General features: G+C 38.9%; 1 non-coding gene and 1 pseudogene across 1 annotated transcript; one reads left to right on the top strand and one right to left on the bottom strand.

Moving 5' to 3' along the window:
• Positions 1 to 25,414: 25,414 nt before the first annotated feature.
• LOC101618075 lies at positions 25,415 to 56,073 on the top strand (annotated as a pseudogene).
• Positions 56,074 to 56,992: 919 nt separating this feature from the next.
• Positions 56,993 to 57,094, bottom strand: LOC123459013. Its single transcript, XR_006635945.1, has one exon. It is a non-coding gene; the product is annotated as a U6 spliceosomal RNA (small nuclear RNA).
• Positions 57,095 to 72,089: the final 14,995 nt, after the last annotated feature.

Below are 72,089 nucleotides of genomic sequence, written 5' to 3'. Positions count from 1 at the left end.
CTTTGTATGTAAATCAAATTGTGCAATTGACAACTGACATTGAATGAATGGGATGTGCACCCCAAGAACCTCTGCTGCACCTTTCTGAATTGATATCATCCCCTAGGGCCATCTTGAGGGTCACATGTTGAAAATAATGTGACCACAGGATTGATACAACCTGGGTCCCAAGTCACCACTGAGAGCCATCTGGCCAGAAATAGCTTGCATTGGACTGAGATGTAACTTTCATTTCCTTATGTCTCTGAAATATTAAGGCAAGTGTGTCTATAATAGTTAACATTGGCCTTATAAATGCAGATTCATACTGTAAAAGACAAACCAGACTGAGTGGCCTGAGATAGCCCTCTCCCCACTCCCTAGAAACTATGTGAACAGTATCAACACCCTCTACTGCACTCTGTTATTTGAGCAGTGGGGTAGAAATCCTTCTACACTGAAGGAGATCAAAGGTCAAAATTTACAACAGGGCAGTTGTACAAATTGTCTCAAATTTGAAATGGGTTTGAGCCATTTTAAAATTCTTCAGTATGAATCAGGATGTCATGGTTATTGTTCAGTACATTACCAAGGGACGTACAGAAGACCTATGAACAAAATTTGAAAACCTGTGTTTAATGAAAATGAGCAATAAAGAACTCTAATTTAAAGCCATTCATCTTGGACTTTTTGAAAGCAAAAGGATGAATTGTGAAATAGGAAATTTTCTATGAACTTTTCTCTTACTGGCTTGTTCCTGGGCTGGTTTATTTTTCTACCCTTGATACCAACTCTGCACTTCACAGAATACAAACTTTGTGCAATATATTTGTATTGCATATTTCTCCCAAAATTTTATACACGAGAAGGCAAGAACAATGTTTCCAGATGCATTCTAAGTGGAACAAATAGACTTGCGGGAGGCCACTCTCCACCACCCACTCTGTGCATAGCTGGAAAAGTCATAAACATTGCTTGGACTTTGCAATGTGATCTTTCAATCTTCCATAGCTGACGACAATTTTCTGCCTTATTGGGAGCATAATGCCTTAAAGAAAATTTCAGAGCCAACCTTGGACAAACTCTGCTATTGGTGACATCTGCCTTATTACCAATAAAAATGATGTATTGTGAAACAGCAAATTACTTAGCAAACAATTTCCAGAGATCACCTTTGCTATGGAGTGTGAAACAGAACTACTCCCCTTCCTGAATGTCAGGGGGTTTACAGAGGAGAAATGACCTACTGACAGTTATTCAATGGGAAATGTCCCTCTTCACATAGATATATGACATCTGACTTCACATACTTGTTACTTGTGGCAAAATAAATAAATAAATAAATAAAACCATCAGGCTAGTTCTTGTAGATCATGACAGAATATAAATATATACATAAACAAAGAAATATATCCACTGAGGAGCACACTTTAGGAGGAAAAACTGCTCACCCTACAAATGCTATTCAGGAGGATACTATTTTTAGCAATGGTTAGTCTTGAAGAAAAAACATGATTGAACACTGGTTTAAATATTCTAATGTGTAAAATTTAAAGTAAGAAATTCCTAAACAAATAGGGGTGGGTATCTCCGTGCTCAAATACCATCAGACTGAAAACCAAGCAACACAAACCATTTAATTTCAATTGTTTCTATTTATTGTTGAGATTTGGATAAAACTGGAAATTATCATTAAATGGCATAACTTTGGGTAACTTTATTCATTTCAGTAAAATCTTCATTGACGCAACTAAGAATGAACTGTTTAAACATATGAAATAAGAGCCCTGAGTCTCATCATCAAATATGGGTTAGAATGCCTGCCTTCATTACACCCTGCCTCTTATTTCATACACACACACACATATGTGTGGGTGTGTGTGATATCATGCATCTTTCATACATGTTTGTATTTATGCATGTGCATATTTAATTATCCTTTTCTATTCATTTTTTCATCTTGAGGTTTGTTTTTTTTTTTTTTTTTACTTTAAAAAATGTAATTAGCAACATGTTCATTCCAAAACCTTGGAATGCACTGTTAGAAGTCTGATGAAAAAAGTCTTTACATAACCTGAAAGGACTCTGGCCCCTTCCCTTTTAACACACTTCCCCAATTAAGCCTTGTAGACTCCAGACTTTAACAGCTGTCTGCAGCTGTTGAAAAGTGATTTATCATTGTCAGAGTTCATGACCAAAACATTAAAAGATTTTCTTTTCTTTATGTTTGGCAGGCTAACTTTCATCTATAGTCATTCATCCTCTGTAATGTTTTGTATTCCTGGTTGCAATAAAAAAATGAAAGAAAAATATTTTACTGAATAATTTTGAATTTTATTTCCCTCACACAGAATGCTCTAATGATTTGTGAAAAAATTTTTTGTGTAAGAGAATATTACTCTAAAACATATTTGTTTGTTTTATAGATACAAATATGGAGGTTTGCTCAAAAGTCTTTTGATGAAAATCTGATTTTATTCATGCATAGGAAATTCTTTTAAATTCTAAAAATGTTCAAAGAAATCTAAAACCATTTCCCTGTTTTTAAAATAATGAAAGTTTTCCCTTTCTTTTTAAAAACTGATGTTAAAAAGTTTTCCACATCAAACATGTAATGTTTTCACAGTGTCATACTTTGTTTTGAAAGAAAGCTTTATTACTTCAAAAACTGTAAGTGGAAGGAACTTGGAAGGATGTATAACCATCTTCTACCTTGAGTCTCTGGTCTACTGACCTAGGAGAAACACGGTTAATGGAGGGCTTTCCCTTGTTCTTTCTTACTACTTCCTTTTCCTATAATTATTTGCCTAAAGTTATTTGAGATCCAATATTACTTGCTTGCGATTTATCTGCTTAATCAACATGCATTTCTTTTATGTGTATGTGAAGGAGGGGTAACTGGGGAATGAATCCCTGAGCCTTGTGCAGGCTAAGCAACCTTCCTCAGCCCATTGAAGTTTTGCATTGTTGTTTTAAGATAGTATCTCATGAAATTGTCAAGGATGGTCTCTAGGCAGGAATTGAACTTGTGATACTCTTGCTTCAGCCTCCTGAGCATCTGGAATTATAAGCTTCTGCTACTAAATCTGGATCGGTAAGCATTTCTTGAATGCCCACTGTGTGCTGTGTCTTATTAGTGGCCACAAGGCAGACATATAACCTCGAACACTCTCCAGGAATGCTGTCCCACATATCAGTCATCACACAATTCTTCATTCTCTGGGCGTACTAAGAGAGCCATGTTCAGCCCTTGTCACATGGCCAATATAGACATTTATTACTAAACCATCATTTTATTGTTTACTTTATTAAGGTTCTGTGAAATAAAATGTCTCAATTTTACCTTGGAAGAGATTTTAACACATTATGAAATCCATTTACATTCTCCTTAACCTTAGTATAAAGACTTTTACTATGTCATTTAGTCCATTCCCCACTATATCTTATTTTGTCATGGTCTGTAGGATATAAAGCTGAGGAATGTTTGGAAATAAATCAATAAAAGGGTTGTAGAGGGACTGGCTACATTTAATCGAGATGTATAACAACTTGCTTGTTTCTCAACCACCTTTGTCTATACCCTGAATATCAGGAAAAATAATTCTAAGAGGCAAACATGGACAGAAAGCCCTCATAAGGCTTCCTGCTGAACCATGGACAAGGTAGGGACAAGAAAGAAAACTGGGTATTTATATTCATTTGCTGTCTTGCCCCCAAACATGTGCTGACTATTAAACACATCCATGGCTTAACAACCTGCTTTCATTAGGTGTCTTTTAATTTTGGTTCAGCCAGCGTCTTCTCTGAGAAGAGAGAAAAGGGTTCAGCAACCTGTTTACCTCCTCTGTTTCTGATGAATATTTCTGTCTGCTTGTCTCACTGAAGAATAGTCAGTTGGCCTTTGCAATGCTTTGGCCATAGATCTGTCCTCTTAAGATAATAATTTGCTTGAGCAGCTTCCTGTTTTATTCCCTTGAGTGTTACCCTGAATTATGGAAGAGACAAAATGTCTTAAGAATGTTTAAAGCTGCCAACACATGTTAACCACTATCTGGAAACTTCTAGAAAAATGGAAGGAACACATTAAAAAAATGGTAAAACAGACTCCAGTTTAAGCTCTTGCTTTTCTTTTTTCCAATGTAGGGCTGTTACTACAGGCATTGACTTTGCAAATACTGGGTAGGGGAAGAAAAAAGTCCAGAAGAACCAATAAGGAACTAGACTCAGCAATATGATTAATAATTCCATCACAAAATATCTGCAGATTTTATAGGTTAACATGAAGTCAGCCACTCCCTGTTTCCCACGAAGAGATGGAGACACCTAGGTAATCTCTATTGTTTATTGCCATCCCCCTACACTTTGATGACAAGCTATAGATTGATATGAAGATCAATGGTTAGATGGGGAGGAAAAGGAACCTCATCATAAATTTTCTGGGTGAGTTCTCATTCTTTCAAGTTCAGGAAAAGTTCTAACCTACAAAAAAGTACTCATAATGGCAGAAAGCTTTATAAGCCCAGTCTGAATCCCTGGAGAAATTCTGTCTGGGAGGGGGGTGAGGGAAGACATTGGTGAAGTGGCTTTAAAAAGTCAAATAGGCTTTTTCTTCTTCTTCTTCTTTTCTTAAAAGGCCCCTATTAAAAATGCCACAGGAAATGTAGTAAATTTCATCTACAGCCTCCTCTAAGGACCACCTGAATATGTCAAGCTATTTCCTTTTTTTAAGAAAAAAAAGAGAAGGAATTAGAACATTAATAAAAAAGAATGGCTCTTAAGAAAAAAGCATCTTAAAGGGACTGTTTCTCAAACCATGCACACACAGGCCCTATGGTGGAAGTCAATCGAGTCATTCAGAATCACCTTGGAGGAAGAAAGTGTGTGCAGTTCGGTTCTTAAATTGGAGGTTTGTTTTACTCCTTTGTTTTCTCAAAGGTTTACTTTCTTTGAGTAGTTCTCTAAAGCTTCTATGATTGAAAAAACAATGTGAAGAAAAAGGAAAGGTTTTATGAGTCAAAAATTATTTTTAATGAAGGTGACTCAAAGCCTCCTAAGATAATAGGACCATAATATTCAAGAATATTTGGAAAACTAAACACTTAATATTCTTTAAAATTTTATAACAAAAAGTACCTTTTGGCATGTGTGGGAATGTGTGCATGTCTGTATGTGTGTAGGTGCACATGTGTATGTAGGTGTAAAGCTGAATGATTATTTTGGGTATCATCCTCAGGAATGCTGTCCTGTCCACTGCCTTTAGGAGAGGGTCTTTCATTCTCTCATTGGTCTCAAGCTACCAATTAGGCTGACAAGTAAACCCCAATGACCTTTGTGTCTCTACATCCCGAGGGCTAGAATTACAGTGCACACTACCATGTCTGAAATTTTATGTGGAGCTCAAACTCAGGTCCTAGTCCTTTACTGACTCCAAGCATACTTTCTTCAGAAAGTTCAGACCACTTTTCTGTAGACCAGGAAAGGGTCTCTGGGGACATGGTAATGCCTTCCACTCTTCCTCACCCTGCTGCCCTGCTGACAACTACCTTTTGAGACTGACTGTTTTGTACTTCCTCATCTCTCAGGTGCCCCATGGTCTCCAGGTGATTCTGTTCAAGTTTATCAACTGGAAGTGTGAGTAGGGGACGTCCACAGAGAGAGGTGCTTCAGGTCTGCAGTGATGGACATTCTCCAGTAAAGTTTATGACTCCTGTGGAGATCTTCCCTTCTGCAGCATCAGCTATAGCTTACTCTGGGTCTTAGTGAATCCCTTACTCTTCCCATAATGCCTTCACCTGGAACAAGTTACTTGTGAGTTTTCACTTCATTGTGCATGGTAGACTCCTGCATCTTCCAAATTGTTCTTTTATTACAACCCCTTTAATGGACCATGAAAATGTGGCACCATTTTCCTCCCAGGACTGAAATAGGGGCTCCCCCACTGCCCAAGCACATGGTCTAAGCCAAGGAAGCATTAAGGAGCTTTGTGTTCCTATATTCCTACCCTATAATTTCCACTTGGTCTCCTCTTACATGACAATTGATGTTATTGCAACCAAATGTAAAGAAATATATAAATGAAATGTCAATACTCTATACACTTCATTGGGATGGCCTTCCCTATATTCCAACCCCACACATAGACCAGCTCATTTTTATCCAAATCTGGATCTCTTCCCAGGCTTACAGTTAGCAATACTGGCACAGACTGCATAATCTGCCTTCCCTCTAATGTTAGCCCATTGAAATCAGGTTATGATTTCCATTTCATCCAACCTTGAAGGAAAAGGATATATATATATAGTGTGTGTGTATGTATGGTTATTAACTCAACAGCATATTATTAAATGGGATTTTTCTTTTTACTTCATAATTGGAAGGACCAAAATCTGAGGCCAAAGAGGTATGTACATGGCTACATACTAAAGGGAGACACAAGTAATAAAATGAAAATCTGGCATAAATGAGCTTCAACAGCATATGTAAGAGAAACATGAAACAGATCCATAGCAAATATCATAAACTAATTAATTTGTTTTATTTGCAGTGCAGTAAAGCAATAAATAGTAATTCAGTTCCACTTTCGTGTACTCTTTGCATTCTGAAGGATATCTTGAGATTACAAGGGCAGGTTTAATAGCTGTATGATTTTTGCCAGCTCACCTACATTTTATGTCTCATAATCCTTGTCTCAATGGCCAAGATATAAAATATATGGTTTTTGGCTTCACTGGAGTATAGTTTTCCAAAAATTCACCCTGGGAACAATTGCTTCCTCCCTATTTTTTTTTTTTTATTCTTTGTAGGATTTTGTTGATGAATGCAGCCTTTCTTCTAATTGAATTTCTTACTACAGCATTTTGATGATTATATCACTGTGATGTCATCCCATTATAAAATGGTACCTGGACTTAGAGATTTATCAGATTAGAAAAACAAAAGCATAAATTCCTCTAGAACATAGGAATGGGAAATAACAATATAAAATATTGATAAGTTGTATTATATAAAAATAATTTTTGCATAGCTTAAGTATCCATGAATAAAGTAAAGTAGAAAAGTGACAAACTCAAAAAATATTGCATCTTATATTTAAGAAGCAGGGTTAATTACCTATCTACTAGTAGCATCTAGTAAATCATGAAAAGTGAGGGAATAGATACCAAGCAATGAGTTTGCAGAAAAGAAATGTAATGGTGTTTTGGCCACATGAAAAGATGCTTGCTCAAACTTGATCATAATGAAAGACAGGGGAATTAAAATTATACTTGTATACTATTTCACATCTGACTGACAAACATTTAAAATTTCTGGCAATATGCTTTATTTGGAGGAAAATAGGTATTCTCTTGTGTTATTGATAGAAGACAAATCATTAGGAGGAAAACTCAGGAAAAATATCTAAGAAGAAAAATATAACCATTTATCCTTTGATCCAGTAATCTCACTCCAAAAGTCAACTATAAAGGTACACAGGCCAAAATACAAAAACATGTATGTGAATGACTGTCAATTATAGTATTCTTCGTAATATGGAGAGAAGAGCATAGAAACTATCTTAAAATCCATCAGTGAGGGCTTGGTTGAGCAATGTACAGTATATTGTACACACTGGAGTTCTATGAAACTGTTAAAAGGAATAAAAATCATCTTAATAAACATATCTGGTGGTAGGCAGTAAAAATAAAAATATGAAAGCAAGCTAAAGAATGTATGCCTATTGTACTATTGCTACTTGAGAAAAGGAATCTAACTTTCTTTGTAGATTTTACTTCAGAACCTTACAAATACTTCACATCATTACAAATTTCAAATTTTACATTTAAGAACTTCAAAAATATTTTAAAAATTAAAAGAATAGAAGATAAATGAACCAATTTAAAATCCAGTATGAGACAAGAACTATGTGCATTACTATCTCTTGTAAGGATTTTATTCACATCACTGGTATGATAGAAAAAGAAAATTAAATCTTAATCTTTTATTTCTCTCTTTCTTTTTTTCAAGGTAGGATTTCACTCTAGACAAAGTTGACCTTGAATTTCCTCTGTATTCTCAGGGTGGCCTCTAAATCACAGCAATCCTCCTACTTCTGCCTCTCCAAAGTGATGGGATTAAAAGCATGTACCACTATGCAGGGCTAACCTTAATCTTTATAGTAATTGTATTGTTGATGTCATTATTCTGAGACTACTTAGAGTATGTCACTCAATAAAAAATGAATAATTTTTATTGGCAGGATGAACCAAGATTTTATGTAAGGAATTAGAGATAGATGTGTGGTGGTTTGATTTAGGTGTCTCCCATAAATTTGGGTGTTCTGGATGCTAGGTTCCCAGCTGATGTAGATTTGGAAATTAATGCTGCCTGGAGGCAGTATATTGTTGGAGGCGGGCTTATGGGTGTTATAGCCAGTTTCCCCATGCCAGTGTTTGGCACACTCTCCTGTTGCTATTGTCCACTTTATGTTGGCCAGGGGGGTGATGTCCACCTTACGCTCATACAGTCATTTCCCCTGCCATCATGATGCTTCCACTCAAACCTATAAGCCAAAATAAACCTCTTTTTCCCATAAGCTGCTCTTGGTCATGGGATTTCTACCAGCAATGCGAAACTGACTGCAACAAGATGTATTATTGATGAGGTCAAGCAAATATATCCTTCAATTGGAAGTATTGCTCTGACTGAAGGATGTATTTTAGTGGGCACACACTTTGGTGGGCATTTTCTCATTGCTGGGATAAAGCATTCAACCTAAAGCAGCTAAAGGAAGGAAAGTTATATGTTGGCTTTCAGTCTCCAGAAGCATCATGATGGCAGAAAAAAATAGTAGAGGAGAGGCTGAACATCACCTTCTTTCCAACAGCATGTGGAAAACATCAGCAAGAGCATAAAATGACTGGGAGATAATAAACCTCAAGGTCTGCCCCAGTAGCACACTCCCTTCCTATGCCCTCCAAGATTCTACCTCCCAAATTTCTACCAAGTGGGGACCAAACATTCACAACACATGAGTTTTTGGGGACATATGATTAAAACCAAGAGAGAGAGAGAGAGAGAGAGAGAGAGAGAGAGAGAGTTAGTTCCTAGTCTATCCATGAAAAAAGCCAAGGAAGATTGGCTAACACAGGGACAATGTCCATCTATAATGCACAAAGATGATGCCCTCTGAAATGAACTAGTACTGCTTAGAGAACTAGCCATCCTGCAAGACTAGCTCAGGAAATGACCAAAATGAAGCTGATCTATATGCTGTCACAACTGTGAACAAAGGAAGCCATCTAGCTAGTGACCTAGGCACCTACACATGAAAACGCTCTTTGCAGCAAAGCAAAATACAACTGGAACACCAACAAGACAAAGCAGCAGCAATGTATTGAAACTGCCAATGAAAATTATTAATTTGCTATTCAGTGGTATACTCTATATAGTCTCAGAATAGTGACATCAACATCCAATTACTATAGAGTACAAATTATTTTTTTAAATGTTTTTGTTCATTTTTATTTGTTTGAGAGCCACAGACAGAAAGAAAAAGAGGCAGAGAGAGAGAGGCCTCCAGCCACTGCAAGTAAACTCCAGATTCAAGCGCCCGCTTGTGCATCTGGCTAACGTGGGTCCTGGGGAATCAAGCCTCGAACCGCAGTCCTTAGGCTTCACAGGCAAGCGCTTAACTGCTAAGCCATCTCTCTAGCCCTTGGTAGGGTCTCATTCTGGTCCAGGTTGTCTTGGAATTAACTATGTAGTCAGGTGGCCTCAAACTCCCAGCAATCCTCTTATGTCTGCCTCCCAAGTGCTGGCATTAAAGGTGTGTACCACCACGGCCCAGCCAGGTTTAAATTTTTATTCTGGACTTACTAGTGATATATGCTTATAAGAGAAAGTAATGCAAATAGCTCCTCTTTGTCTCAGACTAGTTGTGTAAGTTGGTTCATTTAAATCCTCATTTATTTCAATACTAAAAGAATATTGTAAATGCTCATTGACTCACTACTGAGGAAAACTAATAAATAAACAGTGTATAGAAAACCAAGAATTTTCCTTTTCTTCATTAAACCTGATGATTTTTGGCAATATTGCCAAGTATCAAGGTTCTTTCTAAAGATTTGTCTTCATGTCCAGCACTCTATGGGCTCAGTATTTTTAAACATGTCACCATTAATATCTATTGAAATGTCTACCAAGAGCTTTTTGTTCCATATTTTGTGATACTTAGTTCAGAAGGAGTCACTAGCAGAAACTTTCTTCAGAAAAGTCAGTATCTGAGAAACATTTACTGAATTCCCAGTCTCTGAGATCCCCTCATTCATCCCTGAAATTACAGCAGAGACCATCTCCTAACCATTAAATAAAGTGTTCTGAGAGGTCCCACTTTTCCATTCAAGAGCAATGAAAGGGAGATAGATTCCAAGTGTTCACTTGGAAAGAATAATCAGTGCCCTAATAATGCCCAGGACCAGATGTAAGAATGGAAAAGGGACAAGTCTTTTCTAAGATAAAAATATGAGAATCCTGGGTAAGGACAATTCACCTGGCTCATTGGTATAAATCAAAAACATGAGCGTAGAAGAGGGACTGCAAGGGAAGATGGAGGGGAACAGAAAGAGTGAGAGGAGAACAAGGGAGGAAAATGGGGAAAATTTATAAAAGTATGTCATATCCATGTATTAAAATACCTACTAGTACCTATTATTATGTAAATTAGCATATGGTAATTAAAAGACAGAAGCAAGAGGGCAGTATTGTCAATCGATTTTTTCCAAAGCTATTTCTTTATTATATAAGCCTTTAAGAAGGTATTGACATCACGTACTTCAAATGTTCATCTCCCCCTCTTTTTTGAGGGGGGGGTTCAAGGTAGGGTCTCACTCTAGTCCAGGCTGACCTGGAAATCACTCTATTCTCAGAGTGGCCTCGAACTCACAGTGATCCTCCTACCTCTGCCTCCCAAGTGCTGGGATTAAAGGCGTGCACCACCACACCTGGCTAGTCTCCCCTACTTTCATTCAGGTCAATTTTGAGTGTAACCAAACAGACTATTCATCTCATCATCCTACAACTTAAGTAAACATTACTGGGAATTCTGTCCCCCTCATAATAAAAAAGCTCTACTTAGCAACATATGACTTTAACATAATGACTCTTTTCCTCTGAGAATTGGTTTTGAAATTCATCCAAACTTACTCGGAGGAAACTCATTTTGACTGTAGTGGCTACAAGTGTAATGAGATTAGAATGACAGAATCCAGCCTATTTTTTTTTTTTTCCTAAACAGACTAAAATATATCTGATTCAAATGCCTTTTTTAATGAGAGTAAAATACATATAATGTGTGTGCCAGTGGTGGTTCACAAGTGTACAGAGCTTGCTGTTTGACTTTCTACACACAAAGACTGCTTTTACTACTAACAGAGTGGTCTAGCTTGGGAGTATCAATTCTAATATCTAAATCTCCAGGTAGAGGCATTTCCTTGCCCAGAAGTCTCATGAGCACTTCAGAAAACCACACTGAGCCGAATGCCATTGGGCTGGGACCATCAGCTTGTTCATTTCCTGCTGCTCATGTGTGTTTTGTTAACTCATCAATTCAGTGGTTTCTGCATATTTTATGTTTTACCATATATGCCAGCGTAATGGCACATGGGTGGCATTTGTAGACAGGAGGAGAAAGGCCTGTCACAAACAAATCCCTTAGCTTCTTTCTGAAAAGGGCTCTGAAAGAATTTGCCTTAAATAACAAACTGGGAGTGCTGTCATGCTGGGCAGAAGTATAAAACTGCCTGCTACTTTCTTAAAATCTTGTGTGGCTTTACCTACTGTGTATTTTACACACACACACACGCGCGCGCGCACACACACACGCACGTGCACACACACACACACACACTTAAATATGTGGTTCTAGGAACTCCTTTGTAACACGAAGTTTGACATATGAGGACCTGAAAGAATGGTTTGAAAAAACTTGTATTTCATTTGTAATAATGCTATACTTGCCTTCATTTTGATCTTAATCACATATTGCCTTGTATTGTATTTGTTTTGTTTTTATCAGTTTTTTTTGTCTGTAAGTTGTATCAGTCATCAAAGAGTGGAATATTTAAATCATTGAAGACTAATATTAGCTCTTATTTTCTTATCAATATCCTAAGTCCTCCCATTCCCGAACTAAGTACATTTAGAAGCTTCTTAACTTCTTAGAAACCTTGTGTACGATTTAGCTGCATATTAGATTTATAATATGATATATTGAAATCTCTAAAAATCAAGATCAACGGCATGCAACCCCCATCACCAGTGCAGGTGAACTCCTGATTAAGGACATCCTAATAAACAAAGATCTTGAACCTCGCAAAGGATAAGTTCACTTGCCCTGTTTCTATTTATCACCGTTGAGAAAGCTCCAGAACAGAATATGGATTACACCGAAATAAACAGATGTATCCATACAGATAATCATTGTATGGTTCCTGAAAGCATTAAAGCAATTTCCAAAATTGTCTGACCTGTGGCCAGAAAGTTGCTATGAGTAGTAAAAATCTGGCCTGAGACTTAGAACTTATTCCACAGTCATCCCAAAGGGCCTCATTGATCACCACTCCTTCCTCTTCTTTCTTATCTCACGGTTTGGTGATTTTTATAGCATGTTTTTTCTTATTTCCCATGAAACATTTATGAGATCCTGCCACTTCAAAATGTTATTCTAATTCCAGAAAGCAAGTGTAGAATTGTTAGAAGTGGAATGCCACTTTTATTTTAATAATGTTTCAGATAGATGAATGTCAAAAGAGTTGGAGTTCTGGCTTGGAAAAATGTTAGACATTAGGGGAAAATTATCCTAAGAATTGTAATATCTCCAGGTCATAAAATTTAATTGTAAAATCTTATGAAAGGTATCTTTCTAGTAACAATTTTCAGAGATTTGACGATGGATGGAAATGCCATAGAATAATTAGAATTGAAAGATATTTACAGGCTTCACTAGAAAATGCAGTATAAAAATTCCTATAATGTGTCGAAAAATTCAGACCTCACATGTAGTTTTGCTAATCCTAAGAGAAATACATCTTGTTGAAGGAAATGCTTCTGAATTCAGGACAGTTCTTTTAAACATGTATTATATTATAACAAAATTTATAATGGCAAGATATCCTTTATCCATGATTCGAAATATATCTCTCTAAATAAAGGACCAGCCATTACTAACATTCCAACTATGTGACATTGGTAAGTGATAAACTAACTTATCAATCCTTTCATAAAAATGATGTTTTTAATAATTTTTTGTTCAGAAGTTAACATATTATAGATGTCTTATAAACATTTCTTCAAATATTTGATTAAGTTGTTAATTTTTTTTAAAATTTTTATTTATTTATTTGAGAGCGACAGACACAGAGAGAAAGACAGATAGAGGGAGAGAGAGAGAATGGATGCGCCAGGGCTTCCAGCCTCTGCAAACGAACTCCAGACGCGTGAGCCCCCTTGTGCACCTGACTAACGTGGGACCTGGGGAACCGAGCCTCGAACCAGGGTCCTTAGGCTTCACAGGCAAGCGCTTAACCGCTAAGCCATCTCTCCAGCCCAGAGTTGTTAATTTTTAATACCTACAAGTATTATGGATTGTTCAAGAACAGAAATGGAAAGAAATATTAGACCTGGACCTCAAATTAAGGAACTTACAATAGAAGATAAGTCATGAGCGTATGAGATATAACACCTGAAATAAATGAACCAAATTCCATGGAAGAGGTATAAGTAATGTTTTATTCAAGATCAGAGGAAAAAGAAAAAACTTCTTCCCTAAAAATATAAAGCATTTTTTAAAAGTTAGGATTTAAATTTGGCATAGTACTTGATAGTATTTGAATTTATGGATCAAAAAGGCTACTGTAACAAAGACAATAGCATGAATAAATGTGCAAAGAATAAGAAAGTGTGTCACATACATGTCATTACTAATGGTAGGAATTAGATAGTAAAGATGATTGTGGAACTAGAGGGATAGTTAGGGGTCAGGGCACCAGTCTGTGCAGCCTAAGGACTCAGGTTCAATTCCCCAGTACCCATGCCAGCTAGATGCACAAGGTGGTGCATGTGTCTGGAGTTTGTTTGTAGTGGCTAGAGGCTGTGATATGCCATTCTTTGTACACATCTACCTTTTCCTCTCTCTCTCCAACCCTTTCTGTAAAAATTCATTGAATAAATAAATAAATTTTTAAAAAATGATTGTAGCCAGTCCAACCTTTCCTAGAAAAAGACACACATGCCTTATAAACCTTGAATGCCATCCTGAGGGGGGAACATTTTCTTTCTACATAGAAGCTGAGATTGTTTCAGGAAGAATACTGAGGGGTGAATACAGAGCAGATCAAAGCCACATATGAACCCTCCAAAAGTGTTTGGTATAGTGGAAGAGGGTGGAGCTAAACCAGAAGGATAAAAGAGGAAAACTACATAGCACTTTTGGAAGTTGTGATGATTTAAGGAACTAAGAATGGTTTATTAAGCATAAGTCCTAGGTATTTTAAAGCAGCATGGCGCAAAAGATGATAATGTCATACATAGGAGCATAGAACATGAAACATGAGCCAGATTTGGAAGAAAATATGACAATACCCAACTCATCATAGCACAATGACTATTCCTTGTAAGGAACAATGAATTATTGTTCCCCTCAAAATGCCTTCTCCTCTTCTTTCACAGTGTAATGGTTAATCTTCATTGTCAATGTGCCTACATTTGGAATCAACTGGGAGACATGCCTCTGAATGTGTCAGCAAGGATGCTTCTCTCCAACTGAGGTGGGGAGACCTACCATCTTTTGATCTTGCTCTTGGGATGAATAATAAGAGGGGAAGAATGCTAGCATGTCTTGCTTTGTGTTCCCACATCTTCTTAGATATGAAAATTTCTAGTTGTGTGTCCCTGACTCTGAACTATGCCATGCCTTCCCTGGTTTGAGAAATAATTTCTTATCAAACTGTAAGCCATAGTAAATCATTCTTCACTTAAGTTTCTCTTAATCAGCTATTTCACCACAACAATAGGGAAATAACTAATATAGAAGTACAGCAGCATATGGAATGATCAGCTATGACCTCTACATCTTAGCCTTCCATTCAGATGAGCTGTGGTGACAGGACTAGCAGGAAGATGACCTGAGCTGGAGTGATGTAGACCACTCTTGAACCTGGTACAAAACTTTGGGATGCCTTCTCTCTCTTTTCATATGATATTAGAAGAGTACATTGTAGAAAGTCAGAGGCACAAGTTTGATGGATCTTTGGATCCCCTGAGTTTGTATTTGTGGAAAATATTCACAGTATAACTTTGTTAAATATGAGGAAAAATGAACTTCTACCATTACCTTTAACCATTGCATAATAAATAACATTACATTTACCATAGCTGACATAGTGGCGCTTAATAAATGTAGATGGAATGGATGGCTGAATACAATACAATACAATACAATACAATACAATACAATACAATACAATACAAATTGAGGCATGATTTTAAGACCAAGTGAGAAAATAAAAGAGATCCAAAAATCAGGTGAAAATACATGCGCAGAATTAGAAAGCATTTTTATTAAAATAGAAGAGTTTTTGTTTCTAGTATGATATTTATACATATCTTAGTAGTTGAGACTGAATAAGATTACCATATAAGTAGGAAAGATTAGGAGGAGCAGGAAGAAGAAAGAACAGACCCTAGATTTGGAACTGATGGGCCAGCAACCTATCTCAGTAGAAAATGGAAGGTAGAAAAGATAGTGGAAGCATAGGAAGAGAACCCAGGACTAAGGGACAGTCACATAAGCTAGTGTGAGCTGGAAGGAAACATTCCAAGAAATTGAGAGGATCAGACCTGTGGTCTGAGTAGATGCTCATGAACTGTCGTCTGTGATTGCGGGCAATGATTTCTCCAGAAGTTTGGCAGTGGCCCGAAGGAGAAACATTGGAACATGAGATCATTTAAAAGAATGACAGGATCAAGACAAAGCTGGGTTTGGATGAAAAATACAATAGTTTGTTGGCAGGCTGACTGGAAGGGACTTGTGAGAAGAGAGATAATCACAAATGTTCATGGGGATGAGGTGCAGGCCAGTTAAGTGATTCAGCAGTGTTTAGGGATGGGAAGAGGCGATTAAGTGGAAGGATCACAATGGAATAAAAGAAAAGAGGTGGAAGTGGGGGAGAAGTTGGATGAAGATGCAGGGAAATTTTGAGAACAGGAAAGCCAGGAAGTAAGGAGGAAAGCTGAGGGAGTTTGGTCTCTGAAATTCCTTATTTCATCCACCCACAAGAACAAGGCTTACTATAATATTCCCCACAGTGTTCTATAATGTTCTTGGCAAGATGACATTGAGCTTATGTCTACTGAAACAAGGTAGTTGGATTGTGTATCATGGCAACAGAGTCATAATGTTGATTTGTGGATGCTGCTACCCTATGGAAAGGAAAAATCAAATACATTTCACTAAACCTGTTTCGTTCTCTTTCCTTCAACTTCAGGATACAACATTTTTACAGTTTCTCATTGTGTTTTCTTAATATTAATGAGAAGTCATGTTATTTTGGATACATTTTTTTTGACTGCTTGTACACTGTAATTTAGTTGACAGTTTATAACTTATCCTTTACTCTTATAAGTTTTTAGAAATTTATCTTTGCTGAAGATACTACTGTCCCTTCTTCCTTCTATTCCTTCTTTTCTAGATAAATCTTGTTTCTATTAATTTCATTATTAATAAAAAGCATTAATCAGGGCTGGAGAGATGGCTTAGCGGTTAAGCGCTTGCCTGTGAAGCCTAAGGACCCCGGTTCGAGGCTCGGTTCCCCAGGTCCCACGTTAGCCAGATGCACAAGGGGGCGCACGCATCTGGAGTTCATTTGCAGAGGCTGGAGGCCCTGGCACGCCCATTCTCTCTCTCTCCTTCTATCTGTCTTTCTCTCTGTGTCTGATGCTCTCAAATAAATAAATAAATAAAAATTTTTAAAAAAGCATTAATCATACCTAGAAGAATGTACACAAAGGTCCTTAGCCTGAAAATTAACTTTAAATAGGAAAAACATATTCAAACATGTAGCATACACTGAAAAAGAAAATACCCTTTTGTGTGCCATATTTTCAAAAATTTGAGCTCGGTAGAACAAGATTGCTTTCAGTGTGTTCAGTGTTTACAAGGACAGAATGTACCATATAGACCAAATAGATGTTACTTAATAGCTCATTAACTTGCCAATCAAGCCAATTGTTTTGGAAGTTATAAAGTTGACTGTTGTAAGAGAACTCAGGAAACTTAAAATGGTCAGAGACATGTACCCAGGCATCACAGTACACGTCTGTAATCCCAGGACTGGGGAGGAGAAAGCATGAAGATTTCAAATTCAAGGCCAGTTTAAGCTATCTAGATAAATTCTGACTCAGAAAACTAAGGGCTGTGTTATAACTCAGTAGTAGAGTACTTCTCCTGCATGAACAAGTTCCCAAGTTCAATCTCCAATCTGGTGTGACTAGATGTTCTCAGCAATAGGACTGGAAACCAAAATACCTTCCTGCATAAGTGTTGACTTTAGGCAAACAATTGAATTTCTCTGTTTTACTGTAAACATTTTGTCTAAAAGGAGCTTATTTATTTGTTTGTTGGTGGAAGCTATAACTTAATCATCATTTCCCTTCAACTGCAAAAATTAAATTTAGTTGTCCATCCATTGATAATGTTCAACCATTTTCATGCATGTGTGTATGTGTGTGTGTGTGTGTGTGTGTGTGTTAATGTGTGCAAGTATGCATGTGTGTACATGTAAGTGTGCATGTGGGCAGAGGTCAGAGGACAACCTTGGTTATTGTTCCTCAGCTGTCATCCACCTTTTGTGAAATGGACTCTCTCACTGGCCTAGAACTCACTAATAAGGTAGCATGGCCAGCCATTGAATCCCAGGGCTACTTCTGTCTCTGTCTCCCTAGCACTGAGATTACAAGTGTACACAAAGCCAGACTTTTTTAAAAATGTGAGTCTGGGGGATTAAATTTAGGACTTCATGCACTCAAGGTAAGCACTCTACCAAAGGAACCATCTAACTAACTCATCATCCAATATTTGCTTTCTGAAGGATTACTTTTAGGGTGATTCCTGGGGTAGGCTCTGGGTATTTTGAAGATTGACAGGAGTGAAACATGAAGGACCTTGATGGTCACTAAAAATGAAAGGTTTTATCCAAGTCAGAGAGGAACAAAGGAGGCTTCTGAAATGGCCAAACGAGACACATTGGTGATCTCAGTTAAGGTGGGGATAACTAAGATAGTAAATAGAGAGCATATCATAAGATAGGATCTGTCTCCCAAAGTCACATCTACCCAGAGCCTATGAAGATCACAGTCTAGAAATTGGGTCTCTGCAAATTTAAGAAAGTGAAAATGAGATCATACTGAAGATACTGCATAGGTTCAGCAGAAGATCCAGATGTAGTTGTGGAAAAGAAGGCAATTTGCAGATGGAGGCAAACAGGAAAAGGCATGTGACAATGGATGCTTAGATTGTGACGAGTGACACTACTGCACACTGAGGAGTGCCAGGGACTGCTTCCAACGACCAGAAGCCAGGAAGAAGCACAGAAATAACCAAGATAAGCTCCACCTTGAGGCTCTTCCAGAGAGTGCGGCCCTGCTTTTGACTTTGGATCTTGAGCTTCCAGAACTTCTAGGTATAGTAAATGAATAAATGGTTGTTCTTTTCAGCTACCAAGTATATTGTAAACTGTTACAATAGCCCTGGGAAACTAACATGAGATATAAAAAACAATACTTAACGGAGGAGTGAATAGATGTGGAAAAATCCATTAAATAAAAGCATAAATCAGGGGTTAACACAAACATCAGTCCTCTGTGCCACTTGCCCTCATGTTTTTGTTAACAAAGCTTTATTGGAACACTGCCACATCCACTTGTTCATTTACTAACTGCAACTGTTTTCCTGCTGCAACATACAGTAAAGTAGCTGGGGTGGGGGGGAAACTTCATAGTTGGCAAAGCCTAAAGCATTTACTATGGGTCCTTGACAGAAAAAAAGTTTCCAACCACTTAAAAGAAGAGAAGGTTTAGGGGACTGTTTAATTCAAGGGATCGACAGGACCACTGGATGAATAATGTTATGATACAAACTAGAACTATTTTAGAAAGTTTTCTCTGGCTTTGATAGAAAGTCAGTGAGTTAAAAATATGAACCTGTGGGGGACAATTCAGATTCAAATTTCTTATCCCTGGCCATCTGGCATGCACTGGAGCATCTGAGCCTTCTCCACTAAGGATCCCCAATAGCACAGAGAGGGCCACATAGATCTTAGGAACATGGCAAGAAGTTGGATGCACACTCTGAATTTCTTTGAAATCTCATGTTTCATTTCTAAAGTGTATTTTTTTAAAATTTTGGATTCCCTTCTGAAATAACTTTGTCTTACTATAAAACAATATATCCATTAAGGATGGAGATCCCAAGGTCTCATAGGTGACATCTATGGCTAGAGACACATTTTGGCATTACAAAGCATATTGAAATATCTTATACTATTGCATTGGAGATATGTTTTGTTACACAGTTCTACAAAATATTCATTATTCATTAGTAAAGAAACAGAACAAACAAACTAAAATCATAGCCCTGAACACAAACTGACCCAATTATTTGTATCATAATAAGCAGTTCTATGGTTACTTTCAAGGCCTTGTCTTAGTGATTGCTACAGCTGAGCCCTTCAAAACTCTCTGCTATACCTCAAAGAACTTCTGATACCACTTGTGGTGGTTTGGCTGAATGGGCATGGACATAGTGTTTGCAACTGAAGATGCCTTCTGGAGTGGTAAGCCAAGTTTTATGGACTCTTCTAATCAGAGTTTGAGAATGCTAAATGCAGACAGCATTGAACTTCGAGGCTTGGCTTATGAGCTTTCTAAGGGGAAGGAAAGACTACAGATGACTTTATTGGAACTGGGATACTGGCATAAGGGCTGGCTGTGTCCTGCTGCCCAGGCCCAGAGAGTTTGATCAAGGTTAAATTTGTAATGGACTGATGTGCTTGGCTAAAGATATTGGACTGAGAGATTTAAGATTTTAAGCTAGAAAACCTCAAGCAAGTTAAAATTACAGGCACTGTGACTGGTTTTAGGTTATTGAATCTGCTCTTGTCAAACACGTTAGCACTCTCAAAGGAAGATGGTCCCATTGCTTTACCATAGAAAGGATGCCTGAGGAAAGACTATCACAGAAATGCAAACACTTTTGGAAAGAATTGACTGGAGAAGGAACCTGCTTTTCAAGGTTATGATTTATTTTGTCTGTGAATTAAGAATATGCTTGTGTCCTGCACACCTGGTATTGGTTTCAGAAGCATAAAAAATGTGAGGAGTGGTTGTGAATTGCACATGCTTCCAGGAGCTGCCACTGAAATATGGCATGAGGTAGGGCCTGATGCACTGATAGGCTGAAAGAGCCTTTGGAAAATGTGAGGAGTGGTCATGAATTGCACACGTTTCCAGGAGTTGCTGCTGAGATGCAGCATGAGGAAGGGCATGATGCCCTGATAGTCTGAAAGAGCCTTTGGAAGATGGACTATGGTTTGCATGAACAGCTGAAGATGTTTTGTATATACCAGGACTGTGCAAGGGCTACCATAGAGTGCATTGTTAGCCTGGGATGGAAATGTTCCCTGGCTACTCTGCCCAGATGACAGTGATGGTCAGGATTCCAGAGATGTGTCTGCATCACAGGACACAGGAACACTCAGAAACCACCACCGTGAGGGACAGGATTCCAGACATGTGTCTGTGTCACAGGACACATGGATCACTCAGACCCCACGACCATGAGGGTAAGGATTGCAGAGATGTGTCTATGTCAAAAGAGATATAAACACTCAGACACCACCACCAAGATGGTGAGGATTCCAGAGATGTGTCTGTGACACAGGACATATGAACACTCAGACACCAACATGGTGATGGTAGGTTTCCAGAATGTCTCTGTGTCACAGGAAACATAAACATTCGGGTGCCAACACTGTGATGGTCAGGATTCCAGAGATGTGTCTGTGTCAAAGGAAATATGACCACTAAAACAGCACCACAGTGATGGTTAAGATTTCTGGAGCCCTGAGTCACGGGACACATGAACACTCAGACACCACCACCGTGATGGTGAGGATTACAGAGATGTGTCTGTCACACAGGACATATGAACACTCACACACCACCACTGTAATGGTGAGGATTCCAGAGATGTGTCTGTGACACAGGACATATGAACACTCAGACACCTCCACTGTGATGGTGAGGATTCCAGAGATGTGTGTGTCTCCCAGGACACATGAACAAACAGACACCACCACTCTGATGGTCAGGATTCCAGAGATGTGTCAGTGTCACAGGACACAAGACCACTAAGACACTACCACCATAATGGTGAGGATCCCTGAGATGTGTCTGTGACACAGGACATATGAACACTCAGACAACTAAACTGTGATGGTGAGGATTCCAGAAATGTGTCTGTGTCACAGGACACATGAACACTCAGACACCACCACTGGATAATCAGGAATCCAGAGATGTGTCTATGTCACTGCAAATATGAACACTCAGACACCACCTCTGTGATGGTCAGGTTTCCAGAGATGTGTCTGTGTCACAGGACATATGAACACTCAGACAACTAAACTGTGATGATGAGGATTCCAGAAATGTGTCTGTGTCACAGGACATAGGAACACTCAGCCACCACCACACTGATGGTGAGGATACATGAGATGGGTCTGTGTCACATGACATAAAACACTCAAACACTGCCATCGTGATGGTCACAATTCCAGAGATGTGTCTGTGTCACAGGACATGTGAACACTAAGACACCACCACCGTGATGGTTGGTATTCCAGATATATGCGTAAGTCACAGGACACATGAATATTCAGACACCACCACCGGGATGGTCAGGATTCAAGAGGTGTGTCTGTGTTACAGGACATATGAATACTCAGACACCACCTCTGTGATGGTCAGGATTCCAGAGATGTCTCTGTGTCACAGGACATGTGAACACTCAGACACCACTACTGTGATGGTCAGGATTTCAGAGTTGTATCTGTGTCACAGGACACATGAAAATAAAGACACCACCACTGTGATGCTTCAGAGATGTGTCTGGATCACAGAACACATGAACACTCAGATACTACCACTATGATGGTCAGGATTCCAGAGATGTGTCTTTGTCAGAGGACATATGAATACAAACACACCACCACCATAATGGTCAGGATTCCAGAGATGTGTCTGTGTCAAAGGACACATGAACACTCAGACACCACCACCATGAGAGTCAGGGTTCCAGACATGTGTCGGTTTCACAGGACACATGAACATTCAGACACCACCTGTGATCGTGAGGATTTCAGAGATGTGTCTGTGTCACACGACATGTGAACACTCAGACACCACCTCTGTGATGGTCAGGATTCCAGAGATGTCTCTGTGTCACAGGACATATGAATACTCAGACACCACTCTTATGGTCAGTATTCCAGAGATGTGTCTGTGTCGAAGGACACATGAACACTCAGACGCCACCATCATGATGGTCAGGATTCCAGAGCTGTGTCTGTCACAGGATGTATGAACACTCAGATGCCATCGTGACGGTCAGGATTCCAGAGCTGTGTCTGTCACAGGATGTATGAACACTCAGATGCCATCGTGATGGTCAGGATTCCAGAGATTATTTCTGTGTCACAGGATGTATGAACACACAGAAACCACCACCGTGATGGTGAGGATTTCAGAGATGTGTCTGGGTCACAGGACACATGAACATTCAGATACCACCTATGTGATCATGGATATTTCAGAGGTGTGTCTGTGTCACAGAACATGTGAACACTCAGACACCACCTCTGTGATGGTGAGGATACATGAGATGTGTCTGCGTCACAGGACATAAAACACTCAAACACCACCACTGTGATGGTCGGGATTCCAGAGCTGTATCTGTGTCACAGGACACATGAACACTCAGATGCCACCATGGTGATGTATAAGATTTCCAGAGATGTGTCTGGTAAACAGGACACATGATCACTCAGAAACAACCACCAAGAGGGTCAGGATTCCAGAGATGTGTCTTTTTCACAGGCACATGAACACTCAGACACCACCACTGTGATGTTCAGAATATATATGTGTGTATATATATATATATATATATATATATATATATATATATATATATATATATATACAGGATATATGCCTGTGTCACAGGACACATGAACACTCAGACACCACCACCATGATGGTCAGGATTACAGAGATGTGTCTGTGTCACAGGACACATGAACACTCTCACACCACCACCGTGGTGGTCAGGATCGAGACATGCGTCTCTGTCACAAGACCCATGAACACTCAGAGACCAACACTCTCATGGTAAGGATTCCAGAGATGTGTGTGTGTCACAGGCACATGAACCCTCAGACACTACCAATGTGATGGTCAGGATTCCAGAGATGCATCTGTGTCACAGGACATGTGAACACTCAGACATCACCACTGTGATGGGTAGGATTACAGAGATGGACACATGAACACTCAGACACCACATCTGTGATGGTTATGATTCCAGAGATGTGACTGGCTCATAGGATACATGAACACTCAGACACCACCACATTGATAATGAAGATTCCGTTGATGTGCCTGTGTCTCAGGACACATGAACACTCAGACGCCACCACCATGATGGTCAGGATTCCAGAGATGTGTCTGTGACACTGGAAATATGAACACTCAGACACCACTACCGTGAAGGTCAGAATTACAGAGAGGTGTCTGTGTCAAAGGACATATGAATACTCAGATACCACCACTCTGATGGTGAGAATACCAGAGATGTGTCTGTGTCACCGGACACATGAATACTCAGACACCACCTCCATGATGGTCAGGATTCCATAGATGTGTTTGGGTCACAGGATACATGATCACTCAGACACCACCACTGTGATGGTCAGGATTCCAGAGATGTGCTTGTGAAACAGGACACACGAACCCTCAGTCACTACCGCTGTGATGGTCAGGATTCCAGATGTGTGTCTGTGTCACAGGACATATGAACACTCAGACACCAACATTCTGGTGGTCAGAATTTCAGAGATGTGTCTGTGACACAGGACATATGAACACTCAGACACCAACATTCTGGTGGTCAGGATTTCAGAGATGTGTCTGTGTCACAGGACACATGAACACGAAGATGGCACCGCTGTGATGGTGTGGATTATGGAGGTGTGTCTGTGTCACAGGACATAAAACACTCAGACACCACCACTACTGTGATGGTCGTGATTCCAGAGATGTATCTGTGTCAGAAGACACATGAACACTCAGACACCACCACTATGAAGGTCAGGATTCCAGAGATGTGTCTTTGTCACAGGACATATGAACACTTAGGCAACACCACTCTTATGGTCAGGATTCCAGAGATGTGTCTTTGTCACAGGCACATGAACACTCAGACACCACCACTGTGGTGGTCAGGATTCCGGAAATGTGTGTGTGTCACAGGACATATGAACAATCAGAAATCACGACACTAATAACCAGGATTCCAGAAATGTGTCTGTGTCACAGGACATATGAACACTCAGACACCAACATTCTGGTGGTCAGAATTTCAGAGATGTGTCTGTGTCACAGGACACATGAATACTCAGACAACACCACCATGATGGTGAGGATTCCAGAGATGTGTCTGTGTCACATGACACGTGAATGCTCAGAAATAACTACTGTGATGATCAGGATTCCAGTGATGTGTCTGGGTCACAGGACACATGAACACTCAGACACCTCCACCGTGATGGTGAGGATTCCAGATATGTTTCTGTGTTCTAGGCACTTGAACACTCAGACACTACCAATGTGTTGGTCAGTATTCCAGAGATGTGTCAGTGTCACAGGACACATGAACACTGAGACACCACCACTGTGATGGTCAGGATTCCAGAGATGTGTGTGTGTCACATGATATGTGAACACTCAGACACCACCACTGTGATGGTTATGATTCAAGACATGTGTCTGACTCATAGGACATATGAACACTTAGACACCACCACCATGATGGTCAGGATTCCAGAGATGTGTCTGTGTCACACGACACATGAACAGTACGACACCAACACTATGATTGTGAGGATTCCAGAGATGTGTCTGTGTCACAGGACACATGAACACTCAGACACTACCACTGTGATTGTCGGATTCCACAGATGTGTCTGGGACACATGAACACTCAGACACCACCACTGTGATGGTTAGGATTCCAGGGATGTGTGTGGGTCACAGGACACATGAACAGTCAGACACCACTACCGTGATGGTCAGGATTCCAGAGATCTGTTTGTTTCGCATGACACATGAACACTCAGACACCACCACCATGATGGTGAGGATTCCACTGATATGTCTGTCTCACAGGACATGTGATCTCTCAGACACCACTGCTGTGATGGACAGGAATCCAGAGATGTGTCTGAGTCACAGTACACATAAACACTCAGACAATAGCACCGTGATGGTCAGTATTCCAGAGATGCGTCTTTGTCACAGGATACATGCACACTCAGACACCACCACAGTGATGATCAAGATTCCAGAGATGTGTCTGTGTCACGGCACACATGAACACTCATACACCACCAGGGTGATGGTAAGGTTTCAGGGCAAGCAGAGAATTTCAGGCTCATTCTGAAGTGTGTGACATTTTCTGTCAAAAACCTGTTACAATGTAGAGTTTGTTTCTGGCCACACCTTATTTTTGTTTCAATAGTATGCAGTAAGGCTTATCTAGTCTTCCTTTGGAAGTTCTTAAAAAACAATCTCCTAAATCTTTTTAGACAGGAAGACTTGTTTTTGCCTCATAAACAGAAAAAAAACAATTAATATAATATTAATCTCATCTTTAACCATATCCTATGAGGACAATTATTGCTAGTAGTTAACTGGTAAAGGACAGCCTGAGCAATTCTTTGGGGGGATAAATAACAATTTAATAATTATAAGCTAATCCACTTGATTATGTTTGATGATTACATAATATGGAACAACTCTACTCAGTTTTCCAGTGCACTTCTATGAGAATGGCTTTGGGAACTCCTTCCAGTGCGTGCGTCTGGATGAATCCAGAACAAATTGCAATGCTCACTGGACATCTCTGCAGAGGAACAGAGGCTTGCCCAGGCCCAGGCTAAACATCTTTCTGGCTGAGGTTATTTATTTTACACTTGGCAAGGTGCAGAGCCAAGTCTTACATGAAGTCCTCATTTCAGCACTGGGTGAATCTAAAGCTTCTCTTTAGGTCAGCCACAAGGTAAATGACTTAGCTTTCATGAATGTTTATGTAAACAAGAAGAGCTTGACTGAAACAGAAATTGCAGATTGAGAATATAATATTTTGTGGTAAGTAATCTGGGTAGATTTTCCCCTTCAACTATATCTACAGTGAATTTCCAAGTTACAATCTAGTTATGTTTCCAAGTCATTCATACAAAGTCAAAGTCAAAATTACCAAAAACATTTAAAAGTAGAAATTATCTGATAGAATATTGCATTAAATTCATATCTGAGATTAGGTTAGTTTAGTTTGTTTAATCTTTATTACTAGTGAAGTACCTTTTATTTTCTGTTTAAAAGTTTATTCTAATATATGCTATTTTAGGTATGGTATCAAATGATGAACTAATAAAAGGCTCTGGAGTCATAATGCCAGATAACAATCCTAGTTACTATGAGTATGACCATGGGCAGGTACTTACTTACCTTGCTTGCTATATCTCAGTTTATATAAAATCCAACAGGCAGGTTTAATAAGATATTTAGAGATTGTAAGTTTTAAACATAACACGTTGTCACAGTGCTAAGAATATGTGAAATAGTCAATAAATGACTAAAATTGGACCAAGCTCATCAAACCCCAAATAGTTTCTCATTGTTGTACCACAGTGAGCAGTTTTTGATCAGGGGTTCTTTCTTGGGCCAATATATGACCTAATTATCAGTTGTTCTGTGCAAAGCGGCCTCCTTTGGAAAAAAGGAAAAGGGAAAAAGGTACTGAGAACTTGTCTTTTCCCTTCTGCCTTCCTGCCAATGGCCGTGGGTAAGACAGAGAGAGTCCCCTCGTCTCTTAAAGCTGTGTGGGATTGAGTGATAGGTCATTCCAGGTGCTGTGAGCTGTGCTTAGACATTTCCTCTGAGGTGAATTTCCATGTGCCCATTCGAATGATCTGAGCACCTACTGGTCACAGCACTTAAGTGGATCCTAATTCCTGACTGTGAGTGTGTCGCCGCCTGCACTACAAGTGAGCAGCCAGGCACTGGTGTCATCACCATCACCAGAGCTGTGTTCCTTTACTCAGCCCAAGTGTTGGGAGTTGCAGAGCTAGAGACGTCTAGGGAGAGAACGATGGGGCTAAGAGGAGGTGGAGGGAGTTCTGAGGGGGTGAGTGATGGAGGGGTCATGAGTGTCTGAGGGACTTGGGGGGTCTTATTTTCCTTTTCCAGATTCTGTGCCTCTCCATTGCCTCAATCGTAGCCACCATCTCAGGCCTTTGGAGCTTGTCATCCTTTGCTCTTTCCATCCATCCTTCCTCTCATCCTTCCCGTTTCAGAAAGTGCCATGATACCAGCTCAGCAGGGAGGAGACCGAATGGCTTGAGGACAACAGCTCATCTTCATACTTTTGCCTGTTCTACCCTAGGCCATTGACAGCATTAGTGCAAGGAGACAGGGCAAAGGGTAAATAAAGTGAATGATGCCACATATTTGATAACATCTATCACCTATATGAGTCTGTCATCTCTCAATGAAATTTATTCTGTTCCTTTCAACAGAAGACCCATCGATTTGAATATCTATCTAATATTGCTTTATCTCCTGAACTTGCCACAAAATCCCCAAGAAAATGTAAAATGATCACAGTGACTGGCAGAAAGAAAGTGAACATGATTTGCATAAAAGACAGTGAGCACTTGATGGCTGTTGACTACTGAGACCAATGAGAATGTGGGTCTTGCATACTCATCAAGGTATAAGTAGCTGGAGGAAGCTTGTGGTGAAGATGACAGCTTGAGCTAGTGGTCTCATTCCCTTGTGATTATGAAGCGGACTGGGGAGAGAGAGAGGGGCCATGGGAACAGGTTCTGGGAAAAGTTTGGACCAGGAAGCCTGGAATGAGCTGGGGATTTTCGTAGCCTCTCCTCGTCCCCATACAGCTAAGATCCAGCCTGAGTTTCTAAGATCTAACTTTGCTAATTCACAGTCAGCATCAACTGCAATATTGGTGCTCAGCTCCACTGAATGGGATATGAATTAAAGAAAGCCTCATGTTCTTAATTCCCAAACTGAATTTAGTGTTATGGTCCCTCACTGCCCCTAATGTTCTTGCCCCCACTCTTCTGTGATTGTGCACCACAGACCCTTCAGAAACGTGCCACGAAACTAATCACTGGGTGGCACCCAAGAGCCAGAGAAAAGATGGACAGAATTGCAGGCCCTCTAGAATACACATATTTTAGCAATTTCCTCCATCCTCAGTGAAATTATGCTAATATTTTAGTTGAGTTTCCTCAAGTCTGGAACTCAAATTAAGTCTGTCTGTTTCATTTTTATGATAGTGCTTGAAATCACTTGCAGACAAGGGGTTGTTGGGCCATGAGATTTATAGTGGCAATGCCACGAAGGTCAAACACATCCTGAGGAAGAGGAAAGCAATCTGTAGAACCAGTGTTTTCACTGCAATAAAGTTTATAGCAGCATTAAGGGAGTAGTTACAAATCAGTCGGGTGGTGTTGATTTCATTGAGAAGAATAAGTATATTTACACTTGTAAGCTTTCTCTTAATAATATTCTCAATGTTTTACACAATGAGGTTAGTGAAGGTTGGATCTGGGCATATTTCACGAGTGACAAAATTTGTTTTTCTTTTTCCCACCCATCCTTCTACTTGTTACTTTCACAAAATGGGTTTATAATGGCTCTGTAGGGGCTGAGTAAAGGCTGAACAATTTTCTGACATCTCCAGCAAGGTCAAAGACACTGCAAAAAATAAAAGTAAAAATGAAAATGTATATTTGTGTGTTTAAAGATGAGATAAATCTAAATCAATTCATTGTTGCTGATACGAAAATGTACTTCTTGGGCTAGAGAGATGGCTGAGCTTAAGGCACTTGCTTGAAAGGCCAAAGGACCCAGGTTCTATTCCCCAGGACCAAAGTAAGCCAGATACGCAAGGTGACACATGCATCTGAGTTTGTTTGCAGTGGCTGAAGGCCCTGGCATGCCCATTCTATCTGCTTCTTTCTCTCCCTCCTTCCCTCTCTCTCTCTCTCAAATAAATAAATAATTAATTAAAAAATACTTTTTCTAGCAGATTCACAATTGGACCTTACTGTAGCTAGTTTTGCAATGCTAGAGCCCTGAATATATTTATATTATTAAAATTTCTGATTTAAATTGCTGCATCTAAATGGGCAAGACAAACGTGGGCAAGGGATGTGGCTCAGTGGTACAGAACTTGCTTAGCATGTACAAGTTCCTGGAATCCACACCCAGCATAGTAAGATAGATAGATAGATAGATAGATAGATAGATAGATAGATAGATAGATAGATAGATAGATAGATTCATTTTATGAAAGAGCCAAGGGCTGGAGAGAGGCTTTAGTAGTTAAGGTGCTTGCCTGTGAAGTCTAAGAACCCAGGTTTGATTTCCCAGAACTCAAGTTAAGTCGGATACACAGAGTAGCAAATGTGTCTGAAGTTTGATTGCAGAAGGTAGAGGCCATAGTATGCCCATTCTCTCTCTCTCATAAATGAATAAGAATAAAGTATTTTTTAAAAGAGCAAAAGACAGCCACCCCAACCTATACTAGACATATAATGAATAACTCTTTTATCAATACAATCTTTACTTGATAGTCCTATGCATTATTACTTTTGCAGGTAATTGCTAAAAAGTTCAGTAATTGTTTTATTTAATTTAATTGGGGAATTATTTTACCTACTATTTATTTCCTTATTTATTATCTAACTTGCCCACTAGGGCCAACACAAAGCAAGGGCCCTATCTCATTTCCAATCAAATTCCCAGAATAAACAATTATGTTGGGCACTCAGTTCTCAAAATTATTTAGTTAAAAAAAAGTTGAATCTTTCTACAATTCTAAGGATTCTTTTACATTGTAAAAACAGTTTCTTGCCTTATGTAACATAATTGAAATGAATGTTTTTTTTTGTTTTTTTTACTTTTATAAGATAGATTCTAGAACCTTCTGAGGCTGGAGAGATGGCTTAGTGGTTAAGTGCTTGCCTGTGAAGCCTCAGGACCCGGGTTCAAGGCTCAACTCCCCAGGACCCACGTTAGCCAGTTGCACAAGGGGGCGCATGTGTCTGGAGTTGGTTTGCAGTGGCTGGAGGCCCTGGCACACCCATTCTCTCTCCCTCTCCCTCTCTTTCTCTCTCTCTCCTTCTCTCTCTCTCTCTCTCTCTCTTGCTTGCTCGCTCTCGCTCTCTCTTCTTTCTCTCTGTCTGCTGCTCTCAAATAAATTAAAAAAAAACAAAAATTTAAAAAAATAGAACCGACTGTTTATTTTCTATTTTTTGTTCTGTAATAGCTGGTTTAGCTATAACTATTATGGAGGAAGAAGTAGATCTCATCCATGTCCTTTAAATGAGAAAACTGGGACGTCTGCTTATAACTTTGGTAAGCATAATGTGGTGACAAGATATCATAAAGCATGCCGTGAAACAGTTCTCCCTGAACCAGAGCATAGTTGCCTTTGTGTAAACCAGGAGAAGCTGTGGGACTTTATTGTGGGCACATTTCCTTTTCACATGATCACCTCATGCACATTTGCTCATGTTTAAATAGCCTTCAATCTCTATCTCAATAGAATTTAATTCAACTATGTTAAGGTCATATAAAGTTTTGCCACTTTAGAAAAACCTACAGACCATAGAATAATATGCTAAATAGCTCATTTAATTTGCCATTCATAAATTAAACAGACCATTTATATATTATTGTTCTCTTTTCAAAATAAAGTTTCTTGGAATTTTTTTCTTATAATAAAAGTAATACATTTCATTCTATTGAAAAATATTGGACTTGGGAAATGGTTCAGTGGGTACAAATGTTTGCTGTTCAAATATGAGGGCCTGAGAGGGTGGGTGTTTGTTCCCCAGCCCTACATTAAATAAAAATAAATAAATAAAAGCTGGGCATGCCTATACTACAGTCCTGTAGGAATCAGAGATGGGAAAATTGCTGAGTCTCACTAGTCAGCCAGTCTGAAGGAAAGAGGACTTCAAGGTCAGTGAGAGACTCTGTCTCAAGAAAACAAACAGAAGAGCAATAGAAGACACCTGATAGTCTCTTCTGTGCATATTCCATACACACATCATACCATACCCCACACCATATACTCACTCATCACATGATACTCCCCTTCCCAACACACATGCACATGCCAAAAATGAAAAGAAAAATATTTAAAAACATAAAGAGGAAAAATGAAACAACCTAAATTTCTACTCCTCAAAGCCAAGTACCCCTTGGGTTTTGGTATGTCTCCATGCTCTTTTCAAGCAGTGAGTGTATAAATATTAACTGAAGGAGATTATTCTAAATTTACATATATCTTAATACAGAGACAACATTGGCTATTCATCATTGCAACATCTCACTAATATTCAAAGCCAATAGCAGCAATGACTTAAAGACCCATGAGAATGAACTACACGAATATCTTACCAAACCATTGCAGGAAAGGGAGGTGATTATTATAATTAGTTTAATTTAATTTAATTTAATTTATGTGAGAGAATGTGAGAAAGAGGCAGAGAGAAAGAGAGAGAGAGGTAGAGAATGGGCATGCCAGCCACTGCAAACGAACTTCAGATGCAAGTACCATCTTGTGCATCTGGCTTACGTGAGTCCTAGGGAATAGAACCTGTGTCCTTTGGCTTTTTAGGTGAGTACCTGAACCACTAAGCCTACACATCACTGAGCATAGAAATTAACATTTTTATGTGTTTATGAATGTACTGAAGGGGGAAATGTAAGTGTTATACAGGCTTTGTTGGGCTGCAGAGTTAAGGCACTTGCCTAGGAAGCCTAAGGACCCAGGTTCAATTTCCCAGTACCCACTTAAGCCAGGTGCATGTGTCCAGACTTTATTTGTAGTGGCTGGAGGCCCTAGCATGGCCATTCTCTTTTCCTCCCTCTCTCTGTCTCTCTTTGTCTCACACTCTCTCTCTCCCACCTCCCCCACCGTGTCTGTCTCTCTCTCCCTGCCTGTTTCCTCTCTCTCTCAAATGAATAAATAAATATTAAAAAATAAGGTTTTGTTATTAATATTACACATAGAGTTAAGGATTCAATAAATGGAAATTTAATACAGGAAAACAGTTTTAGATAGTGGCAATACCAAATTTCACTGGTAGTAAGTGACATATTATTTATAAAATGTTTCTAAGACCAGGTATAGTGCCACACATCAGTAATCCTAGGACTTGGGAAGCAGAGGTAAAAGGACCAAGAGTTCAAAGCCATTTTTAGCTATATAGTGAGTTTGCGGCCAGCCTAGACTATATGAGACCTTACATCCAAATTAAACAAGCTGACAAAAAACAAATTACATCATGTTTTTTCAAAGGCATATTAATTAGAGGTAACCCTTTTTAAAAGTTTTACAACAGTAATCAGTAGAGGGTTACCCTATATGGCTGATAATAGCACAGCTTCCAGAACACAGATATCTATGGAATCAAATCAAAAAGGTTTTTGGAAAAAGAAAAATACCCAGACGTAAAACAAACTCAAGTAATGCTTCTGTGGTGGTTTGATTCAGGAGTCCCCCATAAACTTAGGTGTTCTGAATGCTAGGTTCCCACCTGATGGATATTAGGGAATTAATGCCTTCCAGAGGCAGTATGTTATTGGGGGAGGCTAATGGGTGTTATAGCCAGTTTCCCCTTGCCCATGTTTGGCATTGCATACTCTCCTGATCCTATTGTCCACTAGATGTTGGCCAAGAGGTGATGTCTACCTGCTGCTCATGCCATCATTTTCCCCTGCCATTATAGAGCCTTGAGTCTGGAAGCAAAATAAACCTTTTTTTTTTTTTTTTTTTCCCCAACAGGCTGCTCTTAGTCGGGTGATTTCTGCCAACATTGTGAACCTGATTGCAACAGTTTCATTCCCTGAGCTCTCTAAGCCAGCCTTGTCTGACAGAATGACTTCTCAGGCATGGGAAATGTGGGCAGGTACCAGGTTGCAAATACACATGACACAGATGTCTGACACAGCTTTCTTCTTAGTAACCAGTGACATTGCCATGCTACGAATTGTAATGGAAGGGAAATGTGTGGATTTGAGGACAAGATCTTCCCATTTGCTGTGGACTGAACTGTCTACCTTATGTGTCGCTTCTAAAATTCATCTCCTGATGTCTCAGAACATGGATGCTTTTGAAAAAAGAGCCTCTAATGACATAATTTAAAATGAGGTTATTAGTGAGGGTCCTAATCTACTATAATCAGTGTTCTCATAAGAAGAGATCAGGGGCTGGAGAGATGGGTCAGTGGTTATGGTAGTTGCCTACAAAATGTAAATGTACTGTTGGATTCTCCAGTACCCATATAAAGCCATGTGTATAAGGTTGCACATGTGTCTGGAGTTCATTGCTTATAGAGGCTAGAAGCCCTGGCAGTGTCCATTTTCTATATAGCATCTATCTATCTATCTATCTATCTATCTATCTATCTATCTATCTATCTATCTAATCTATCTATCTATCTATCTATCTAATCTATCTATCTATCTATCTATCTATCTATCTATCTATCTATCTGTCTGTCTGTCTGTCTGTCTGTTATCCACTCAAATAAGGAAAGGAAGAAAGAAAGAAAGAAAGAAAGAAAGAAAGAAAGAAAGAAAGAAAGAAAGAAGAAAGAAAGAAAATCAGGACACTGAAAGGAACAAAGGTAAGTGGTGTGGGGGCAGGGAGGAGGGAAATGATGTGCCCCTACAAAGTTTCTACTTAATATAAAAATTAAATAATTATAATAAAAAGGTCAATCCTTGATATTAAGCTTCTGGTTGCAAAAATGATGAAACATGAGTCTTTGTGATTTATGACACTCAGTCTGTGTAATTTGTCATTACAGCCCTAGCACCTTCTATTTTCACCTCAGAAGATAGCACCACATTGAAGTGGCTAGATAATGAATGTGGCTTATCTCAGAATCCACATACACTGCTCTGCCTGAATGACAAAAATTCCCACTGTGAGTTTCTCCTCTTCTTTAGAGGTAGCCTGTGAAGGCCTGTGGAGCACAAGTATTTATGAAAAGGAGCCACACTCTCATTGTGAGCACTCCATGAGGTCCTCTGAGGGGTGGAGAGGACAGCAACGCCAGGCTGAGTGCATGGTGAGGTGGACAGAAGAGGCAGGGCTGATCAAAATAACATGGAAAAGTTCTAGAAAGTGGAAACTTGAGAGATAGAGCAGAAATGTATAGCATCATGAGGGACCAGGGAGGCAGAAGGTAGAGTGTCAAGGAATAGCGAGACCACTATAGGACTCCACGCCTGGACACCTGGCTGTCTACTCCCTGCCTGTGTATGACAGCCAACCTTACCACAAGCCTTTCAAGCACTGCAGTAATAACTAAATAAAACAAATTCAAATCTGGTAAAAAAAAAAATAGTAGAACCCTAATTTTCAAAAGCATTTTACATGTGTATGTGTTATGTTGTATGTGAAGATTGGAACCTGTGTATTTGATAGGAAGCTATTAATCTGTTTTCATTTTATGTGTGTATATGTATGTATCTATGTGTGTATGGGTGTGTACATGCCACTGCATGCATGTAGACGTCAGAGGAATAATCTCAAGGTGTTAGTCCTCTCCTTCCACCTTGTTTGAGACAAAGTCTCTCTTCTCATTTTCTTCTTTTGCCACTGTGTGTGAATGTTAGTCTAGCTGGCCTATGAGCTTGTAGGTTTTGTTGCTCTGGATCCCATTACTGTAGGCACACTTGGATTACAGTGTGTGTGCCACTTTGCATTTGGCTTCATGTGGGTACTGGAAATTTACACTCTGGTTGGCAGGCTTTCAGAGCAAACACCTTTAAGCCACTGAGCTATCTCCCAGCCTCAATCAATTAATCTTACAAAAAAGGAAAGAAAGGTATGTGGAAGTTTCTACTATAACCAACTTTTGATAAAGATGTCAACAGTTATTTCCAACACTCACTTTCTGTGACTCTTTTGCTAAAGTGCCCAAAATCTCATCACCTTCTGGACCTCAGTCGCTAGATCTGAAATATAGACTGATGGAAAAGTAGTAGCTTGTCAGCAGCTGACCTGCTTTTAGAAGCAACTGGGCAAGCCACTGAGTGACAGTACCAAAATAAAACCCTGTGCTGCTTCCTGAATATTTGTGCCCTGAGTGCAGGTTCCCTGTACGTTCATGCGGCAGGAGACGGCAGTGAGCAAACACATGGGGTGCAAAGTCTCAGAGCATGCACAATTCTGAACCCTAGCCCTTGATTATGATACCATTACAAAAACACTTTGAGCTTTCTTCCACTAGTCCGGACAGAAAATGATTGTGGAGGAAGATGGAGGTGGGGAAGTGTGTAAAAACTCTTCATCATATTAAGCATGAAATGGACAATTCTGATGCTGTTCTCTGCACTTGAGCAGGACACTGAAGAGGAATACTCATGTGTCTTACATGCTAGTGCGAGAGAAAGACATTGGTCACTTCCAAGTCCACATCATTGCAGCTCCTCCACATCATGTCAATGTCAAGTGATGAGTAGGAAGGGAGGCAGGGAAAGGCTTTTCCATGAAGTTCCCTGAGCCAATGCTTAAGAATGGGTGGATGGATAAGTCCTTGCCAAGAGAAAGAGCAGAAAGGTGTATTCAGGACTAGCAAACAATATAAGACAAGGCTGTGGAGTTATGATAATTCTAGCCCTCAAGAAAACTCCAAATGGTCAAGGTGTCTTAAGATAGGATATGTATGGCTCATTAACATGGCCAGCAAAGGGAAAGTTAGAGGGAAAATATGTCAAATGTTAAGAAGAAACCAGGACATCTCAAAATTAAATGACCTTTGTCATGCATTTTCTTAGAACAGGGAAATTAGCAACACTGAAGTCTTCTTCCTGCACGTAGCAATGGTTAGAGCCATGTGCCTGCCATCCTTAGACACAAGTGTCTGCTGCAGATCATCTCAGCCACTATGCAAAGCGATGCTGAGTCTGGGTTCAATTCTCTGGACCATATCACTCATGTACATTGGCTGGAAAGCTTAGGGCCCGAGAGTCTGTCACCTGTGGGGAAGGGTGAGGACAGATGGCAAATGGAGCAGAAACTTCCTTGGAAAGGTGTGAGCCACAGACGAACTGCATTCTATGGGCTCACATCCTCATAGTAGCTCTCCAATTGTGGGCAACCCACACAGACGTCATTCCCGCAATACAAAGGCCAGCTTTCTTTCTAGTGTGTAAGCTGCTCATTTGGCTATTTCTTTTACCATCAGCACGAAGAGCACTTGCAGAACCTGTGCTACGAAGTGTCAACAATGTATAGAGAGTGCGTGCTTTGGGTTGCCGACTGGAATGTTGGTAGGAGCAACAGCGGAGAAGGCAACATGAGCAAAAACATAGGCACTTTTCCAAGTGACCAGATTCTTGTCAAAATTTGATTTTTGAAAAAGTCTCATTCCTCCTGACAAATATCTTTGAAGAACAAACAACTATTTTACTGTTTTCAAAAGTGAAGAAAAAAATAAAATTCTGCACCAAAATAATTTTAAAATTTAATTGTGCTCCAATATCATTTCTTTTTTTATAATTTTATATTTATTTATTTATTTGAGAGACACAAAGAGAGAGAGAGAGAGATCGGCAGAGAGAGGGACAGAAAGAATGGGCACACCAGGGCCTCCAGCCACTGCAAACAAACTCCAGACACATGCGCCCCCTTGTGAATCTGGCTTACGTGGGTCCTGGGAAATCGAACTGAGGTCCTTTGGCTTTGCAAACAAATTCCTTAACCACTAAGCCATCTCTCCAGTCCCACAATATAATTTCTTAAGCTTTTAAAATGAACAGACTCATTTATCTTGGTCTCAGAAGATTAATTTCTCAACTCATGGGGTACTTTTTGATGAAATTTGACCCAAGATATGTGAGTTATTGTGTTGTACAGAGAAAAAATTAAGGATAAAAGTTTAATAGTGAAAGAACATATGAAGAAATGAGACTGCAAACCATGAAGTAGGGGCTGGAGAGATGGCTTTCCATTTAAAGCATTTGCCTGCAAAGCCAAAGGATCCCGGTTTGATTCGCAGGCCCCATGTAAGCCAGATGTACAAGGATGCACATGCATCTGGAGATCTTTTGCAGCGGCTGGAGGCACTGGTGTACCCATTCTTGCTCCCTCTCTTTGCCTCTTTCTCTCTTTCTCTCTCCCTCAAATAAATAAATAAAAGTTAAAAAAATCAGAAGCTGGGATGCATTTGTTTGCTATATATGTGTATATATAAAATCTATTATATATGTAATTTATATATATGTATATATTTAAACATTTTAAAAATTTTTATTAGCATTTTCTATGATTATAAAAAAATCCCATGATAATTCCTCCCCCCCCCTACACTTTCCCCTTTGAAATTCCATTCTCCATCATATTACCTCCTCATCACAATCATTGTACTTACATATAAACAATATCAACCTATTAAGTACCCTCCTCCCTTCCTTTCTCTTCCCTTTATGTCTCCTTTTTAACTTACTGGCCTCTGCTACTAAGTATTTTCATTCTCACGCAGAAGCCCAATCATCTGTAGCTAGGATCCACATATGAGAGAGAACATGTGGTGCTTGGTTTTCTGGGCCTGGGTTGCCTCACTTAGTATAATCCTTTCCAGGTCCATCCATTTTTCTGCAAATTTCATAACTTCATTTTTCTTTACTGCTGAGTAGAACTCCATTGTATAAATGTGCCATATCTTCATTATCCACTCATCAGTTGAGGGACAACTAGGCTGGTTCCATTTCCTAGCTATTATAAATTGAGCAGCAATAAACATGGTTGAGCACATACTTCTAAGGAAATGAGATGATTCCTTCGGATATGTGTCTAGGAGTGCTATAGCTGGGTCATATGGTAGATCAATCTTTAGCTGTTTGAGGAACCTCCACACTGATTTCCACAATTGCTGGACCAGATTGCATTCCCAACAGCAGTATAGAAGGGTTCCTCTTTTTCCACATCCCCACCAACATTTATGATCATTTGTTTTCATGATGGTGGCCAATCTGACAGGAGTGAGATGGAATCTCAGTGTAGTTTTAATCTGCATTTTCCTGATGACTAGTGACATAGAACAATTTTTTAGATGCTTATATGCCATACATATTTCTTCCTTTGAGAATGTTCTATTTAGCTCCATAGCCCATTTTTTGATTGGCTTGTTTGATTTCTTATTATGTAACCTTTTGAGTTCTTTGTATATCCTAGATATTAATCCTCTATCAGATATATAGCTGGCGAAGATTTTTTCCCATTCTGTAGGTTGCCTCTTTGCTTTTTTCACTGTGTCCTTTGCAGTGCAAAATCTTTTTGATTTCATGAGGTCCTGGTGATTAATCTATGGTTTTACTGCCTGAACAATTGGTGTTGTATTCAGAAAGTCTTTGCCAAGACCAATATATTAAAGGGTTTCCCTTACTTTTTCCTCTAGCAGTTTCAGAGTTTCAGGTCTGATGTTAAGGTCTTTAATCCATTTGGACTTAATTCTTGTGCATGGTGAGAGAGAAGAATCTATTTCATCCTTCTACACATATATATCCAATTTTCCCAACACCATTTGCTGAAGAGGCTATCTTTTCTCCAATGAGTATTTTTGGCATTTTTATCGAATATCAGGTGGCTATAGCTACTTGGGCTTACATCTGTGTCTTCTATTCTGTTCCACTGATCTACATGTCTGTTTTTGTGCCAGTACCACGCTGTGTTGCAGTCTGGGTCGCATTGCTCTTAGAAATCACCCAACCAAGAGCAGCTTCTGGGAAAAAGAGATTTATTTTGACTTACAGGCTCAAGGGGAAGCTCCACGATGGCAGGGGAAAACGATGGCATGAGCAAAGGGTGGACATCACCCCCTGGCAAACATAAGGTGGACTACAGCAACAAGAGGGTGTGCCAAACACTGGCATGGGGAAACTGGCTATAAAGCCCATAAGCCCACCCCCAACAATACACTCCCTTCAGGAGGCATTAATTCCCAAATATCCATCAGCTGGGAAGCTAGCATTCAGAACACCTAAGTTTATGGGGGACACCTGAATCAAACCACCACATCCCACCCCTGACCCCCATAAACTGATAGTCATACATGATGTAAAATGCAATGCATTCATCTCATTTTAAAAGTCCCCATAGTTTTTATCAATCCCAATGATGTTCATACATCCCCCTAGTCCAAGATCTTTTAACTGAGCCATAATACCAAAACATAACCTCAAAAAACCCATAATGGCACAGAATAAATATTCACACTGCAAAAGATGGCATTGGGCATAGTAAAGAAACATTCAACCAATACAAGATTTAAAACAACCAGGGCAAATATCAAACTCTGTAGCTTCAAGTCCAGCAACTCTAGCCAGTGACAAATCTTCAAGTCTTATAATTCTAACCAGCAACAAGTCTCTGGCATTCCAATTCCGCCCCTCCAGCTAGGCTACTCACAGTCCTGGAAAACTTCATTGGGGCCGGCAGCTCCTCGGCAGCCATCTCATGGTCCCGGCATCTCCACTGGGTCTCTACTGCAAGCCACGGTTCATCCTCATGGCTCCATGGGGTCTCTATAAAGGCAACCAGCAAACCTGCTTCACACTGCCCATGGCCATTTCCAAAACACAAGACCGTGTTGCAAACTCAATGACCCTCTTTCCAGCATTTTATACTCCACGATACCAGGTAGGTGCCAATTTGTTAATCCAGGGGGGAATAAAGCAGACTTTGAAGAACAGGGCACTCCTTGAGCACCCAGACCCCTTCAAAAGAGCTGACATTCTTCCTGTTGCCCCAGCGCAGGTCAACTAGCCCAGTCTCAAAGGTTGTTATCTCTCAGTTGCAGCTGAACGGGCAGCCGTTCACCCAAAGATTTTTCTTTCTGTGCCATATCCCTCTGCACACACCAGTTCATTTCTACGCTAAGCAACCCTGCACAACTTCTCAGGACACGGGCACAAGAGCAAGCTTCTCACACAAACTGCTAGCCCAGTCCAGGCACAGCTCTTTCTCACCCTCATAAGCCAAACCTCACAGTCCATAGTTCTTACTGCATTCAGGTCTTAGAGCTCAGACAAGAATAGTCCATTAAGCTGTACTTACAGCACTGCAAGGCACCTCTTAGGCCAAGGTTTCAACTCCTTCACTTTCCTCTTGAAAAATCAGCTACAAAAGGCTGAAGCCACATAGTCAGGTGTCTAGCAGCAAACCCACTCCTTGGTACCACTTTACTGTCGCAGTCTGGGTCGCATTGCTCTTAGAAATCACCCAACCAAGAGCAGCTTCTGGGAAAAAGAGATTTATTTTGGCTTACAGGCTCGAGGGGAAGCTCCACGATGGCAGGGGAAAACGATGGCATGAGCAGAGGGTGGACATCACCCCCTGGCAAACATAAGGTGGACTACAGCAACAGGAGGGTGTGCCAAACACTGGCATGGGGAAACTGGCTATAAAGCCCATAAGCCCACCCCCAACAATACACTCCCTTCAGGAGGCATTAATTCCCAAATATCCATCAGCTGGGAAGCTAGCATTCAGAACACCTAAGTTTATGGAGGACACCTGAATCAAACCACCACACGCTGTTTTTGTTACTATGGCTCTATAGTATAGGTTAAACAGGTATGGTGATACCACCAGCCTTATTTTTGTTGCTCAGTATTATTTTAGATATTCGAGGTTTTTTGTGGTTCCAAATGAATTTTTGGATTGTTTTTTCTATTTCCATGAAGAATGCTTTTGGAATAGGATTTTGGAATAGGGATTGCATTAAATGTGTAGATTGCTTTTGGTAAGATTGCCATTTTCACAATATTGATTCTTCCAATCCAGGAACAAGGGATGTTTCTCCACTTTGTAGTGTCTTTTGCAAATTCTCGCTTGAGTGTTTTAAAGTTCTCATTGTAGAGATTCTTTACTTCCTTGGTTAGGTTTATTCCAAGGTACTTTATACTTTTTGATGCAATTGTGAATGGGAGTGATTCTCTGATTTCATCCTCTGTGTGTTTGTTGTTAGAATATATGAAGGCTACTGATTTCTGTGTATTTATTTTATATCCTGCTACATGGCTGTAGGTTTTGATCAGCTCTAACAGGTTGCTAGTAGAGTTTTTAGGGTCCTTTATCTATAGAATCATGTCATCTGAAAATAATAACTTGATCTCTTCCTTTCCAATTTGTATCCCTTTTATGTGTGTCTCTTGCCTTATTGCTATGGCTAAGACTTCCAAAACTATATTAAATAAAAGTGGGGAGAGTGGACACCCTTGTCTTATTCCTGATTTTAGTGGGAAAGCTTCCAGTTTTTCCCCATTTAGTAATATGTTGGCTGTAGGCTTCTCATAAATAGCTTTTATTATATTGACATATGTTCCTTGTATTCCCAGTCTCTGTAGGACTTTTATCATGAAGGGATGTTGGCTTTTGTCAAATGCTTTCTCTGTATCCAATGAGATGATCATGTGATTTTTGTCCTTTAACCTGTTTATATAATGTATTACATTTATAGATTTGCGTATATTGAACCATCCCTGCATCTCTGGGATAAAGCCTACTTGGTCAGGGTGAATGATCTTTTTGATATACTCTTGTATTCTGTTTGCCAATATTTTGTTGAGAATTTTTGCATCTATGTTCATGAGGGAGATTGGTCTGTAATTTTCTTTTTTTGTTCTATCTTTGCCTGGTTTTGGTATCAGGGTGATGCTGGCCTCATAGGAGTTTGGTAGAATTCCTTCTTTTTCTATTTCCTGGAAAACCTTAAGAAGCAATGGCATTAGTTCTTCCCTGACGGTCTGGTAGAATTCAGCAGTGAATCCATCTGGGCCCGGACTTTTTTTAGTTGGGAGATTTTTGATAGCTGCTTGGATCTCCATGCTTGTTATAGGTCTATTTAAGTGATTAATCTCAGCTTGATTTAATTTAGATAGATCATATAAATCAAGGAAATCATCCATTTCTTTCAGATTTTCATATTTTGGGAGTATATGCCTTTATAGTATGTCACTACGATTTTTTGAATTTCTCTGGCATCTGTTGTGATGTTACCTTTTTCTTTTTCTACTTTTATTAATTTGTGTCTCTTCTCTCTTTCTTTTGGTCAGGTTTGCTAAGGGTTTATCAATCTTGTTTATCCTTTCAAAGAACCAGCTCTTTGTTTCATTGATTCTTTGGATTTTTTTTTCTTCTATTTCATTAATTTCTGCCTTAATCTTTATTATTTCTTCCCGTCTACTGATTTTTGGTTTGCCTTGTTCTTCTTTTTCCAAGGCTTTAAGGTGAAGAATTAGGTCTTTTACTTGCAACCTTTCCAATTTCTTAATATAGGCACTTAAGGCTATAAATTCACCTCTTAGAACTGCCTTCATTGTGTCCCAGAGATTTTGATATGTTGTATTCTCATTATTATTTGACTCTATAAATTTTTTGATTTCCTTCTTGATTTCTTCATTGACCCATTCATCACTTAGTAGTGTATTGTTTAGTTTCCATGATTTTGTGTATGCTCTATAGCCTTTCTTGCTACTGATTTGTAGTTTAACTCCATTGTGGTCAGATAGAATGCAAGGAATTATTTCAATTTTCCTGAATTTGTTAAGATTTGCTTTGTGTCCTAATATATGGTCTATTTTAGAGAATGTTCCATGTGCTGCTGAAAAGAATGTATATTCTGCAGCCTTTGAATGAAATGTCCTGTATATATCTGTTAGGTCCATTCCTTCTATGACCTCCTTTAGTCCAGATGCCTCTCTGTTTATAATTTCCCGGGATGACCAATCAATTGATAAGAGTGGGGTGTTAAAGTCACCCACCACCACTGTATTTGGTGTTATCTGTGACCTTAGTTCTGCTGCTGAAGCTGCTGCTGCTGGGTCCACTGCCACTGTTGCTACTGAAGCTGCTGCTTCTGGGTCTGCCGCTGCTGCCGCTACTGGATCTGCTGCTGTTGTGGCCTCTGTTACGGGTGCTGGAGCCGCTGATGTTGCTGCCGGACTCTGCTCCTGCTTGGGTCCCACTGTCGGCTCAAGTTGGCATGGCCAGGTCCCAGGACCGCTGCTCTGTTTGCTGGAGCTGGGCTCAGGTGGTGGGGGAGGGGAGGGAGCCACAGCTGCTCTGGTTCTCTCACTGTTCCACATGTTCTTCTACCTTGTGTTCTGCTCCTCCATTGCTCACTGCTGCTCTCCCTTCACGTTTCCTGAGTTGCGGAGAGCGCGGTGTGAGTGGATACTCCCACACCTGGCTTTTCCTGTGGCTCAAGCTGAGTCTGGCAGCATTCTGGTGTGCTGCCGCTGCTACTGCCGTGGTTGGCGGAGCTGCCAGGGCCACTTTTGCCAGCGTGTGTGGGCTCTGGATGCTCTGGATCTCTTCTACTTCTCCGCTGCTGCTTCAATTTCCTATACATCTCACTTTTTAGTAAAAGTATATATTTTGCTGAGTTTTTTTGGTCTTTTTCCTCCCTAGGCTGCTTTGGTGTCATACCTATGCCGCCATCTTAACTGGAAGATTATATTTAAACTTTTAAACTAATTTGCTCTGGGAAGTAAAGTATATCTGAAGTTAACATCTTCACCTTGAAACTGAGGATCAAATCCTTTTTCGAGTTGCCCTTCTGATCCAGTACTCTCAGAGTTACTGAGTTACCATCTTCATTGACACATGTGTTCCAAACAAAGGGAAATATAAAGGTAAATGTCAAGCAATCCCCCAAAGAAAATAAAAGTTATTAGGGCTGAGTAAATGCTAAGAAAGTGATCCAGGTTTTCCTGAGAATGTTGCTTCAAACAAAATTAAATCAAAATTGAAAAAGGTTGATTAAACATTAAATTGAAGGTAAGGAAAAGGAAATGTAGGGTATGTGTGTGTGTGTGTTTGTGTGTGTGTGTGTGTGTGTGTGTGTGTGTACATGTGTGCACCAAGGATATCTCACCATTCAGCTATTTTAGGCTTATCTGTGTCCTCCAAGCCCACGGTGCCTGAGGAAGGTGTCACTAATAATACTCTCCATAGAAATTTCAAGCATAAGGCATTTATAAACTATGTAACATTACTGACAAACACATAGCCTACAGGATGGATTTCTTACAATTACTTAGCGGCCACACATTCCACTTAGAAGTCTCAATGCTCATATACCAGGGTTTTAAAGGAATGACAAAACTGAATAAGGTTATTTGGAGAAATCTCTGCTGCCTTATATGTACTGACTTCTAAAAAAGTGCATTAAGAAATATGATTTTTAAAAAAAAAGAAATGTGACTTTATTTTTGTCCAAGAATGAAATACAGTGTGTTGAAAATTATATCAGCCAATTTCAGGAACTCCCATAAATTCCTCCATTGTGTCTCACTTATTGTACTGTCAACAGGAATAGCACTTCAGGATATATTCCTGTCTTACAGAATTGGTCAACTTAGTAGGTTCTCTCTCCCAGTTATAGATGAAGTGTGAATGAAATAAGGAGGGCAGTTTTTCAGAAAAATAAATAAGGAAAACATAAGGAAGATGTAGTCATTATTTTAGTAACCCTTCTTCATAAGTAGTAACATGATTTTTTAGGTTTATAACCAAAAATATACAAACATCAATTTGTATTTTGTTGAGAATATTAAGAAGGGAGAAAATTATATCAACAACTTCACATCCTTTACTAGAAATATAAGTTATTTTCCCAGATGTAATTTTAAGTCTTAGATCCCCCAAATCTAAGCTGTGACAGACTGAAGATGTACCCATTTTCCCCTCATTGTGCCTTACTTGTACTTTTAGGTTTTACTAATAATTTTGACTAAATGAATCAATAAAATTTTTGAGTCATGATTATCTTAATAGTGGTTTTATCTAATTTTTCTATAACAAAATACAATTTTGTATTACTTTTCGTATTTTTACTTTTTGTTCAGGTCATGGGTCATTCTTAAATGTCCTTTTTATTTTTACATCCAACTTAAAACAAAATCAGTCTCATATTTGCACTTATCTAATGTGTGCCTTAATCATCAGACTTCATGGATTCTAAATTTGGAAATGATTCATGATAAAGGCATCAGTTCTTTTCGTAGATTTCTAAATGAGCCTAAGGTGCTGCTAGAACATTTGCTTCCTTTGTTCTCCTCCAAACTCTGAGTATTATTTTAGTTAAGGACAATCTTGAGTCTTCCCAGTACTTGCCACCGTCTGTGAGAAGAGAAAGTCTAATGCTTAGTACTGTCAATCCTGCCAGGGCTCAGGAACATTGCAGATGAAGTGGCAAAATGAGCATGAGTGCTGTTCTCACCGCTAGCCAAAGTAATTGCTCCATGGAAGCGATGGTAGACTCTGAAGATGCGCACACCTCATTCTCTGAAGACGTGCACACCTCATGAAAGCAGAAAATAAGGGGCTGTGGAGAGCTCAACACTAAAGGAAATATATCTACCATCCTCCCCAAGGCCAAGGGAACATTGTAGAAGAGGGAGCTGAAAGAATGCAAGAGACACAGGGTGCTTAGGCATACAGTGGGGCACTGTCCTGAAATTGACTGGCTGGTGCATTCATGACCCCACAGTGCTGACCAGTTCTCCCACAAGACCTACACTGTGTGGTCCATCAACATTTTCACCCAGAAGACAGAAGAAGACAGAGAGAATGAAAACACAAAACAGAGGAAGGACTACCTAGAGAGAAGTGGATCCTCAGTGGAATGTAGTCAGGAAGAGAGGACAAAAGAGGATAATGAGATGAGAATATTTTCAAATTACAATATGTTCATACAGTGTTGAAATCATTCCAGATTTATTATTTTTTGCTATGTAATATGTTACTAAAGCTTCTTTTTTCCTTCACTTGGATTTATCATGTAATGGCTTTATATAGATTATCAACTTGATGGGACCTAGAATCACCTTGGAGGGGTTATGTAGCCTTTGTAGTTGTCTTTTGGGATTATCTTTATTGGGTTAACTAAGGTGGGAGGCTTACTTAAGGTGGCAACAGCATTCCATGAGCTGGGGTCTTCCACTGTATGTGAAGGAGAAAGTTGGTCAAGTAGAGGCACTGGCATCTCTGCTTCATCACTACTGGACTGGATGTGACCATCCCTTCTGCCATGCCTCCCCTGCCATGGTGGACCGCAGCCGCTAACTGTATGCTGAAGTACACTCTTCCTTCCCAAGAGTAGTTTCTGGTCAGGCACTTTCCCCTAGCTACAAGAAGGAAACTGACAAATTGGTGCTGGGAGTGGGTCCATCGCTGCAGAAAACCTGACCATGTGTTTTGAGAAAGTTTAAGATGAAATCTGCTTTTTGTTTTCATTGTTATCATCCTGGTCTGGTAACCCTCACATTGAAAAACATCTCCTGCCAGCACTGCATTACTCCATTCAGATTGTTCTACAGAGCATGGTGCTGCACTGTGCTGACTCCACTTTTGCTTCGGCTATCTCTCATGTTAATGTATCCCAGTCCATTATTCATGCAACAAATTATAACTTTCCTCCAGGATTTGCTCAATTTCTTCCCCTTCTTTGTTTTCATCTTTTTTTTTTTTTTTTGAGACAAGGTCTAGCTATTGTAGGCCTATCTGAATAGAGCTTACTATGCAAATCAGGTTGGCCTTGAACTTGTAGTGATTCTGTTTTAGTAGAATAACAGGCATAGGCCACTGTGTATAGCTTCAATTTCTCTTTGAAGACATACAAAATTACTCATGCATTCACATATCGGCAATCATGTGAGTATGAATGCCTTGGCAGATATTTCCATAACTGAATTCAACATGATGCCATTTGTTTTTACTTATTTAAAAATTCATTTATTTATACCTTATTCCCTTTGTTCCACAAAGAGTTCCAGAAGGGAGTCTCTTGGTAATTCAGTTGACAGAACAGAGAATTAAAGTAGTTAGATTGTGTCCATCATGGGTGAACTGGTTCCATTCTGCCTTTAGGGACCTCATGTCATCTTCTCCAGCCATGGGGGTGTATCTCCATAAGATCAGTGTGCAGGAGGCAGTGCAGGTAGGTCACCTCGAGTGTGAGGCCAACTAGGGCCAGATAGTATGATACTGGTTCTAAAAAAAATAAAATAAAAAGAAGTGAAAATGGAATTTATAGCTGCTCTCTTCATTTCACAAAATTTAAAGAGATTTTCAACATCCAAATAGAGAGACAACAGGAAAAATCATTTAATTACCTAATTAATTAATTTATGTATTTTATAGGATTCATAATATGTGCAGGATAAATTTTTTCAATAATCACGCTGGAAAGCCAGCTCAATCAGTAAAATGCTTACCTTGTAAGCATGAAGACCTGAGTTCATTTTCCAAAACTCATGCAAAAATTGTGATCATGATAGCACACACTAGCTGGGGAGGGGGAAACAAAAAGATCCCAGGGATTACTGGCCAGCTAGTCTAAACTAACTGGTGGGTTCTAGGCCAATGAGACCCTATTCTCTCCCCACCCAAAAAATGATTGACAGCATTCATAAGGATGTCCTCTAGTCACCATGTACATGTACACATATGTCTTACATACACATGAATACACACATGCATGAGAGTATTAAATAAAAATGACACAAGCTTGAAAATATCAAAAACTGTTGTTCTGAGGTGTATAATTATCCCCATGTTGAGATCATAAAAGTGCTTCATCTACTGGTCCTTATCAAGAGGACAAAGGTACTATGATAATAATGCTCTTAGGGCTGGAGAGATGGTTTATCAGTTAGGGCACTTGCTTGCAAACCTCAGAACCCCAGTTAGATTCCCTAGTACCCATGTAAAGCCAGATGCACAAGGGGTGCATGCATCTGCAGTTCATTCCTCGCATGTCCTCTGTCTCTCTTTCTGTCTGTCTCCTACCTCTCTCTCATTCTCTTTCTCTCTCAATCTCGATCTCAAATAAATAAATGTTCTCAACCACATCCTGACAGTAATAGAACAACTGTTTTCATAGGGTTCCAGGAAAGTAGCTTGTGTTTGATAATTGTGTAACAGCAATTGAAGAGTCAATAAGAGCAATTCTGAGAGCATGGTTAATAATACCGGTTTAATTTTTATAATGTACAGTTTAATTCTGACAATAATAACAGTGATAATTTTGGCTGCTGGGGCTTTTGTAAATCTAAGGCTATGTGTTTCACTTTACATATAGTTATCAAATCCTTACAATAACCCCTTGAGGTATACTGAATCCCATTTCATAAGTGAAACTTCAAGCTTTTCTCCTTAAGTACTGGTCAAGAAATAAGCCCCCCTTCCCCACTGCTCTAAAAACCTTCATGCCAGATCAATCAGTCTCCTTGCCTTCAAAGTAAGCACCAGGCAGACTGCTAGCATGATGGATTAGTCTGGCTTGCTTTAAATTTAGTACAAATTAAATCACATAACGTCTTATTTGGTGTCTGGTGCCATTTACTCGATATTATTTGTGTAATTCATTCATGCTCTTATGTGGGGTTGTAATTTGTTTATTTTCAATGTTGTATAGTTTTCCATTATATGCACATGCCAGACTTATTTGACCACTGTATAGCCAATGAACATTTTTATTGTTAACATATTTTTATTATTATGTTCATTGCTGTTATAAGTCTTCTCACTCCTGGCCCTTGGCGTACTTGTATACATACTGAGGTATGAGCACCATTCCAAACCAGGTTTGAACAATAAGCAAAATCTGTTGTTTGGGGAAAAATATGTTGTTGAATTACAAAGCAAATATGTTTAGCTCTATTAGAGAAACCTACACTGGTGGCTGGAGATGAAGCTCAGTGTAAAATACTTGCCCGGAATACCCAAAGCCCAGATTCAAAATTGTGTTAGAAGATAAATCTACCCTATTCTTATCTCTATGTATGTCCTGTTTTATTCAAAATTTTGTACTTTGTTTATCACAGAAAAATAGTTCAAATCCATTTCCTGACCCTCTGATCAGAAAATAAAGCCCACAAAGCTCTCCACATTTTAATAAAGTTATAGCAAAGTGAAACTACATTTTCTTTAAAAAAATACTCAAAAGAAGTATGAGTAAAGCACTATTTTAATTATAGGATACGGTGAATGAGCTACTGCGTGCCTGTTGCTGTAGGCAGGAAGTCCTCTCAAGGGCTCCTTGACACCACCTATCAGACCAAAGCACTCAAGTGTCTTTGAACTTGAATTTTAAGGACCTTGAAATGCTATAATCTTAATTAGCTATGACACATAAATTACTTCATTTTACGCCCACGACCATTGGCATTCACAATCCCAAGTGCATGTTTCTGAATTCTCAGGTTAATGTGTGTGCCAGGAAGGGCCATTATTGTCCTGGGAAGGAAATATCTTTTGCCTTCAGGGAAAAGACATAGACAAGAAAGTAATGTTTTCTACCCAGTAGATCTCATGGAATTTATCAGGAAAATTGCTGAGCTATTGTCTTACATGAGTCCCCTTGCACTTTAATAAATAATTATCCAATTTCAAGAAAGAAATATTAGTTTCTCAACTGAGACCCACGTAGTTTTTGTGGAAAATTTGCAAGCTTTCTATAAACGTTTTAATTCTGTTTCATTTATTCAGATGATTGTCTTAAAAGTTACCAAAGCTCTGGCTTACTTGGAGGGCCGTGGCACAAGTACTTTTCCCCTTACGTGTGCACATGCTTGCCTTCTCTTGAAGCTGGTGTCAGCACTGGTTATATTAAAGTTAAACTTCAGGCTGAGGAAAGAGGAAAATGTCATATGTTAATGATGTGTTCAGACATATAATTTTAAAGTTAATTCAGATCGATTTTGAATAATGAAAGAATTGAAGTATCAGATGGCACTCAGTAATTAAGGCATGCCAAACTCAGAAGATGTCAAAAGAATTTACACTACAATACCCAGTTCCATTTTCAACAGAGTGACATTAATTAATATCTTCAATTTGAATTTTATTGGTTTTGTGGGTTTGAATTTAATTTATAAACATATTTTTTTATAGATATGAGATAGCTATCGAAATACCTACTTTCATTTTGTACTTATTTGTGAAGTGTAAAGATGAGTAGAGATACTGTGTGTCAATAACAAGTATCTAAAATAGAAAATATCAACTACACAAATGAGTCTAAGGAAGAAAAGAATTAATAAATTCAACTACACAAAATGACTCATTGTATCCAGCTCAAATAACAGAAATTTGTATGTAAACATGCATATATTACATTTAGTATAATAGAAATTATAACACATCTAAAACAAATACAAATTTTAAAATATTATGGATTACGATAACAATTTGGAGTGCATTAGAATTTTTTTTTTTTTTTTTTTTTTTTTTACGGAGCATTATAGAAGCCAGACATGATGGCATCTGTCTTAACCTTGGCACTTTAGAGACTAAGTCAGAAGGACCATGAGTTCAAGGCCACATAGGGCTACATGGTTTCATGAGCATCAGACCAACTTGGGTTACTGAGCTAGACCTTATTTTGGAAAACAGAAATAGCAATATTAAAGAAAATAATCATAATTAAAGAATGCATTGCAACACTTTTTATGTTTAAGAACACTGCTGTAGTAGATTATGGTCATTTGAATGTAAAACATCCACCAAAGACTTATGTGATTGGATACTTAATCCCAAGCTGGTGTTGCTGTTCTGGAAAGTTGTAGAACCTGTTGGAGGTGGAGCTTTGGTGGAAGAAATGTGTCACTGAGGGTGGGCCTTCACCAGCCTCACTTTCTCTCTCTCTCTCTCTCTCTCTCTCTCCATCTCCTTTCTCCCTGCTAATGTGATGTTGTAACACCAATTTTCTGCTCCTGCCATTCTTTACCTACCATGATAGACTCTACCGTTGGTAATTGTAAGCAAAATTAGACACTTTTCCTTCCAAAAATTGCTTCTCAGTAGGTATTTGTTCCAACAATAGGAAATTAACTGATACATATAGGTCCATAATGACACTAACTCACATTTGTTGAGAAGTCTACATTTATCATCTTTGAAACTTCACCAGAAGGTTATATAATAGATGTTGTTGCTGTCCTGCCTTAGAAAACAGATATATAAGCAAGGCATACTTGTAATCATAGTTGGACAGCTGCTCTGAGATCCTTAGGCTTGATCATTATGCATAACCAAGAGAAGCCAGATTTCCCTTGAAATGTGGACAAAGACAATTTTTAGGGACTTAGGGACTTTTCCAAAGCCATTGTCCAGATAGACAAAGAAACTCACAACCTTCCATGGGACGTTATGCTAACATCTGAAAGAATATCCATATGCAGGTCTGGAGCACTGTGCAGTTCATAGTCCATATCTCTACCTCACCTCATCCTGAGACCATTCATTCTCTTGGGCTTAACTGTCCAAATGTGCTGAATTCTAAACTTGCTTTTTTGAATTACTGAGTATTGAATGCAGAATGTCATGTATGCTAAGCAAGCACTCTACTACTAAGCTAGATCTCTGGTCCCCTTATACATTTTTATTTTGAAACAGCTGTCTTGCCCCAAGTTGCCTAGCCTGGAAATAATTGGAATAGTTGGGGTTGTGGGCCTGTGCCCCTAGCCTCACCTTTGAGCCATTTCATATGAGTGTTGGGGCTATTTCCTGAAACTATTTGAAGACCTGGTACCCACAGAGGAAAAAAAGACATGTTATTCCATCTATGGCCATGGTCACCCCAAACTGCAGGAAGAACCTTGTAGGAGAATTCCTTATTCTAGGAGAGGGTCAATGCAGGCATGCAGTGCACATAGGAGACACAAATGGAGTATGTTTAAGGGCATACTTATGCCTTTCTGCAATGGATATGGTGACATTAACAGAAACAAGGTGATCAGATGTGGTGAGGGGTCAGTTCCACAAAGATGAACTTCTGTAGACAACTTGGGCCAGGCATAACAAAGAACAGACAGACTGATAAATGCCACTGATATGATTTGAAAGAATGATGAGGCATATTTTTACTGGTTTATTTATTTATTTTTGAGATAGAATTGTGCTCTAGCCCAGGCTGACATGGAATTCACTAATGTAGTTCTCAGACTGGCATTGAATTCATGACAATCCTCCTACTTCTGCCTCCTGAGTGATGGGATTAAAGGTGTGCACCATCATGCCCAGCTTTCTACTGCTTTTCATACAAATAATAAAATGTTGGGATGGGGAGATGGCTCAGTGGTTGAGGGTACTTGCTTATAGGCAAGTGTAGGTATAACCAAACCTGCTGGTTTGGTTCCCCAGTGCCCACATGGAGTCAGATGCACAGATTAATGCATATGTCTGGAATTTGTTTGCAATGGCTGAAGGCCCTGGCCCATTCATTCATATTGTCTCTCATCTCTTTTTCTTTCTCTCTTCCTTCATCCCTCCATCCCTCTCTCTTTCTTTCTCTCTCTTGCTTACCTTGTAAATGAATAGAATGTATTTTAATGTTACAAAGTTTCTTAAGGTGATGATTTGGTTATATTGAAGAAAAATATTGAAAACAGTGGAAATAAACTCTGAAAGTGAAACTTAAAAGTATCCAAAATAGCAACTTCAAAATAAAATAAAGCATGTCAAGTTTAATAACTTTTCATGTGAAACTGAAAATTGTCTGGTTTTTATAATTATGTGCTATGTATGCTTTCCACATAAATGAGATTTCTATGGTCTAATAATTCCTCCATGAAGTTATCTTTGTATCATCTGCAATTTATTTTTCCTTTAAAAATTTTATTATGAAAAATTTTAGACACAATAAATGCAATTTGTGTATTTATATATAATAAAACAGAGAGAAAAACAATTTTTATATTTATTATCCAGCTTAAGGAAAAGAACCTTACTATGCCAGATGTGGTGGTGCATACCTGTCTCACTGCACTTGTGAGGCTGAAGCTGAAGGATTTCAAGCTTGAGGCCAGTTTGGGCTACGTAAATAGAATGTCTCAAAAAGAAAATGAAAGGAGAGAAAACAGGAGGGGAGGAAAATGAAAAAAATATATATATATATATATATTACTTGAGCATTTACAAGTCTTTCTGCATCCTTCCCTGACAACATCCCTTATGTCGAGAGAAAAATCATAAAATTTTGCTTAGTGTTCATTTCTTCATAAGTTCATAATGTGTACATACCTCAAAATAACTTGTACTTATTGATATATTTTGACTTTGTATTTCAGCCTTATTTTTGTTTCTATCCTACTTTTCTATGCATTTTATCTTATATAGATTTAGTTTTTAATTCTGTTATTCCATATTTATGTAGTAGCATGCAAGTTTAATCCAGTATAATTTTATGTGGGTATGCTTAAAATTCTAACTGAAATATTCATGTGATATGAAATTAATGAAAGCTTTCATGTACCATATAATGCAAAGATATTAGAAAGAGTTAACTCTAATGACTCACCTTTCATTATAATTTATGGCTCCTTCTCACTTTTTCTTATCTTTTGTATTGTTCTGTTTTTAAAATACTTATTTATTTATTTATTTATTTATTTATTTATTGAGACAGTAAGATAGAGAGAGAGAATGGGTGGGCCAGGGCCTCTAGCCACTGCCAACAAACTCCAGACAATTTATGTGAGTACTGGCAGATTGAATCCAGGTGCTTAAGATTTGCGGGCAAGTGCTTTAACAACTGAGCTATCTGTCAAGCCACTTGTTTTGTTTTCAATAAGGGGCTTTACTCTGAGCCCATCGTGGCCTCAAACTCATAGCCATCCTGCTTTAGCTTTCCAAGTTCTGGAAAGACAGGCGCCATGTCTGGCTCTCTGGTTTCTTTTTAACCTACACATTAAACATCATTCTTATTGTATTAGATATTCACTGTATGTTTAGACAGTAAACATCTTTGCCAAAGGACAAAAGTATCACAAAAGCTTCTTCATACTTAAGCTTCATCTACTGACAATTCCAGTGACACAGGAAGTGGCCAAGCTGACTGTATTACCTCCTAGACCTGCCCCAGTGTCCTGCACACAAAGATGGGAACTTCTGGTGGGCACTCACTTCCGGGTCCGCCATCTTCTCGCCTCCATGTTGGGGGGGGGGAAATGAAGGCCCCCTAAATATGCCTCGGTGAGGCGAAAAAAAAAAAAAGCACCACAAAAGTTCCTGCCAGTGACCCGGAGTGTTCAGGAGGGGGAAAGAAACGGGAGCACGCTGGCTGGCTCGGCGGAAGTGGAGAAGACGGCCTTCCGGATGAGGCGCTTGGGACATCCCTCCTCCACCTTGCAGCCCAGTACGGTCATTACTCCACAGCAGAAGTGCTCCTCCGAGCAGGTGTTAGCAGGGATGCCCGGACCAAAGTGGACAGGACCCCTCTGCATATGGCTGCAGCTGACGGACATGCACACGTCGTGGAACTGCTCCGTCAGGAGTGGTGCCGATGTGAACGCCAGGGACATGCTGAAGATGACGGCTTCGCACTGGGCCGCGGAGCACCGCCACCGCCACGTCGCTGAGTTACTCGTCAGGTGCGGAGCCGACGTGCATGCTCTCAGCAAATGTGACAAGTCGGCCTTTGACATAGCCATGGAGAAGAACAACTCAGAAATTCTGCTCATCCTTCAGAGAAAATTGGAGAGGGAAATTGTGTTGACTCATCAATCCGGCAAGTGGTGGGGAATGGAGGCCAGAGGGTCGTTACCATAGTGACTGATGTAGTCTCTCTGGGTAATGTCCAGACTGCAATCCCTACTGGAAGCCTTGTCCAGCCATTTTTTGTAACTATGCAAGATGGACAGCACGTTCTCACTGTGACTGCTGGTCAGGTTGCACAGGAAACTGCCATTGGAGGAGCAATAGAGAAACTGCCACTGCCAAAGAAGCCAGGGAGGGAGAAGATGGCAGATGACGTGGGAGAAGGCGAGGCAGATACTGAAAGACAGCTACTACAGCAGCGACTTCAGGAAGCCAGTCGAAGAGCCCAGGAATACCGATGCCAGCTCCTCAAGAAAGAGCAGGAGGCAGAACAGTACCGACTTAAGCTGGAGGCTATGGCACGGCAGCAGGCCAATGGAGCTGATGTCACCACAGTTGAAGAGGTAGTGAGGTGGATGCCATTGTGATACCAGAGGGGAGATAGAAAGAAGAAAGACAGGAAGGGCCCGAGAGCGCCATATGGGAGTTATCATAGAAACATGCAAGGGCCACAACTTTATTCGTTTTATTTAAGAATAGACATAGGGCCCACATTATGTAAAAATTAAGAGCTGAGCATGGTGCCCCAAACCTTTAATTCCAGGACACTTGAAAATCTGAGGTAAGAGGTTCTCTGTGAGTTTGAGGCCAGTCTGGGTTAGAATGAAGTCATTCTTCAAAAAAATGTCCTTAAGAAAACTGTCAGCTGGGGTTGGTGGCTCATGCCTTTAATCCCAGCACTCAGGAGACAGAGGTTAAAGGATTGCCATGAGTTTGAGGCCACCCTGAGACTCCATAATGAATTCCAGGTCAGCCTAAGATAGAGTGAGATCCTACCCCCCCCAAAAAAAAATGTGTATCAGGGTACAATACAATGCTTGGGTCCAAAAAGACTGTATGCAACTGGAAAATTCAAAGCCATATGTGGAGAACTGAGGAACCAAAAGAACAAGACCAAATATCTTAGTTCACATTATTGTGTTAAGCATAGTGGTAAGAGTACTCAATGTTGTGAATTTATTATTTTTCTAAATAACTGACTTTATATTAAAAGATTTTAAGATTAAAAAAAAGAGATGGGAACTTCTCTTCCTCTGTTACATGGAATAGAGCACATACTACACTTTTGCAAGGATCATGATATTATAGTACAGAGTATATGAAATAAGAGAATATGTATTTTATTCCTTTTCTTTGTAGCTTCCATACATATTTATGATGAAATAATAATGATGACAATAACAACATACTGAAGTGGTTCGATTATTGTCTTCATTTTGTACATTTATTCAGTAATTAACTCTTGCTTCTTTTGCATTTATGCAGAAACTTTTCATGTATTCTTAATTTTCGTAAGGGGATTATAACCTAATGTCAACTCCTTCTTGCACAGTTACCAGTTCTGTGCCTTGGTTTGAGAAGTTACTTGCTTATCTGGCTCTCCAACCTGGAGGTAGCTATTGTGGGATGACCCAGACTTTGGTCATGTAATCCAATGTAACAAGCCCCCTTTCATAATAATGTATAATGTTACGTGCTAAATATAATAATAGAGACTACATATATATATATGTACATATATATATATATATTAGAATATATATATAGTAGAATATATATATATTCTATTAGCTCTAGTCCTCTAAAAAGCTCTAACAGAGACAAGGGATATATTTTTTGAATACTTATAACTTTATTTTATTTTTATTATTTTTGTTTTTGTTTTTGTTTTTTGAGGTAGGGTCTCACTGTAGCCCAGGCTGACCTGGAATTCACTATGTAGTCTCAGGGTGGCCTTGAACTCACTGCGATCCTCCTACCTCTGCCTCCCAAGTGCTGGGATTAAAGGTGTGCGCCACCTCGCCCGGCATAACTTTATTTTAGAAACATAGACAATTTAATTTTCTATAAAATCAGCTATCAGATTAATAAACCATAAAAATATAATGGTTGTATAATATTATTAACTAATTCTTTTTTAAAAAAAATATTAAATACTTCATGAATTTTCATGACATCCTTGCACAGGGGCCATGCTAATCTTTTCTGTATCGTTCCAATTTTAGAGCAAACTGGTGGCCAAGGAAAATAGCCTGAAAGAGTAATGAAGATGTGTATGAAAATCAGAATTATAAACATGCTGTTCTTATGACATCATCTTAACTGATAAGATTTCATTGAAAACTGGAACTTCTTTCCTTTTCCCTACCCCAGCCCATGCTTGTGCCCAGAGAGAAAATTTCCTTACAATCATACCCAAGAATATGCTATTGATTCATGTACATCTTGTACAAATTGAAATATCTCCCATTTAGCCTCTTGTGGTTCTCATCACTTTTGTTAAGTAAGATTTTCATCTATTCTAACTGCTCTGAACAATAGGTTCTTTTTTAATTTGTAATGTTTTTATTGACAACTTCTATGTTTACAGATAATAAACCATGATATTTCCCTCCCCTCCCCCACTTTCCCCTTCACAACACTCTCCATCATAGCCCCTCCCTCTCTCCATTAGTCTGCCTTTTACTTTGATGCCATCATATTTTTCTCCTACTATGAGGGTCTTGTAAAGGTATTGCTAGGCACTGCATGGTAGTGGATAGCAAGGCCTTTTTTTTTTTTTTTTTTTTTTTTTGGTTTTTCAACGTAAGATCTCACTCTAGCTCAGGCTCACCTGGATTTTACTATGCAGTCTCAGAGTGGCCTTAAACTCAAGGTGATCCTCCTACCTTTGCCTCCTGAGTGCTGGGATTAAAAGCTAATTTATGTCTGGACAATTGCACTATAAGGAGTGGCTCCCTTCCTTTGACTCTTACATTCTTTCTACCATCTCTTCCACAATTGACCCTGAGCTGTAGAGGGTATGATAGAGATGTTTCAGTGCTGGATTACTCCTCCATCACTTCTTTTCAGCACTATGTTGCCTTTTGGGTCATCCCAGTGGTCACCACCATCTAAAAAGAGAAGCTTCTCTCACCAGAAGTGAGAGTGGCATTAATATATGAATATGAACGTTAAGTTTAGTGCTTACAGGGCAGTTTGGTGAGCATAATAGGTGGCATTGGGCCAGACAAGAGCAGTGATTATACTCCTAAGGCTCATAACCTCCCCTGCCATAGGCTTCTGATTAGGATTTCAGTAACAGGCATGTATTCACTCCCATAGAGCAGAGTTTTAGTCCAATTAGAGAGCAGTTGGTTTTCCCCAGAGCAGACAAGCCACTGTTTCTCTCATTCAGTCATTTGGTCTGTCTGGCAAAATTTGAGGCTTCATTGTCCACTGTTTTCACTGCTGATGACTTCTGTCTCCCATAAGCCGCATGCAGTGCAGCTTTTTCCAGTTTACAGTTTTGCTTGTCTATAGGGAGAAGGTCTTCAGGTCAGTACCAGCTTGATTTCCCAGTGACCTGGCCACCTAGGCATGTGAAGTCTTTAGCAAAAGGGTCTTATAAGCTGTTTCTCATGCAAAATCAAGGAACATGGCAATAGCCTATAGTATTTTGGAGGCAACAAGGATCTCCCTGTCCAACAACTCGCTGGAAGTTATCCCATCCATGGCACTGAAAATTTTCTAGTAACAATCTATTTCTTCCAGATGTGCCATTATCAAAAAAAAAATTTAGGCTTTCATATGTCTTATTCAGAATATCTTGAAGTTTGATTGACCCCTCCCCCTTCTTTTACTCAATCTCTTCCCCTGGCCTCGCTTAGGCCATTCCATTCCCTGTAATCTGTTCTTCTACTTACATATATACAATACCATCCCCTAAACTCCTTCCCTATCCTCCATCCCTTATAGCCTTTTCCTAGCATTAGGATATATGCCTAGGAGTGCTATAGCTGGATCATTTGGTAAATCTATTTTTAGCTGTCTCAAGAACCTTCATACTGATTTCCACAATGGCTGTATCAGACTACACTCCCACAAACACTATAGAAATGTTCCCCTTTTTCTACATCCTTGCCAACAATTATTGTTGTTTGTTTTCTTTATGATAGCCATTCTGACAGGAGTGAGATATAATCTCAAGTAGTTTTAGTTTGCATTTCCCTGATGGCTAAGGATGTAGAACACTTTTTTAGATGTTCACATGTCATCAGTATTTCTTTTTTTGAGAACTCTGTTTAGTTCCATACCCCATTTTTAAATTGGGTTGTTTGATTCCTTATTGTTTTGTTTTTTGAGTTCCTTGTATATTCTGGATAGTAATCCTTTGTCAGATGTATGGCTGGCAAAGATTTTTTTCCCATGCTTTGGTTGTCTCTTTGCTCTATTCACAGTGTCCTTTGCTATACAGAAGCTTTGTAATTTCATGAAATCCCAGAAGTTCATTAGTGGTTTTATTTCCTGAGCAACTGGGGTTATATTCAGAAACTCATTGCCTATGCCAATATGTCAAAGAGATTTCCCTACTTTTTCGTCTAGAAGTTTCAAGGTTTCAAGTCTGATATTAAGTTCCCTGATACATGTAGACTTGATTTATGTGAATGGAGAAAGGCAAGGTTCTATTTTCATCCTTTTACATATAGATATCCAGTTTTCCCAGCACCACTTCTTGAAGAGGTTGTCTATTCTCCAATGCATATTTTTGGCAATTTGGCAAAAGTCAGGTTGCTCTACCTGCCTCTATTAACATCTGGGTCCTCTGTTTTGTTCCATTGATCTATGTGTCTGTCTTTGTGCCAGTACCATTCTGTCTTTGTGACTATGGCTTTGTAATATAAATTAAAATCAGGTATGGTGATACCACCAGCCTTATTTTTGTTGCTCAAAATTATTTTGGCTATTTGAGTTTTTTCTGTGCTTCCAAATTAATTTTAGGATTGTTTTTTCTATTTCTGTGAAGAATTCCATTGGAATTTTAATGAGGATTGCATTGAATGTGCAAATTACTTTTGGTAAGATTGACATTTTCATAATATTTATTCTTCCAATCCAAGAACATGGCATGTCTTTCCATTTCCTAGTGTCTTCTGCAATTTCTAGCTTGAGTGTTTTTAAAGTTCTCATTGCAGAGATTTTTCACTTCTTTGGCTATGTTTATTCCAAGGTACCTTTAATTTGTGTGTGTGTGTGTGTGTATGTGTGTGTGTATGTGTCAATTGGGAATAGAGCATTTCCCTGATTTCATTCTCTGCATGTTTTTTGTTTGTATATGGGAAAACTACTGATTTCTGTGTGTTTATTTTGTATCTTGCTACATTGCTAAAAGTGTTTATAAGCTCTAACAGTTTGCTGGTAGAGTCTTTAGGATCCTTTATGTATAGAATCATATCATCTGCAAATAATAAGAACTTGATCTCTTCCTTTACCATTTGTATTCCTTTTATTTTATGAGTGTCTCTTGCCTTATTGCTATAGCTAAGACTTCCAGTACTATATTAAATAAAAGTGGGCACAGCGGATACCCTAGTCTTGTTCCTGAATGTAGTGGAAAAGCTTTCACGTTTTTCCCCGTTTAGTATTATATTGGCTGAGTTTGTCACAAATTACTTTTATTATGTTGACATATGTTCCTGCTATTTCAAGTTTCTGTAATACTTTTGCCATGCAGGGATGTTGGATTTTGTTGAATGTCTTTTCTGAATCTATTTAGAGGATTATGTGATTTTTGTCCTTCAGTCCATTTATGTAGTATATTACATTTATTGATTTGCATATGATGGACCATCCCTGCACCTCTGGGATAAATCTTACTTGGTGGGATGAATAATCTTTCTGATATATTCTTGAATTCTGTTTGCCAATAATTTGTTGAGAATTTTTGCACCTATGTTCATGATGGAGATTTGTCTATAATTTTCGACAGTGATGCTAGCTTTGTGGGAGTTCAGTAGAATTCCTTCCTTTTCTATTTTATGGAAAAGTTTGAGAAGCAGTGGTATTAGTTCTTCCATGAAGGTCTAGTAAAATTAAATAGTGAATCCATCGGGGCCTGGACTTTTCTTAGTTGGGAGAATTTTTATAACTGCTTGGATCTCTGTACTTGTAGGTTTATTTAACTGGTTTGTCTCATGTTGATTTAATTTTGGTAGGTTATGCAGATCAAGGAAATCATTTCTTTCAGATTTTCAAATGTACAGGCAAATATATTCTTAAAGTATGTCTGTATGATTTTATGAATTTCTTTGATATCTGTTGCAATAATGCCTTTTTCAACTCTATTTTTATTAATGTTTGCCTCTTCTCTCTTTCTTCTGTCCAGATTTGCTAAGGGTTTATCAATCTTGTTTATCCTTTCAAGGAACCAACTCTATGTTTCATTGCTTTTTTGGATTTTTTGGGGGGATTTCCATTTCATTAATTTCTGCCCTATTCTTTATTATTTCTTCTTGTCTACTGATTTCTGGTTTGCCTTGTTCATCTTTTTCAAGGTCGTAAGATGAAGTAGTAAAATGTTTACTTGTGAACTCGAATTTCTTAATATAGGCACTTATAGCTATATATTTCCCTCATAGGCCTGCCTTTATTGTGTCCCAAAGGTCATTATCAATTGATTCTATGAATATACTGATTTCCTTTTTGATTTCTTCAGTGACCCATTCATCATTCAATAGTGTGCTCCTTAGTCTCCATGAATTTCCGTATGCACTGTAGTTTTTCTTTTTGCTGATTGATAGTTTAATCCCATTGTGGTCAGATAGGGTACAAGGGATTATTTCAATTTTCCTGTACTTGTTAAAATTTGTTTTGTATCCTAATATATCATCTATTTTGGATAATGTTCCTTGTGCTGCTGAGAAAAATGCATATTCTAAAGCATTTGGATGGAATGTTCTATGGATATTGTTAGGTCCATTTGTTCCATGACATGATTTAATCCAGATGTGTCTCTGCTTATTTTTTTTCTGGAATGAACTATCAATTGATGAGAGTTGGGTCTTGATGTTATCCACTACAATAGTGTTTGCTGTTATCTATGACATTAAGTCTAATAGTGTTTGTTTGATGAAGTTGGGAACTCCCATGTTAGATTCATATACATTTAGGATTATAAGGTCCTCCTGTTGGAGTGTTCCTTTAATCAGTGTAAGGTGACCTTCTTTATCTTTCCTCACTAATGTTGGTTTGAAGTCTATCCTGTCAGATACTAGGATAATAACCCCTGCTTGTTTCCTAGGCCTATTTGTTTAAAGTACTATTTTTCCTCAGTTTACCCTAAGACAGTGTCTATCTTTGATTAAGAGATGAGTTTCCTGGAGGCAACAAATAGCATGATCCTGTCTTCTAATCCAGTCTTCAAGCCTGTGTCTTTTGGTTGAGGCACCGAGGCCATTGATATTATTATTGGAAGGTATGTGTTTATTCTCACATTTCTTCTTGTTTTGTAGTGCTTCCTGTTTTCCCATTACTCTCTTGTTTTAACTGTTATTTGAGTATCTTTTTTTTCTTGTTTCCTAATGTGTGTGCATTCCTTTCTCTTCAGTGTGAAGGGCTCCTTCAAGTATTTTCTATAGAACTGTCTTAGTTGTCATAAATTCCTTTAGCCTATTTTTCTTGTAGAATGTCCTCATTTCTCCTTCAATTTGGATAGATAGCTTTGCAGAATAAAGTAATATTTTTTGACATTTGGTATCCTTCAGAACTTGGAAAACATCATTCCAAGCCCTTCTGCCTTTTAAAGTTTGTGTTGAGTAACCTGCTGTGATTCTGATACGCTTGCTTTTATTGTTGACTTGCATTTTCTCTCTAACTCCTTTCAATATATTTTCTTTGCTTTGTATTTTTAGTATTTTAATTACAACATGGAGAGGAGAGGTTCTTTCCAGGTTCTGTCTCTGTGGTGTTCTAAAAGCTTCCTGTATCTATATTGGCATTTATTTCCAATTTTGGGAAATTTTTTCTATGATTTTGTTGAATATGCCTACTATGCCTTTGGATTGAAGTTCTTCTCTTTCTACTATATGCTGAATTGTTATGTTTGATTTGTTCATAGTGTTCCAAATATCTTGAAATTCCTATTCATACATCCCTAATGGCTTGTCTTTCTCTTTGTTGGACTGTATTAGACCTAACACCTGGTCTTCTAGTTTAGCCATTCTGTTCTCTCCTTCATCCATTCTCCTGGTGAGTCTTTCCATAGAATGTTTTATTTGAATGACTGTGTTTTTCAGTGCTAGTATTTCTGCCTGCTTTTTTTCTTCAGTATTTCTTTTTCCTTACTCATGTCTTGTAATGACCTCCTTATTTCTTTAAGATGGTTTCCTGTGTTCTCTTGGAATTCCTACAGGAGGTTGTTTTCTTCTTTAATCCCTTTATTTTCTTGTTTGATTCCTTTGATTTCTTTTAGTACAGATAAAATCAGTTTTTTTGGAAATCTTTGTCAGACATTTCATCTAAAACAGTCTCATTGGTGGTTATTTCTGATAGATTTATACTTTTGGTGGGATTGTATTTCCTTGATTCCTTGTGGGTTTTTTTTATTATAATGTAGTTATTTTTGCATCCTGAGTTGATTTGATGCTTGGGTTTTCTAATAATCTTTGATACTTTTAGATTTGGAAACCCAAATTTATGTACCTTCAGAGTAAGAGTTTAGGGTTCCAAGTGTAGCTTTTGTACTCCAATCCAACATAGAAGTAATCCTAGGTGTTAAGTTTGCCTGCTCTTCAGGTATTCTATTGGGCTGGGTGGAGAAAAATTTTAAAAAGTCAACTGAGGAATATACACATTCAATAAAGAGCAGCACAAAGTATGCAAGTATGGGGATTGAAACAAACAGATAATCTTGTAAATCCAAAATCCCTACAAGTGTGTGTTGCTCTAAACCCTTAATCCTGTCAGCTGGGAGGTGGAAGTCTCTGTTCTGAAATGGATTCCAGGTCAGCCTGGGTCTGAATCGGACCCTTCCCCAATGACGGAAGAAAAAGACAAAGGCCGTATGAATCTAAGACCATCAAAGGCAACAATAGTGAACCTGCAAATACAGTTTAATTAAGAATGGTAAAGCCAACCATGAATATGTAACCTGCCCTAACATGGAAAGAGAGATTAACACTTCCAGTGCAAGCCTACATAATTGCTCTTTTGTCAGTCAGCCTTGTTACTTTTTGGGGTGGCTTCCATTCTCAATAATGCTGAGTGTCCACCTTGATCCCTCTAAATTGTGCTATGGTTCTGGTTTTCTGATCAGCTGTGCTGAATGCCCTACTGCCAGGGGCTAAATGAATTCTCTGGAGGTTCATGGTTCTGATGTTTGGAGGATGGGAGAGTGCAAGAAGCCTGGAATTGTACTGGAACTGCTCAGCTGGTCCTACCTATATCCCCCTTCAGGTGGTCTTTACTATCTCCATTTCAGGTTTTTTGACATTGCAAGGAGGCTGATGATGTTGGAAAATCCCTTCATTTGGCTCCTGCTCCTGCAGCTTGGTGCTGGGCTGGGCAGGCACATAGATCCATGCAGATTGGGCCACAAGTGCCTCAATGGGATTCTGGTTGGTTTCTTCCTTTCTGGTAGATCTTGGTCTCTTCTGCTTCTCTGCAGTGTCTTATATAAACCAGACACCTTTACTTTTTGCAAGAGTAGTGTATTTTGCTGCGGTATTGCTTAAATCCCTCCTTCTCCTGGTTTGCCATGACTCCCTGAATACCCTGGAGACAAAGCTTCATGTGAAACGAGTGAAGTTGCAGTTCTAGACTAGACCTGTAGACCTAGACACTGAGTATGCATGGTGTGATGGGCAGAACAGACCTTCAGACTTTTATTTCTCTATCAACTGTAAGGAGTTTATGTCCTAAAGTACCCTTGTAATCTAAATCATAAGCTATTAAGTATGAACAAGTATGGACATAGAAATTCCTCACAAATTTGGTTGGTATATATCTTGTGTCGCATCTGCTATAAGCACTGAACAGATAATGTGTTTCTGTCACAATGGGTGGGATCCTAATCTCTGGAACTTGAAACACATCACCTATAATGACCAGAGGGCCTTTTTAGATGTGATTAAGTACAGAACCTTGAGATGGTAGATTGTCCTGGATTATTTTGCCCATACTTCTTGAACTGTGGGTCACAACTCCATTATGGGGTCATGTAATTGAAAGGGGAGACATGAAAATTTTGATATCACCAAAAGATTTGTGAACATACAACAATAAATAATTAATTCAAAATAAAATGAGTACTGAATCCAAAGTGTCCTGGAAGAGCTCACCCCTGTGTGTCATGCAGTCAGTATCACTGCATCCTGGGTTCTTAACATGCACATACCAACACACCACACATTGTGCACAAACACTGCCTGCAACCTCTACCTCAGGTTTGACACTACTGAATGAGGTGAATTACAGTTTTTGACTGACACACAAAGTTTTTTGCTCTTTGAGAAACCTAAACATTTTCCTACCATCATTGCTTAACATGTAAATCTCAGATTAGCATGTTTTTGAATTTTATTGTGTTAGGATATTAGGTTTTTTTAATATCTTAGAATTGACAACTTTGCTTTCATGAAATATCTTTAAATAAATTTTTTCTTGATCTTGGGATAGGTTTTCTTTTAGTAATTTTTGAAAAGGCCCTGAATATACTCCTGACATATTCTATTACATTCTTATATGAAGTAGCATTCACAGCACTATTAAACATAAAAAAAAATGATCAACTCTGAAAAACATTGAAGGTGGTCTATGTTCTGCAGCATCAAATATTTTGCCAAAATTTAATGTAAAAAGAACCAATCACATCTATTTTATTAGTATGTAAGTTTGTGGTGAAATTATATGTATGGTATGGAATTATTTTAAAATAAGTTCTTTGTAATATTTTGAACAGTATATGTTTCATTTTGTACTATGTTATACACCATGGCTCATGTTAATATCAAGTTCAACAAGGAGGCAAAAGAGAGGAGTCAATAGGAGATGTGACATCAGAAGCATCAGGTCAGAGACTTGATACTTTTGCAAACGAAGATGAAGCAATTTGGTTATCTTCTGAAATCTGCAAATAAAAGGCAATGGTAGGGACTGAGAAGGATGGTCAGCAGTTAAAAACACTTGTTTTCAAGGGCTCCTGACCTGGCTTATATTCCCTCATATCTTTATCTAGCCAGGTATACAAATCACATGTTTCTGGAGTTTATTTATTTGCAGTGGAAGAGGCTCTGGCATACCCACCCATTCATTCTCATTCTCTTTCTCTCAAGTAAGTAAAAATATTTTTAAGAGAAATACATTTTCTCTAGGGTTCCCAGAAAAGTATGAAGGTCTGATGATATATTGATTATAGCTCAGGGAGAATTTTGTCAGACTTCCATAGAAGTACCAATAATGATTTTGTGTTGATCTGTAAATTTGTGGTCATTTGTAATGGCAAAAACAGAAAAATGATTATATATATAAGGGAAGGAAGAAAACAGTAATGGAATAGTCAGAAATAGAAACTAGGCTTATTTTACAAATTTCCAATAAAGTAATTTTAATTATCTATAAGAAGATAAGGTTAAAGAGTAAAAAGGAAAATAACAAATCAGCTAAAAGTATAACCATACAGAAATTAAAGAAAACCTTAAATTCCACTAATTTTGTTACAATCACTAACATGACAGATCCTAAGAACAAGTACCTCAAGAAAAAAAAAATACTATTTTAAGCAATCATTTGTTTGGTGGCTACCCTCCTATTGTCATTAGAATTCATGCTCTTATTAAGAAGAGGAGATTCCAGACTTCCAGTTAACATAGCATCTGCCTAACTTCGCCTCACCTGAAGGGGAAGAAAGGCAAGACCCTTAAGATTTGGGGGTGGTATTTTTTGTTTATGGGTTTGCTGATCTTAGTAGGCTTCAAATGGGAGGGTATCCCATCCCTCCCCGAACACCTCAAGTTCTAGCTGTAGTTCCAGAAGGAGGCACCTCCTTCACTGACTGTAGGCCAATTGGACCCAAGCTAGGCTAGGTCCTCCCAGTGTCTTCCAGTCCCCCCCCCCACTGCCTTGCTGTCCCCCAAGGAGAACACATGATCCCCAGTCCCCCTAGCATTGCTGTACCCCACCACTGCTTCCAATCACCATTTCCCCATCAGCCTTGCTGTCCCCAGTGGGAGGGTGAATGTGTGATTGTCCTTGTGCCCAGTCTTGCCCTCTCCCATGGCCCATGATATTGCTGTGCCTGCCCAGCCTTGCTGTCCCCCTGTGCACAATTGTGTGGCCCAGCTGCCTTACCTCCCAGCTGTGCTGACCCCCGTGGGTGACCACAGGCCCAGTCGCCATTCCTGCCCAGCCCATCTGAGCCCAACAAATTGCCATTCCACACACCACTGCCCCCTCCCACCACTGAATAGGGACCAGGATAGTATCTCTGCCCTAGCCTTCCTGAATTCTGTGGGTGATCATCATCCCACTCACCACTCCCCTCTCTCCTTTCCCCTTCCCCCACCAGCACCCCTGGCCCACAGGCTAGCATCCCACACCCTAGGCATTCTGGAAACATTGTGATTGGCAGACCACAGTGAAAAAGGAATAGCATGAAAAATCAGATGCAAGTAAATCCAGCTAGATTGCCCAGTACCACAATGTATGTCTCTAATCAAAACACAGAATAGACAATAAGATCAGAACCCCAAAATGAAGAAACAAACTATGCAACCCTAGTCAAGGAAATAGCAGAACTTGCAGAAACTCAACAAAGGACTGATAACTGTAAGAATGATATGCTCACTAGATTAGACATACAAGAAAAGAACAAGAAAGGGTTCCAAAGACAGTTCAATGATCTGAAGGAGAGTGGAAAAAAGAGGTCCTTAATAACAGATGGCTAACCTCAATGAAGACAAAAAAAAAAAATACAAAGATAAACTAAGAAGCATTAAGAAAATCAGAAAATGATGTGAAAAGGGAACTGAACAGAGGGTTGGAAACTATACATAAAAAAAACAACAGTAGAAAATGCAACCCAAATTGAACAAGCCCAAAATTATACAGAAGCCCTCAAAAATAGAGTCAACCATGTGGAGGATAGAAACTCATAATTGGAAGACAAAACAGAAGAAACAGTTCATGAGTCCAAAAGTTATAGCAAGTTCAAAAATTTCTGTGAACAGAACATAAGGGAACTGTGGGATACCCTTAAGCATCCCAACATTTGGATTATGGGAAGACTAGAAGGGGAAGAAATTCAGACCAAAGGCATGGAAAACTTATTCAACAAAATTATTGAAGAAAACTTTCCCATTTTCTCAAAAGAAAGTCCCATCAAGTTGTAAGAAGCTAGCAGAACTCCAAACATACTGGAACAAAGGAGAAATTCTCCAGTACATATTATCATTAAGACTCTAAACATCAATCACAAAGAGAAAGTCCTAAAGGCAGCTAGGGAGAGACAACATGTTACATATAAAGGAAAACCCATCAGAATCACCTCAAACTTCTCAATGGAAACCCTAAAAGCCAGAAAGGCCTATAATGGAATACTGCAGACTCTAAGAACTTATGCCTTACAACCTAAACTACTCTACCCAGCAAAAGTACCCCTCATAATAGATAGGAAAAGAAAAACTTTCCACAATAAAACTCAGGTGTACAACTATATGAACACAAAGCCAAATCTACAGAGAGTATTTCAGGGAATGCTCCACACAGAAGACTCAAATTACCAACCTCAAGTGCCTATGACAAGCAGACCACAATAACTAAACTTCAGGAAGTCACAAATACTACAAAGGCCAAGAAAACACCAAACCACATAAACCACCACAACATGGCAGGTATTAAATCAAACCTCACAGTTATTACCCTAAATTTAATGGCCTTAACTCACCCATCAAGAAACATAAACTGACAGGGTGGATCAGAATATTAGATACCTCAATCTGCAGTTTTCAAGAAACCCACTGTTGCAGTCCGGTTCATATTGCTGGTAGAAATCACCCAACCAAGAGCAGCTTCTGGGAAAAAGAGATTTATTTTGGCTTACAGGCTCGAGGGGAAGCTCCACGATGGCAGGGGAAAATGATGGCATGAGCAGAGGGTGGACATCGCCCCCAGGTCAACATAAGGTGGACCACAGCAACAGGAGGATGTGCCAAACACTGGCATGGGGAAACTGGCTATAAAGCCCATAAGCCCGCCCCCAACAATACACTCCCTCCAGGAGGCATTAATTCCCAAATATCCATCAGCTGGGAAGCTAGCATTCAGAACACCTAAGTTTATGGGGGACACCTGAATCAAACCACCACATCACCTTACCCCTAAAGACAGACAGCTCCTCAGTGTGACACAGTGGAAAATGCTATTCCAAGCAAATGGAAATAAGAAGCAAGGTGTAGCTATACTTATATTGGAAAAAAAAAAAAAAAGACTTCAAACTAAAAGTAATCAAAGAGACAAGGCCACTTCTTACTAATGAAGGGAATGATCCATCAAGAGGATATCATGATCATCAATCTTTATGCACCAAACACAGGCACACAACAATTCATAAAATAAAACCTAATTGGCAATCAAACAGAAAAACCACCAACACCATCATAGTTGAGGACTTCAATATTCCACTATCAGCAATAGATATATAGTCCAAACAGAAAATTAAAAGGAAAGCGAGAGAGCTCAACAATGCCATAGATTAATTAGACCTAACAGACATCTACAGAACATTCTAACCAAAATCCACAGATTACACATTCTTCTCAGCAGCCCATGAAACCTTCTCTAAAATAGATCATATACTGGGTCACAAAGCCTGCCTCCATATATTTAGGAGGATCAACATAATTTCCTTCTTGATATCAGACCACAATGCTATATTGTTAGAAATCAATAACAAAAGATACACCAGGAACCCAAAAAAACTCCTGGAAACTGAACAACATATTCTTAAACAATAAGTGGGTAGTGGATGAAATTAAAAACGAAATTTCAAAATTTATAGAAATGAATGACAATGAGAATACAATGTACTAAATCTTATGAGACACAATGAAGGCAATCCTCAAGGGAAAATTCACAGTGTCAAATGCCTTCATAACAAAGACAGTGATATCCCAAATCAATAACCTAAACATCCACCTAAAGGCATTGGAAAAACAAGAAGTATCCAACCCCAAAAGCTCCAGACAGAAATAAATAATTAAGATCAGAGCAGAAATTAATGAATTGGAAACTAAGAAAACAATGAAAAAAATTGATGAAGCAAACAAAGAGCTGGTTCTTTCAAAAAATAAACAAGATTGATAAACCTATGGCCAATTTGATCAAATGAAAAACACGAGAGAAATGCTTCAAATTAACAAAATTAGAAATGAAAAAGGAGAGATCACAACAGATATAAGTGAAATTGGGAGCATCATCATGACTTAAAATGTCTACTCCACAAAATTGCTTAATATGGATGAAAAGAATAAATTCCTGGACACATACTACCTACCAAAGCTAAACTCAGAGCAGATTAATCTCCTAAGCAAACTTATCACAGCCATTAAGATTGAAAAGGTCATCAAAAGCCTCCCCCCAAAAGAAGAGCCCAGGACCAGATGGCTTCTCAGTTGAATTCTATCAAACCTTCATGGAAGAATCCAAGCCATTTTTTCTCAAATTGTGACACACAATCAGAGAACAGGGAAAGCTCCTCAACTCCTTCTATGAGGCTAGTATCACCCTAGTACCAAAACCAGGCAGAGATGCCACAAGAAAAGAAAACTACCAGCCTATTTCTCCAATGAACTTAGACACAAGATCCTGAACAAAATCCTCACAAACCGAATTCAACAGTACATAAAAAGCATTCACTCAACCATTGGGATCTCAGGAATCTGAAAGGCTTTTTCACAGACAATCAAATGATAAGCAGAGCCAATAGATTCCCCACAGATGGGAGAAAATCATTGCCTGATATACATCGGACAGAGGCCTAATTTCTAGAATCTACAAAGAACTCAAAAACATAAACAATAAAAAGTCAAACAGCCCACTCACAAAATGGGGCAGAGAACTGTACAGAGAGTTCTCAGAGGAAGAAGTACAAATGGCAAACACACACTTAAGAAAATGTTCAATATCCAGAATCATCAGGGAAATGCAAATTAAAACCACTATGAGATTCCACCTTACCCCAGTAAGGATAGCAAACATTAAAAAGTTTAATGACAACAAATGCTGAGAGATTGTGGAGAAATCAAAACCCTCATTCACTGTTGGTAGGAATTCAATTTGGTACAACCACTATGGAAAGTAATATGGAGACTCCTGAAAAGGATGACTATAGAGTTACCAACAGACCCACTTATTCCCTTACTGGACATTTATCCTAAAATCTCCAAACCTCAGCTCAGAGATATTTACTCAACCATGTTTATAGCTGCTCAATTCATAATACCTACGAGCTGGAATCAACCCAGATGTCCATCATTAGACAAATGGATAATTAAGATGTGGTATATCTACACAATGGGATTCTACACAGCAGTAAGAAAAATGAAACAATGAAATTTGGAGAAAAATTATCATATTTGGGGCTGGAGTGATGGCTTAGTGGTTAAGCACTTGCCTGTGAAGCCCAAGGACTCTGGTTCAAGGTTCAATTCCCCACGACCCACATTACCCAGATTCACAAGGGGCACTCATGTCTGGAGTTCGTTTGCATGACTGGAATCTATATCTGTCTCTTTCTCTCTGTCTGTCACTCTCAAATAAATAAATAAAAATAAACAATTTTTTTTTAATTGAAGGAACATATCATTCTCAGCAAACTCACCCCATCACAGAAAGATAATTGTCACATGGTCTCATTCATCTATGACTCCTAACCTAAATCTGCTCATGATTCTGACATACATAATAAACATTTATATGACTGGACAATTGAGATGGTGGGGCAGGAGGGGAGGATAATGGTAGGAGGTCAAAAAACTGGACCCAAATGGAAATGGTACCATAAAATCCTATATCCTGTAAGATATACTAAAGAGTCAAATCTTTGTCAGGTGCTAAGGAAGAATACCTGAATCATAGGGGCCTAGAGAGGGTATGATAAAAACTATCCTCAATCTTCTCCTGTATCTCTCTCTCTTCTCGGTTTTCTCTCTTTATCTTTCATATTACCTATATTTTTCTTCCTTCTTCTCCCTTGGCACTGACCTGT

The sequence above is a fragment of the Jaculus jaculus genome, chromosome 2 (genome assembly GCF_020740685.1).
Source record: "Jaculus jaculus isolate mJacJac1 chromosome 2, mJacJac1.mat.Y.cur, whole genome shotgun sequence".
NCBI lineage: Eukaryota > Metazoa > Chordata > Mammalia > Rodentia > Dipodidae > Jaculus > Jaculus jaculus.
The sequence above is the reverse complement of the archived record's forward strand: the minus strand, read 5'-3'. Positions and strand labels throughout refer to the sequence as shown.